This window comes from Petromyzon marinus, chromosome 48 (genome assembly GCF_048934315.1).
Source record: "Petromyzon marinus isolate PM22_M1 ecotype Great Lakes invasive population chromosome 48, UKy_Petmar_22M1.pri1.0, whole genome shotgun sequence".
Lineage (NCBI taxonomy): Eukaryota > Metazoa > Chordata > Hyperoartia > Petromyzontiformes > Petromyzontidae > Petromyzon > Petromyzon marinus.
In genome coordinates, this window is record NC_133714.1 from 6,911,521 (window position 1) to 6,979,326 (window position 67,806).

The window sequence follows — 67,806 nt, forward strand, 5'->3', positions numbered from 1 at the left end:
TCGTCGTCGGTGGTGGTGGTGGTGGTGCAGGGGGCGGTAATGTGCAGCAAGTTGGCACAGTAGGGGGGTACAGCTGGTGGTGCTTCTACCGGTCATCGCAGTCAGCCAACCCATGGCACCTGCTGCGGCTGTCCCGAGACCTTCTGTCAGCGAGCCTTCGACCCTTCACGTGGCCTCAGAGTGCACCTGGCCTGGCACAGGTGGCGTGGTGGCGTCACGGTCACTTCGTGGCGAATGGCCGGGTGTTGGCGTTGGTAGGGGGGCGGCAGTGCGGCAGCGCTTACCGTAGCCGCGCTACCACACCCGGCGAACCGAGTTCGCGACTCCCGCTCACGGCCAACGCCGTTGACGATTACATATCCACGACCGGTCCGGCGCCTCCCCTAGGTCGACTCAGCTTAAAAAAAATGAGTACCTGGTGCGGTGTGTAAACATCGCCACTTGGGGAGACGTGCGGCCAGGCGTGGTGCTGGCCACCCACCCCCTCGTGTGCCGTGTCGGCTTTCATAGGTGCTCGCTAACAGCACTTGCCCCAACAATCGGTTAAAGGCTATACGGGGGATCTTTGTCTTTGGTGTCGGGGAGCGGCTGGGTAGCGGTTCGCGCCGCTGCGCTACGACACCTGGCAAGCCGAGTTCGCGATTCCCTCTCGCGTCCAACACCAGTGAAGATTATCTGAACCGGTCCTGGGCCTCCCCTAGGTCGACTAAGCCTCAAATGAGTACCTGGTGTGGTGTGTAATAAACATCGCCACTGGGGAGACAAAGGCGGCCGGGCGTGGTGGTGGCCACCCACCTCCCTCGTGCGCCGTGCCGGCCTTCATCGGCGCCGCTCGCTGACAGCACTTTCCCCAACCGTCTGCTAAGGCAAAACGCGGGATCTTTGTCTTTGGTGGTTGAGGCCTCCATAGGCTGTTGGGGCAGGTGCTGTTAATGAGCACCTATGAAGGCCGGCACGGCGTACGATCACCAACACGCGCGGATGCCGTTGGTCTCCCGAGCGCCGATGCTTTACATACTCTGTCAGGTACTCACTTTGAGGCTGGTCCTACCTAGGGGAGATCCAGACCCGATTCAGATATCACTCTCCACTGCTGTCAGCCGTGGTTGTGAATTGAACTCGGCTCACCGTTGTCCACCACGCTAGAGCTTCCCTTCCTGAGTTACGACCTCACGGCACTTGTCCCAACAGTCTATGTGAGCTACATGGGGGATCTTTGTATTTGCCTTTTTGGGGGGTAGCAGGAGGTGAGTGCACGCACACATTTGTGGGTTGATGTTGTTGTTGAGGTGAACTGAGCTCAATTCCCGGTCACGGCTAACATCAGTGGCGAGTGACATCTCAACATTCCCTGGGCACTGCTGCTTCCCCCAATCCTCTCCCTCCCACCTTCCTCCACCAACCTGCACCGACCAGATTGGTGAAGTATGGTCAATCCCCACCTACCCCCCCCGTCACCCCCATGACTAACACGGCAACATAGGGGCCTTCATCCGGCAGGGGATTGCCACGCGTCTGTAAATGTCATTTTTTTTGCCAGTATCAAAGTACGACACAGCAAGAAGGGGCTCCACCCTTCGTGGCAATGAAACAGGAGGTGCGATAAGATGTTCAAACACCAAATAGAACCCTTTTGCAAGGAATCAAGTCGCTGCATTAAGCACCCACGCGGTACTTGTGGTGAACATGCAAACAGAAGCATGCTCTGACAACATCTATGATATTCTTATAGGTGATGCATTGTCTTTGAAACTCATCGGCCTACACCAGAGACAGCAGACTTCTTTAGGGCCTAGCCTCACCACCAGTGTCATAGCCACCTTGGCGCGCTCGACGTGGAGGATGCTCGGCCATCTTGCATTGACATGCAAATTTTTACCTGGCAGCCCTTTGATTGGTGGAAAACCCACCAACGTCACGGTCGCCGCCCACCACTCACATTAACATAAGTTGCCACGCCCATGCTGCTGACACTTGGGCTACGCCCATTTTTAACCTTTATAAACAGTTTGCCTTTAGAAGCTAACTCCCCCTTTTCCTGATGACGACCGCTTGCGTTGCGATCGAAACGTCGTAGTTTTTTGTTATTTTCTTTGAACCTATCTCAGTGACTTTTCCGAAAGACCCAAAAAATAAAAAAAATAAAAACCTATTCTTATTTTTTCAAAGTCTGTAAAATGTGTGAAGATTTACGTGCCACTGCATATATCTGACCTGGAGAAACGCGTTGCGAAATTTCACTCGCGATTAACGGCGGGTCCTATTTTTTCACACTTGGAGGGCACAAGCGCCTGCAATTACTCGAATGAAGCGATCATTGTAGCGATTCGTCTAATCCCATGTGCCAAGGCTGGATCTTTTGCCAACACCAGCATCAACCATCATCACCACCACCGTCATCCATAACCAGGTGCAGGTCGAGTCATATAAACAACAACAACATCATCATCATCATGGTCATCATCACGAGCATCGATCTATCCACTACTGGATGAAGGACTCTGCCCACGAACCGTCGCCATCTCGCCGCTGCGCCACGGTGGCTAGGAGATGTTAACTACCTCGCTTGGTGTGCAGGAGGTCGTGGGTTCGATCCCGACCCTGACGCCTGCTGCTGTATATTTTGGAGTTTACGTGTCTCTCTCTCTCATCATCATCACAGTGGCTAGGAGATGTTAACTACCTCGCGTGGTATACAGGAGGTCATGGGTTCGATCCCGAACCCTGACGCCTGCTGCTGCTGTATATTTGGAGTTTGCGTCTCTCTCTTATCATCATCACGGTGGCTAGGAGATGTTAACTACCTCGCCTGGTATACAGGAGGTCGTGAGTTCGATCCCGACCCTGACGCCTGCTGCTGCTGTATATTTGGAGTTTGCGTCTCTCTCTTATCATCACCACGATGGCTAGGAGATGTTAACTACCTCGCTTGGTGTGCAGGAGGTCGTGGGTTCGATCCCGACCCTGACGCCTGCTGCTGTATATTTTGGAGTTTACGTGTCTCTCTCTCTCATCATCATCACAGTGGCTAGGAGATGTTAACTACCTCGCCTGGTATACAGGAGGTCGTGGGTTATATCCCGACCCTGACGCCTGCTGCTGTATATTTGGAGTTTACGTGCCTCTCTCTCATCATCACAGTGGCTAGGAGATGTTAACTACCTCGCCTGGTATACAGGAGGTCATGGGTTCGATCCCGAACCCTGACGCCTGCTGCTGCTGTATATTTGGAGTTTGCGTCTCTCTCTTATCATCATCACGGTGGCTAGGAGATGTTAACTACCTCGCGTGGTATGCAGGAGGTCGTGAGTTCGATCCCGACCCTGACGCCTGCTGCTGTATATTTGGAGTTTGCATGTCTCTATCTCCCCGTGGTGGCCACGTGGATTTTTCTCCGGGTGCCCCAGTTTTGTCCCTCCACATTTACAATCAACATCAACACGCGTTTGTAGAGTATTTGGGCTGCTGTAAATTCCCACGTGATGATAAGTCGCCGCTTCGGTGAGCTGTGATTTGTGGCCAGGTCGCTTCTGGTAAAAGCGCCATGCAGGGTGCTTCAAAAAGATGTTAACACTGCCGAGAATCTGCAACGGCGCCACAAGAAATGTGCCCGCCTCCTCAGGGCTCTGGAGACCACCTGGATAAGATTCCAGGCCACGCGTTGACAACGATGGCGAACAAGTGGAGAGACTCTTTGACTTTTTTGAAGCAACGAAAATTGCGTTTCTTATCATGTTAAGAGTGCATTCGTTCTTATCCCTTTATTTGCAATAGTCCCGTGTAAGTGTTTACATTTTTTTGAAGCAGCCGGTATAAGCTCATTGGGGCATTACCTGGTGCTAAGAATGAAAAAATAAAATAGTTATACGTCATAGATTGAGTCGCTCCATCTCCGCGGATGACGTACTCTTCCCTTCTTTTTGGCTGTTGCCGCAACGTCAGTCTGCCCCCCACCCCACCCCCGCCACGCCACCAATCTTCCCTCGTTCGTCTGTTAAACACGACACCACGTGGGAATACGTTTTTTTTTTAATCCGCTCATCATTATTGCAAGTTGACTCCGGCCTAAAAAAAAAAAATCACTCGATTTTAAATCACTTTTGGAATGTTCTCCGAAGAACGGGACAATCCCGATGAGCTACAAACCACTCGAAGCTTCTCATTGGGGAGGGGGGGGGGGGCGGGCACATCGCTCGGTTTAAACTCACTTTGGAATGTTCTCCGAAGAGCGGGACATTGCCGATGGGCTACAAACGATATCAGAAAAGGGTCTTACCCATTGGGTGGGCCAATTCTTTGACTCGCGGGCCACAAAGGGTTCTAAAATTTGACAGAGGGGCCGGGCCAGGAAGCAGATGGACGGAGTGTTTGCGTAAACTAAATATAAATGGCGTGTAAAAATCATTACATGAAAGGATTTGGCCTTTAACAGGTAGCAAGGCATTTATTTATTAGCAAGGCAATTTAACAAATTGCACGAACACGAACGATACAAAAACATGTCGTAACGTGACTGATCAAACATCATGGTAACATCTGAGGTCTGCGCCCAAACCAATTACCACACTCCCGGTCAAAGTGCGCCATCTAATGGGGAAATGGGGGCATTACAGGAGAAAGGTACAATTTAATTTAATAATAATAATAATATTTGGACAAGTTCGGCTGGCCGGATTAAAAAGCCCAACGGGCCGTATACGGCCCCGGGGCCGTACTTTGCCGATGTCTGGACTTACCCCTTCTGGCCGTATTAAAACACTTGTGTGAAGATGTTAAAACACCAAACAGAAACATTTCGATGCCGCTGCTCACCCCGAGCCCTCAATGTCCTCACAGTGGCGTTGTCTTTGTGCTGCGTACGCCTTTTGGCGTCCTCTGGTCTAACGCCGTTTGAGACTAGGCTCTAAAGAAAGCCGTCACTCTGGTGTGGACCAATCAGTTTCAAAGACAATGCATCATCGTATGCTACCAGAGCGTGTTTTTTTTTTAGTTTGCCTGTTTACCGCAAGTATCTGTGGTTAATGCGAACATGACTCCTTGCAAAATGTTTCTGTTTGGTGTTTTAACATCTGAACACAACAGTTTTATTATGGCCAGAATTGGGTAAAATCTATTGTTATATTTTGATACTGGCAAGGGAGGTCCCATGAAGCTACAAACCACACGGAGCATCTTCACGGGAGGGGGGCGGGGGGCACATCCAGGGCGATGACATCAAAAGTGACGTCTCAGGAGGAAACGCGGTGGGTTTTTCTGTTTCGCAACGCGGCGTTTGGGGCCTGAGCAATTCGAAAAGGGGGTTGGGGAAGGAAACGACTTTCAAAACCGGCTGCTTATTTAAGGCCGAGTCCACCTAGAGGTTCGGATGATCACCACTGACTTCAGCTGTGGCCGGCAATTGCAGCCTTAGCAAACTATTGAGGCAAGTGCCGTTGGCGAGCACCTGTATAGGGCGGCACTGCACACCTAAGTGGGGGCTGGGGTGGCCAGCACCACACCCGGCCGCCTTTGTTTCTCCAGTGCGGATGTTTTGAACGCGCCGCGCCCGGTACCGATCTTTAAGGCTGAGTTCACCTAGGGGATGCGCGGGACCGCTTTAGGCATTGGCCACTGTTCGTTGGTCGTGAGCGGGAATTGAACTTAGGGTTGGCACCTTCGTGAATGCAGTGCGCTAACCACTGCACCACCCCTCCGCGCACTCAAAGGGCAAAGATCCCCCCCGTGTAGCCTGTAACAGACTGTTGGGGCAAGTGCTGTCAGCGAGCAGCACCTATGAAGGCCGGCACGGCGCACGAGGGGGTGGGTGGCAAGCACCACGCCCGGCCGCCTTTGTCTCCCCCGGTCGCGATGTCTACACGCCTCATCGGCTGCTCGGTTTGAGGCCGAGTCGACCTAGCGGAGGCCCGGGACCCCCCCCCCCCGGGGGTGCCCACATTCGCTAGCGTCATTCGGGGTCGTCCCTGAGCGTGAATTGACCTCGGGGGTCGACGCGTCCGTAGATGCGCGGTGCGCTAACCGCTGCGCCACCGCTCCTCAGCTCGCTCGCTCATTCGTTCGCTCGAGCACGCACGGATCCTTCCCGTACGTACGCGCTGTCGCCCGCTGGGGCGCGACTATGGCGACGCGGGGTGAATGTTAATAGCCACCGCCACCTTTCATTCTCGCTGCGCCGAATCATCATCATCATCATCATTTGTCATCGGTCCCTCTCGCCCCAGGGGAGGAGGAGGCGGCGGCGAGGGGGGGGGGGGCGCTGTGGGGAGCAGCGACTATGGCACCAACCCCCTGACACCCGCCACATCCTACCCACCCCTTGCCCCCCCACACCCCCGAATTAAAATAAAGACATCGTGTCCGTCGCCGAGCCGGCTGGCGGGGCGCCGCAGGCCCGGCCTGACGGGGCGAGTCGATCGGCCAATGAATCAATGAGCCAATTAAAGGTTTCTCGTCCGAACCGCGGGAGCCGGCGCTGCTGCTGCTGCTGCTGCGGGTCGTTGTGGAGTGGCGGGAACCAAAAAAAACCCTCGCCTCCGTCGACGGCAATGCGGCGAGCGGCGTGAGAAGCGGCTTCTTCTCATTCTTCTCCTTCCCCTTCTCATCCTCCTCCTTCTTCATCTCCTCCTCCTTCTTCTCATTCTTCTTCTTCTTCTCATTCTTCTTCTTCCCCTTCTCATCCTCCTCCTCCTCCTTCTTCATCTTCTCCTCCTCCTCCTTCTTCTTCCTCTTCTTCTTCTTCTTCTTCTTCTTCCTCTTATTCTTCTGCTTCTTCTTCTTATTCTTCTTCCTCTTCCTCTTCTTCTTCTTCTTCTTCTTCTCATTCTTCTTCCTTTTCTTCTTCTTCTTCTTCCTCTTCTTCTTCCTCTTCTTCTTCTTCTGCTTCTTCTTCCTCTTCTTCTTCTTCTTCCTCTTCTTCTTCTTCTTCTTCCTCTTCTTCTTCTTCTTCTTCCTCTTATTTTTCTGCTTCTTCTTATTCTTCTTCCTCTTCCTCTTCTTTTTCTTCTTCTTCTTCTCATTCTTCTTCCTTTTCTTCTTCTTCTTCTTCCTCTTCTTCTTCCTCTTCTTCTTCTGCTTCTTCTTCCTCTTCTTCTTCTTCCTCTTCTTCTTCCTCTTCTTCTTCTTCCTCTTCTTCTTCCTCTTCTTCTTCTTCCTCTTCTTCTTCTTCTTCACCGTGATGGGGGGGAGGGGTCAGTGCGGGGTGGTAAATCTGGGGGTCGGGGCGGGGGGGGGTGCAGTTGTGAGGAGGTGGCTCAGCACTGCTTCGGATTTCCCTCGCCACTGATGTTACCCGGGAGTTAAACCCAGGGGCCAACAACAACATCAACAATGGCCCCCACCCACAAGTGTGCGCATGCGTTTACCTCCTGCCACCCCCTAATAGAAAAATGCAAACATCCCCCTTCCCCCATAATTTAAGGCTGAGCAGACCTAGGTGACGCCCAGGACTGGTTCAAATATTCGCCGCCGTTATTGACCCCAAGGGAATTGAACTCGAGTCGTCGGGGTTCGTAGTGACCAGCCCCCTGTAGCCACTGCACCACCGCTCCACCCAGCGACTGTCAATAGATCAGCCGATGGAATCAGAAATTTATAAAGTTTTATTGATTGCTGGAGGAATCCGATGAGCTCTAAAGCTCTTTTTTTTTTCAGTGATGTCCGGTCGGGGCACGGGATCAGAACGTTACAACAACAAACAATGACAAAACACGCTAGGATTGCAAAGTACAGGAACGCTAAACAACATGTATAAATACAACTGAGCTATGTTTTTTTATACTCTCTGGTTCTATTGGGTAAAGTCACGTAGGTAAAAATAAAAAAAATAAAACAACAAAAAACACGACGTTTCGGCCACAACACAAGCGGCCTTCATCAGGTGAAGGGACCAGCTTGGCTCTGTTTCACTCCAGCGCAGTCTTCGAGACAGTCTGGTCCCTTCACCTGATGAAGGCCGCTTGTGTTGTGGCCGAAACGTCGTGATTTTTGCTGATTTATTTTTTTTATTTTTACCTACGTGACTTTACCGAATAGAACCAAAGAGTATGGATCCTTGCAGTCACGAAAGCTTCAAATCTATGTTTTTTTTTGTAATATATTACGAGCCCTTTAGCGTATTTTTTCAGAAGCTACCCGGCCATGACGAATGACAGCCCAACGACGTGGCTCACCATCACGTGGGCATTCGTAGCGGGCCAAACAACCAATCCGAACGATCGAAGCACACCTTTTGATGAATGCAGTAACGCGGCAGGGAGACAAACACACAAAGCGCCCGGAGCAAACTGAAACTTTCGAGACGAGCGCAACGCTCAAAATGGCCCGCGACAGGTGGATTCACCAAGTCAAAATGCGTTCGCCGCCATTCCCTGGCCACCGCCTGACAGCTAACCACTCCGGTTCGAGGGCGTCGCAATATCCCTGCGTGGTCACCATCCGGCGAACTCCGGTCGCTTCCTCGCAGCAGCAACGGAAGCGGCTTTTAGCCACGGCCGCCGTACGAAGGGTCGGTGTCACCGCCATCGCGGCACTTTCGGGCGTGCTCCTGCGGCCGTCTGGAACGCTCTTCCTTCCGATGTTAGGAAGCCACTGGGAGCTCTGCCACTTTGAAATCGCCATCGTCTACATTGACAAACTCATTTCTTTGGAGACGCTTTTTGTGTGTTTCGTTCGTTGTCTCTCCCCGCGCACCTTCAATAAGCGCGGTTGGCTACGTACAGCGCGAAAGAAGTTCAACATTCGTAGTTTCCGTAACACAGGCTTTTTGGGTTAGATCGTGTAAGTATATACACGTAAGTATATACACGCGATCTAACCCAAAAAACCTGTATTATGGATGATATTCATCGCGAAAGCCTACGTGTTAAACATTCATCGTTTAAATTTTGATTTAAAGCTTTCGTGATTGCAGTAATTCATATTGTTTCCCTTCAACGTGACTTTACCGAAAGAGCTAAGAATATGAAAATACATTCATCGTTTGTTATACTCCCCCCCCCCCACAACCTCCGATTAACACGGTTGGCTACGTATGGTGCTAAAGAAGTTCACCGTACATGTGTGCCGCCGCGCTGTAATTGGACATCCGTCAGGGGCTGCTTTCGCTCGGGAAACTCGTTACAAACTCTTGTCGCCATTTGCCCACCGATGTATCATCCCCCGTCGCACTATCGGCGTCGAGCCCCCGAGACGTAGGAGCCCCGTTCGGAAGTGGATATCACAGAGCTGCAGCGCATTCCCCACAGAGCCGCCACTTGTGATTCCTTCAAGTGACCTCTGATCCACTAATTAGGGGGCAGCGCATTCCCCATCGGATATCACAGAGCTGGCTCTGAGATGCTTTTCCAGTGACCTCTTATCCGCAAAGTAGAGGGCAGCACTTTGTCCTCCGGTTATCACAGAGATAACTTCTGCAATGCCTTCCAGTGACCTCTGATCCACAAATTAGGTGGCAGAGCTTTCCCCACCGGATATCACAGGAGCCGCCCTCTCGGTGACCTCCGATCTTAAACTTACAAAAACAAAGATTGAATTGGCAGTGCGGTGGTGACACTTTGTGCCTCACACCAAGAAGTACCTGGGTTCGATTCCTGGCTTGGGGGGGGGGGGGGCGGTAGCTCTCTGTGTCGAGGTCGCATGTTCTCCACCCTGTTCCTCGTCGCATTTCCTCCAGCAAAATAATCTGAACGCACGTTGAGTCTAAATGTGGAGGGAAAAAACCGAGGAGCCCGGAAAAAAAGATTCACACGACCACAGGGAGAAGAGAAATGCAAACTCCAAATATACAGCAGCAGGTGTCATGGTCGGGATCAAACCCATGACCTCCTGTATACCAGGCAAGGTAGTTAACATCTCCTAGCCACCGTGATGTTGATGAGAGAGAGAGACACGCAAACTCCAAATATACAGCAGCAGGCGTCATGGTCGGGATCAAACCCATGACCTCCTTCATACCAGGCAAGGGAGTTAACACCTCGCCTCCGCGGCACCCATTGACCCACAAATTAGAGGGCAGCACTTTGTCCCCCAGTTATCACAGAGATAACTTCTGGAATATACGTACGTACGAACGTTGAACGTCTTTCGCAACGTACATAGCCAACCGTGCTCATCGGAGGTGCGGGCGGAAGGACGACAAACTAAACGCGATGCAGCAGCCCCGAGTCTCCCGCGCATCTCCCCCTTATATGCCAACCCGAGGCCACGCCCCAATTCTCGATCATTCCACCGTTCTCTTCCGTCGCCTGACCACGCTCAGGCGACGGATGTAGACTATACTGTCATTACAGATTTAAAGTGCATAGCTCCCAATGGTGTCCTCATATAGAGCCCTTACAGATGAAGTCTAATAAGGGAGCAACACGGTGGCTAGGAGATGTTAACTACGTCGCCTGGTGTACAGGAGGTCGTGGGTTCGATCCCGACCCTGACAATGCCTGCTGCTGCTGTATATTTTGAGTTTGCGTGTCTCTCTCTCTCATCATCATCACAGTGGCTAGGAGATGTTAACTACCTCGCCTGCTGCTGTATATTTGGAGTTTGCGTGTCTCTCTCTCTCATCATCATCACGGTGGCTAGGAGATGTTAACTACCTCGCCTGCTGCTGTATATTTGGAGTTTGTGTCTCTCTCTCTCGTCATCATCACGCTGGCTAGGAGATGTTAACTACCTCGCCTGCTGCTGTATATTTGGAGTTTGCGTGTCTCTCTCTCTGATCATCATCACGGTGGCTAGGAGATGTTAACTACCTCGTCTGCTGCTGTATATTTGGAGTTTGCGTGTCTCTCTCTCTGATCATCATCACGGTGGCTAGGAGATGTTAACTTCCTCGCCTGCTGCTGTATATTTGGAGTTTGCGTGTCTGTCTCTCTCCACGTGGTCGTGTGGATTCTTCTCCGGGGTCCTCCGGTTTTTTCCCCCTCCACATTTAGGATCAACGTCACGTGGTTTAGAGTATTTTTGCTGCTGCTATACATTTCCACGTGACGGTGATAAGCCACTTCGGTTGGGCTACCATTTGCGATGGGGCAGGTCACTTCTGAAAAAATAAAGAGCTAAATATTAGCTCAGTGGGGCCACAGCTGGTAAAATAGAATTAAAAAAAATCAACAGTTTAGTCTGGTTTAATTTTCGTCACGTCCATTGAGCCCCAGTCACACTGCAATGCCTTCCCCTGTCGTGTTGCAATGATCCTCAGTGCTCAGGGCCAGGATCGTGGGTCGCAAGATCGTGGTGGGACACTTCAACCTGACGTCCCACGGACACCCCTTCCAGATGGTCCTGCACCGAGTCAAGCAGATCAAGGTGTGAGCTTTGTACAGAGTGCACCCAGCGAACGGCTTTGACAAGGTGCACCCAAAAAGAGTCCTCGGATGGTCACGCCCACTCGCTCCTGCTCCACAGGCTCTGGTCTGAGTGAGTGAGTTTGTGATTGAGTAGGTGTGTGAGTGAGCGAATGAGTGAGTGATTGGGTGGGTGAGTGAGTGAGTAAATGAGTTGGTGATTGGGTAAGTGTGTGAGTGAGTGAGTGAATGAGTTGGTGATTGAGTAGGTGTGTGAGTGAGTGAATGAGTGAGTTATTGGGTGGGTGAGTGAGTGAATGATTTGTTGATTGAGTAGGTGTGTGAGTGAATGAGTGAGTTATTGGGTGGGTGAGTGAGTGAATGAGTGAGTGATTGTGTGTGTGTGAGTGAGTGAATGAGTTGATGATTGGGTAGGTGTGTGAGTGAGTGAATGATTGAGAAGGTATGAGTCAGTGAGTGAGTGAATGAGTAAGTGATTGAGTGTGTGAGTGAGTGAATGAGTGAATGAGTTGATGATTGGGTAGGTGTGTGAGTGAGTGAATGAGTGAGTGATTGAGAAGGTATGTGAGTCAGTGAGTGAGTGAATGAGTAAGTGATTGAGTGTGTGAGTGAGTGAATGAGTTGATGATTGGGTAGGTGTGTGAGTGAGTGAATGAGTGAGTGATTGGGTGGGTGAGTGAGCAAATGAGTTGGTGATTGGGTAGGTGTGTGAGTCAGTGAATGAGTTGGTGATTGAGTAGGTGTGTGAGTGAATGAGTGAGTGATTGGGTAGGTGTGTGAGTGAGTGAATGAGTGATTGGTGGGTGGGTGGGTGAGTGAATAGGTGAGTAGGTGGGTGGGTGGATGAGCGAGTTGGTAAGTGAGTGCGTGCGTGAATGGGCGGGCGAGTGACCGAACGAGCTTGTATGAGTGGATGGGTGAGTGCGTGAAGGAATAAGTGGGTGAGTGAGTGGGTCAGTGAGTGAGTGGGTGAGTGAGCGGATCCCGTGGGTGAGCGGGCGTATGGACGAGCGAGCGAGCGAGTTGACTCCTTCCTCTCTCACCCCTCAAAGCTGGGTTCCCCTCCTGTTTCATCCCGTGTCCGCTCGAATTTCAAACCCCTTTTAACCCTCCACTCCAAGTTAATTTACTTACCTTAAAAAAAAAACAACGGGTAAGAGGGGAGTCGCCGTCGCACGCGGCACCGCTGTTGATGGGCGCGCCGCCGCGTCGTCCGGTGTGGTGCGGACCCTTAAAAAGATCTACAAGGGGATGGAGCTCCTGGGCGAGGTGACGCAGCTCTACACCCCGACGATGGACGGCCTCTGCGCACCCTCGCTGGACCTCAGCAAGACGCAGTACGTCATCACAGGTAACCCACCCTGCGCGCAACTCGTGCCCTGCGTGAGCCAGAAGCTCGCTCCTCCGGTCACGTCGGGGCGAGCGAGCAGGCGGCCGCGGCGGCGACGGACGACCGATTTCGGCACGGTGCTGGCGCGTTTCGGCGTTGCCGCTCCGCTCCGTTTCCTTGATAAGTGCATGGGAGACGCTTGGATCTTCTCTACCGGCCGGGCCAAGTGAAGTTGAGAAGTCACGAACGGCGAGCCTCACCGCGTAGCTGACAGAAACTCCACGCCGGAGTTGCGTAGAGATGTACGTACGTCCGTGCGTACGTCCGTACGCACGGACGTACGGTCGTACGGACGGACGGACGTACGTTGTAATTCTTTCGCAGCAAATACGTGTGCTGGCCACCCGCGCTTATCGCAGTGTGCGGGGGGGAAATACAATGGACTAAACACACAAAGCAGTCCGATATAAATTACGTCGTCAATCTAAATGATTCGAAAGTGCCAGAGCTCCCAGTGGCTTCCTAATGTCGGAAGGGAAGAGCGTTCCAGACGGCCGCAGGAGTGGCGCATCTGAAAGCGCCGCGCGATGCGTGGACCACCGCCGCCTTTGTTAGACGGCTGAGCCGAAACCCGCTGGATTGGGACGGTTATTTGACCATACTTCCCCCCACTCCGGACAGTGGTGTGAAGGGTGCGAGGCGTAGACGCGGGCACGCAGAAGAACGGCGCAACAGCGGATTGTGCTCCGCTGCAACCTGCTGGCCGACCGTGCAGCCTGTGAGACCGGTTACGCACGGTGGACTCCTGTTCCAACCCGTAGCCTCGCTGGCGAACGAGGATATGGGTGGGGTGGGGTGGGGCGGTGACCCAGCCGGGCTGGGGCACCATCCGTGCCGCTCGTTGTTACAGAGAGACGCAGAGGCGTCTCGGTCCGTGCCCAGTGGGGCACCCCCTGGTCAATACGGCGGCGAGTATCGTTCATGGGGGGGGGGGGGGGGAGGGTACGCTTCGCAGGTGGACGTCAAAGGTCTCGCGGAGATATTTGCGTTTTCGTGATTGTTTTCATTTCTAAAGAGTCACGGCCCGGACTGTTTTTTTTTTACAAATTTCAAAAGCCACCGCCCAGTCACCCTCGTTGGGTCAAGGCACTTAGGCGACATCGCCCGCCCCATAGGAATGTGCGTACGTACGTACGTACGTTGAACTTCTTTCGCACCGCACGCAGCCAACCGCGCCCATCGGAGGTGCCATTGCCGCCCGTTGCGGAACGCGCCCGCGACCCGTTTCGGCTTTCACCCACTCGCCTGATTATTTTCCAGGCCTGGCAATTTTATTATTTTTTTTTTATTCCTTCTCCCGCCCCACCGTCCCCACCGCCCCCCCGACCCGCCGAAGGGAAAATCCGCGACGGCCGGGTGTCCGTGTCGGGGTGCGACTACGTGCAGCCCTGGGAGGGCCTCACGCTGTCGCAGAAGAAGAGCCTCAGCTACCGCTACCGCATGGGCTGCGACTGCAAGGCGAGCTCTTCGGCGGCGGATTCATTGCACAGCGCCGTTTCGCCCGGTCCCTTCGTCGGTTGTTTGGTCATTCCAGCCAAGAATCTTTTTTTCAGGGGGGGGGGGCGGGGTGGGGGGCGAATGTGGGGCGTGTGAGCGATGTCGCCGCTGCTCCAGTGGATAATCACAGCAGCAGCACGGAGGCGAGATGTTACCTACCTCGCCTGGTATACGGGAGATCAAGGGTCTCACTCTTCCACTCGCTCTCTCCCATGAGGGAGATGTTAACTACCTCGCCTGGTGGACAAGGAGGTCGTGGGTTCGACCCCGACGCTGACGACGCCCGCTGTAAATTTGGAGTTTGCGTGTCTCTGTCTCCCCCGTGGTGGTCGCGTGGATTCTTCTACGGGGTCATCCGCTGTTGCACTCCACATTTAGAATCGAAACATCACGACGTGTTTGCCTGCTGCGGTAAATGTTCACGTGATGATGATGATGAGCCAAATATTTTTGTTATGTGCATTTACTGTCCTATTTTTTATTATTTTTTTATTTTGGAAGTTTATTTTATTTCATTATTTTTATTTAGTTTTTTATTTTTCCTTTCCTATTCACGTGACTTTACCGAAAGAACCAAGAATTTAAAATCATGAGCCACTTCATCGCGCTATCATTCGTGACAGCCACGTCGCGTTTGAAAAAAGAGCTACGTATCAGCTCAGTGCGGCCTTTCCTTGTAAAAAAAATCCCCCAAAAAATATGTTTAGTTGAATCCCAGTTGAGTGATTTGTAGGCGAGTTTTTTAGCACTGGGATGTTTTGACCCAATACCGGTTACATTGTATGGGGGGGGGGGGGGGGAGGTGTGCGGTGGGCAGGGAATGATTTAAAGCTACGGGAGGAATTCGGGAGAAGCCGGAGGAAATCCAAAGTCGACCAGGTGGAGATCATGCGAGCTGCCACGAGTTCGGGAACCGAACCGGGGCCCTTCATGGTGTGACGCGCAAAGTGTCACCACTGCGCTGCCGCCCTGGGTCACGTGACGAGCGTGCGGCGGTGAAACGCGACGCTCGCTGGGTACCCCCCCCGCCCCCCCCCGCCCCCCCCCCCCGCCCCCCCCCCCCCGAAGGGGGGGCACGTTCACGCGCGTGATCGTCGTGCACAACAAGACACGCGCGCCGTTGCCGGCCAAATCGATTTCGAATCGTCCCAAACAAATAAGAAGTTAAAACCCGTCAACGAAGTTTCTTAAATTGACCACTTTGCGCAATTTTTCGGGTTTCATTTGTAAATTGCCGTTGTAATATTGTTTTTGTTGTTGCTCAAATGCATTTAACAATATTTATTTTAGTAAGAACATTTTTTTGTTTACTGTACCACCACGCCACCTTCTATTCTAGGATTTTCTTCTAAGTCCAGCGCCACCCCCCATTAATTTTTACCGCCCCCCCCGCCACCCCTCCTCCTTCAATCTCCCCCCCCCCCGCGGCAGATCCGCGAGTGCCGGTCGCTGCCGTGCGGAGAGGGCACCCCTGACGAGTGCGTGTGGACGGACCGAGTGGCGCGCGGGACCCACGCGGGCCACCAGGCCAAGCACTACGCCTGCGTCCGCCGCGGTGACGGCCCCTGCGGCTGGTACAAGGGGGGGCTCGCCCCGCCCAACGCCGAGCTCTGCGAGGGGGCCTCGCCCTAGCGCGGAGCTCCGCGAGCGGGCCTCGGCACCCGGCGCGGAGCTCCGCGAGGGGGGAGGGGGGGGGTGGCTTGACCTAGCGCGGAGATCCGCGAACGGGCCTCACTCTAGCTTGCAGATTGGTGAGGAGTGGTGGGGCCTCGCCCCCCCCCCCCCGGCGCGGAGCTCCGCGAGGGGGGCCACGCCTCCTGCGCGGAGCTCCGCTGAGAGGAGACGTGTGAGAGAGTTTTATGTACGATGCAATTGGGATTCATATAGCGTGTAATTACAGCCGCATATTAAGGTGCCACGTAGAAGCAGCGAGACATGCACATGGTGTAGACGTTAACATACGCAGTATAGATAGAGAGTCATTGCCAGGGTAGAAGGGGGAGGTCTTGAGCCTCGACTTACAAAGTGGGAACGGAGTCGGCGGGACACGGGGGGGTGGGCTGGGGGAAGGGAATTCCGTATTGCGGGGAGCAAGAGAGGAGAAGCCGATCTTCTCTGACACCAGCCATCAGCCTGGGACACGTGATGCATCCTGACATTTTTCCTTATGCAGGTGCGCAAATCTCCCTACGGGAGTGCGCACGTGACATCCCCTTGGAATCACGCGCGGTAAGGCGGTGAAGCATGTGACCTTTCGTGGGAACAGCTGTTGGGTCAGCGACTCAGGAGCTAAGTTAGACCACGTGACCCTGCAGGGGTGGCCGAGTGGCTCGACGAGACAGATCCTGGGTTGCACGACAGTCAAACCGATATTATTACTCTTCGGTTCTTTCGGTAAAGTAGACAGAAAATGTTCTACCCACGTGACTTTACAGAAAGAACCAAAATGTATGGATTCCTGCAGTCACGAAAGCTTCAAATGAGGATCGATATTGTTACGTTCAATACCCAGTGGTAGTAGTAGGGCTTACGCGACCAATATTATCCGTAAGAAAGTTTTGTTTTGGGTTAGATCGCGTAAATATGAATGTGTGTCGTTAACCCACCACCAACCGACACAGCCACTGAAACACTCCTCTGATCTTCGCCCCTGGTAGGTTCACGGTGATGACATCACCCTGAATCTGAAGCAGGAAGACGTCTTAACAATTCTCGGCAAATTGCCTGATGGAGCTGGTTGTAATCAGCAAGCGACGCGTCAAACTCATATTGTTAATGTTGTGGGTTTACTCTCCAACACACCCGTGTGCTAAAGTAATAACTAGTTTAGCACATTTTGTTTACTTGACGAATCTTACTGATTGGCTGTGTTGGGTGGTGCGCGGGGTTTAACGATTCACATTTATATTTACGCGATCTAACGCAAAAAAAACTTTGTTACGGACGATATTTAACACTTAGGCTTTCGCGACCAATATTATTCATAATAAAGGTTTTTGGGTTAGATCGCGTTTATTTATAAATGTGTCGTAACCCTCCACCACCCGACACGGCCAATCAGCAAAAAAAGTGTCACGTTGACAAAAGACAAATAATTCACTACTTTAGCCCACCGGTGTGTTGAAGAGTGAATCCACAACATTTACAGTTTGAGTACGACGTTTCGCTGGTAAATACATCCAGCATCATCGGGCAATTCGCCAGAATGGTAAAGCCCTCGCTTGCTCCCGGTTTTATATAGAGCAGCAGGGTGACGTCATCATTTAACTCATATCAGGTGCAGTGATTAGAGGTGGAGGGGGGGGTATTGTAATTATATAATCGACTAGTAATCAGTCATTGGTTATGATTAGTAATGAATTGTAGATTAGTAATTATTTAAATCAAAATGTAATGTGTATTATTTAATAATACGCTTCCAGGCCGCACTAAGCCGGTAGCTGTCAGAGCTATTAAAGTTATTCTTGTTCCTCTCAATTTCAATGGATTCTCTAATTAGTCTTTGCCAGTAATAATTAGTTTTTTTTGCTGATTGGCCGTGTCGGGTGGTGGAGGGTTACGACACATTTATAAATAAACGCGATCTAACCCAAAAACCTTGATTATGGACGGACGATATTGTTCAATCTCAGAGCTGAACTTTCATCCAAATTAAGTGAGGAACCGACGTTTAATGCAACGGGTTTTTTTTTTCTTTTACCCCTCTTGCGACAACTTATTTGTGATCACCACGCTCAGACTTTTGGAATCATTGCACGCAATCACCCGCATTAAATTTTGATTTAAAGCTTTCGTGACTGCAGTAATTCATATTCTCAGCTCTTTCGGTAAAGTCACGTTGAAGGGAAACAATAAAATATATAAAAATATATAAAAATATATAAAATATATAATATCACCCGCATTGTTAAATCCCAGTGCGCCTTGCCTGGGTTCGAACCGAGATTCCGAAACCCGAGCTTCCCGGCCGCTGCCGAATATCCATTTCGTGTGTCGTCGTTGTTACCTTACGTTGCAAAGTTACGAACGAGACTGCTTGGAGAAGTCAATGAGCAGTGGAAAGGGAGGGACGGGAGGGATGCACGGAAGTGGATGCGGAAATGAGGCCATGCGCTTTTGCTCACCCAACTCATTCCAGGTCGCGAACTCAATTAACCACACAATCGGCGCCCGCTGTTAACCTCGTTTTACCAGGGCGGTTACGCACTTAGCCCATCGCATTCACGTTTAATTGTGCGGGTCTGCAGCTGGGCCGGACTGGGTGGGCCCCCTCAACGCTGCCGAGAATACACAGCAAAGACAAAGATACCCCCCCCTCCCCCTCCACCGTGTAGCCTCACCAGACTGTTGGGGCAAGTGCTGTTAGCGTAGCACCTATGAACGCCGGTAACGGTACACGAGGGGGGTGGGTGGCCAACACCACGCGCGGCCGCCTTTGTCTCCCCGGTGGCGATGTTGACTCATTCGTTTGAGGCACAGTCGACCTAGGGGAGGCCCAGGACCGACTCAGATAATCCGTCACTGGCGTTGACCGTGAGCGGGAATCGAACTTGGGTCGCCGGGTTCGTGGTGCAGCGTAGCGCTCATCGCAACCACCACCGCTCACCGTACACCACCACCGCCACCACCTACGACTTACTGAATTGTCACTCACTGCACGGTGACACCGTGATTCGATCTGAGAATGAATTCCTTCAAATCCATTCAGGGGCCGTCCATAAATGACGTCACGCACCTGGGGGGGGGGGGGGGTGGGGTCAGACATTTGTGACGATGTGTGACGAGCGAGGAGGGGGAGGGGGTGAGAAATGTGACGTCACATCAAAATGCGCAACTTTAAATAAATATAGACAACACGTTCTACTTAATTAAATAGGCTTTTTAATAAATGTTTTCTCCTACAACATCAGAGTGCAGCGCCAGATTAAATACGCACTACAATGACAATAGTTTAAAGCGATTTGAAGTATTTATTTTTTTTGGGGGGGTGGGGCAGAGCTTTGTGACGTCATATTTGATGGGGGGGGGTCTGACTTTTCATGACGCCGTGTGACGAAGGGGGGGGGGGTCAAAAATCGTCCAAAATCGCGTGACGTCATTCATGGACTGCCCCCTCATTCGTTGCGATCCCTTTCCGGTCACGTGATGATCCATAAAGCCGAGGGCACCTCTTTATCCCCCGCAGCAATCGCAGAGATAACTCCTGGGATGCACGCACGCACGTACGTTGAACTTCTTTCGCACCGTACGTAGCCAACCGTGCTAATTGGAGGTGCGGGTGTAAGGACAGCAAAACGATGTTTGAATCAATCTTCGTTTGAAGCTTTCGTGACTGCAGGAATCCATACTCTTTGGTTCTTTCTGGTAAAGTCATCACGTGGGTAGAAAAATGAAATGTACCGCGAGGTTTCGGGCACAGGGCAAGCGCCCCGTCGTCAGGCGGGACGCTTGCGCTGCGCCCGAAACGTCGAGATCCATTTCATTTTATTTTATACCTACCACGTGACTTTACCCAAAGCACCACAGGGCGCGCACGTGTCGTGTCAACGATTCGGAGACACGGTTTGTAGGAGGCGCCTTCTTTATTAAGCAACTCGCACGGTCTCGTCCCACACGCTCTCACACAGTAGCTCAGCCTGGCCTGTACTCAACACCGGCCGTCTGTACACTGACGGCGCCGGCTGAGATCGCCAACTCCTCTCCTTCGTAGCGCAGCGTCTAGCGGAGACGGCGGCGACGACGGACGACGTAGTCCCACTCCCAGAACCGGCAGCCCCTGAGCTCCACGGCGATGGACTACAAACTAACACGCGAAATTTTACGAAAGACAGAGTTGAAGAGAGGAGTCCTTCAGACGCCGGCGGATGTTGCTCGGTGCCAGGGGGGCAACTGAACCCAAGTTCAGTTGCCCCCCTGGGACACGAGGAGCTCGATGGGGGGGGGGGGGTGGGCGGGGAAGGCCGCTGGAGGAGGAGGAGATCGGAGGTTGCGAGGTCCCCGTTGATGTCTCTCTCTACGACGCGCCTCCAATTCCTTCGGTTCTCGTTCGATCCCCGTTCACCTGAAATTCGATGATCGCGGTTGGCCACGTACGGTGCGGCAGAGGCTCTCGACACACTTGCTTGCGTTCAACAACGACAACGTCGCATTTGCATGAGTCGGGGATCGGCAACCCCGTGCCTCCGGAGCCGCATTTGACCCTTTAAGCACTGCATCGCGACGTCAAACGCGTGCAATTGCGGCTCTTTAAATATTGATTTTTAAAAATGTATACATTCGCAAAAAAAAAATGCCTCTTGTTATTTTGCTTGCCGCTTCCTGGCACATGTCATGAATGATAGATACTCGCACACGCAGTTCGGCGTTTGCAGCGTGCGCATGAGAGTTAATGCTACCAAAAGCTCCCGATTTGGGTCGCGACAGTCCCGGTGGGTTCATGATTGCTGTGTCCCGAAGTCTCCGTCGAATTCGTGAACAAATCAGGTTTTTGTTACCGGTTGAGAATGTTCTGGCCTCATGCTCAACTACTTATACGGGCAAAGGGTGGGGCTGCCCCAGCAGTGGGCAGGGCTAGCCAAGTAGTGGGTGGGGCTATCTGATTAGTGGGTGTGGCTACCTGTTTCGTGGTTGGGTCTAGCTGAGTGGTGGGTGGAGCTAGCTGAAGAGTGGGTGAGGCTAGCTGAAGAGTGGGTGGGGCTATGTGAAAGTGGCCGTGGCTAACGAGCAAATGTATGGGCTGCCTGCTCACGACCACGTGTCCCAGTCGAGCCTCCCGCGAAATTTCGATGGCCTTCATAAGAATCCAGTGAAAATCGACGTACGTGCATATTCATCAACGGGAATGTATTATTATGGCTCACAAGCGTCGAGCTGTGTGTGGAGAAATTGATGCGTCCGGCGTCAAGCAGAGAGGAGATGGAATGGAGAAAAAGTCGACGCCAAGGTCATGTCTAAATCCACTAAATCAGCTGCCAGGGGACAGGGTATGGAAGGAACCCATCTACCAGGAGCGGCGAAGATTGGGTTGATTGTGAAAGCTGTTGGAGTGTGTTAATGTAATTGTTTTGCTCAATGCTATTGTGCTCATTATTTTTTAACAAGTCGTGGAAATGTTAACCGCATTCTTCGGATGATAAGGCACACTCTTTTTTCCTCCTATATCTCAAAGCATAAGTTGGGAATGCATCTTCTAATCTGGTATTTGTACGTATCTATGTGTGTTGAACTTCTTTCGCACCGTACGTAGCCAACCGTGCTAATCGGAGGTGCGGGAAAGGACAGATTTGCATAACTTTATTTACACGAAGACTGGGGTGTGTCTTATTTTCTAGAGTGTCTTATAATGCGGGGAATATGGTACGAAATATTAGGGATGAGTTTCGTATTAAAAATGTTTTATATATTTGATTATCAGATATTTAGGCCCAATTTTGGATATTATTTTAATTTTTTTTATATTTTAAGATTTTAAAATATCCCATTTTAATAGCCCCCATTGTTTTTGCTCGAAATATAATCATTTAATTTCAAATATTATTAATTGATTTCCTAACATTAGGTTCCGTCCGTTAAAGAATAGTTTTAACGTGAGCATTGCGTTTTTATACTTTCATAATTTAAGCAAAAGTGACGCCACAAATCTTAAAGATGTCGCACGTGACAGCACTTTTAGCGGGAGAGTAACGCGGATGGGAGTTGACGTCACAATGTTTGGACCGATCCGAAACAACAACACAAGCAAATAAACAAAATCGGATAATCCGAAGAAATTTCATCTGGGTGAGATTTCCAGAATGTGCCGGATTAGGTTGAACATCGGTAACTCCTCCCTTGCATATATATGATAACGTAAACTGATTGCCTAAACACATTTCGAAATGTACATGTTCTCATATGCTACATACAAAACACATGCACGTTCACACTTACAGTCGTTAATATGCTACGTTTTTACACAGGGTTTTCTGTATTCTATATATTGTCTACGATATGCAGTTTTTTTCATATTAAAACTGTACTGTTTAACAGAACAATTCCGCATGGAAATCCATCTGCGTTAATAGCACTCCCCACAAAATCCTGATGCGCTACGAATCCGGTAACCTGAGTTCGATTCCCAGCCACGGCTAACAGCAGTGACGAGTGATATCTGAATCAGTCCTGGGCTCCATCCCCGTTCGCGAGAACACCTCCACCAACTCAAAACGTCCTCACATATGAGTTGTGCAGTGTCTCGCCCTCTTCCGATCAGCACGGCTGGCCACGTACGGCGTGAAAGAAGTTCTACATACATAATTGCCAATATTATTAACCTAATTGCCAATCTTATGAATGTCTGCCAAGGCACACATCTGTCGCGAGTGATATCTGACCTTGGGCTAACCCGCACAGCTTGAAGGAAGATCAAATAATCCCTATGGCTGGAAATTAATGGACGGCATCATCCAGCAGTGTGTTGACAAAGGGCTGTAAATTATTAAAATTACGATTGTCAATCGAAGCTTCATTTCGGACACGATATTTCCAGAACACTGCTAGAGTTGCCTTTCGAATAGCGACTATCTGCATCCTATCTGCATAAGGCACTTACACGAGATAACAAGGTTAGCTTATATTCTTGGTTCTTTCGGTAAAGTCACGTAGAAGAGAAACAATAAAATAATAAATAAATAATTTGAATTCTCTTGTTGTGGTTTTCACACCTCATGGAGGTGATTGCTTGTGTTGCAGTCGAAACGTCGTGATAATTGTATTGTTTTATATTTGTATTATTTTATTGTTCCCTTCTACGTGGTGACTTTACCGAAAGAACCAAGAATATGAATCCCTGCAGTCACGAAAGCTTTAAATGAAAAAAAATTAAGGTTAGCTTATATTTACCGATCCAACATTTTTTCAGAGGCGGATCTACACATTTCCGCAGGAAGGGACAGGTCTTGAAATCACACGGTGTTAAAAGAGTGCCCTACGTGAAAAACCAACATTGCTATGTATTTTCTCTGGTAATTATCAAGAAAATTCCCGTGAGTGTGGACTCATGGGGAAAGGGGAGGCACTAGCCCCCATCGCCTCACCCCCCCCGCCCCAGCCCCCACCTCGGATCTACCACTGGATCATTGTACCTTATATTCCAGAACATTTCGGGGACAACATGAGTGTGAAGAGAACGAATCAAAAAGAACTGGATGCGGCGTGTCAAAATATTTTTTTCTTTTTCCGAAACAACATTTCGGACTGTTCTGGCAGAAATTAAACTATAAACGAGTTTTTATTTTCCCAGGTAAGGCCCCAACTGAGCTCTGTAGCTCGTTTTCAGAAGCGACCTGGCCACAAATGACAGCTCAACAAAGTGGCTCATCATGTGGACATGTATCGTAGCAGCCAAATACTCTAAACGTGATGTTGATTCTAAATGTGGAGAGAATCCGGAGAACCCGGAGAAAAATCTACGCGACCACCATAGGGAGAGACACACCGCAAACTCCAAATATACAGCTGTCGTCAGGGTCGGGATCGAACCCACGACCTCCTGTACACCAGGCGAAGTAGTTAACATCTCCTAGCCACCGTGGTGATGATAAGAGAGAGAGAGACACGCAAACTCCAAATATACAGCAGGCGTCAGGGTCGGGATCGAACCCACGACCTCCTGTACACCAGGCGAGGGAGTTAACATCTCATAGCCACCGTGGTGATGATAAGAGAGAGAGAGAGACACGCAAACTCCAAATATACAGCAGCAGGCGTCAGGGTCGGGATCGAACCCACGACCTCCTGTACACCGGGCGAAGGTAAACATACCCCTGGGCACGAGCGATCAACAAAACACACATGCGAGATGCCCGGTTCGAATCTCGGTGAGCCTTGGAAGCCAAAGTGGCACCGTGATGAGCTCTCGATAAAAGGGCTCCATTGTGTCGACCATAAATCGCAGGCGGGCGCTAAATAAAGGCAACGTCGGGGTTCACAAACACTCACAAAAAAGAAAAATCCAGATCACTTTATTCAGTGTGCCCCGGACTCCACGGTTACATCACGCGGTAGCCCACACACACACACGCACAAAAACCCGCACGGGGCCTCTCAGCTCACAGCCTTTTGTCACCATCGTCCACGCATTGACCCTGATTGATGATGTCTCTTTTGGGGGACAATGTGGTGGTGGTGATGGTGGGGGGGGGGCACACCCCCCGCAGGGGGGCGGTGAAGCGAAAGGACAAATTAATCGCCGCACAAGCCGGAGCGATCGTTTGTCACGGCCCTGACTGCAGGAGGGGAAGGGTTGCGGGTTCACCCTGGGGTGTGAGTGTGCGTGACAGCGTGTGTGTGTGAGTCTGTGTGTGTGTCTGTGTGTGTGTCTGTGAGTGTGTGAGTCTGTGAGTGTGACAGTGTGTGTGTCTGTGTGTGTGAGTCTGTGTGTGTCTGTGTGTGTGAGTCTGTGTGTGTCTGTGTGTGTGACAGTGTGTGTGTGACTGTGTGTGTGTGTGAGTCTGTGTGTGTGACTGTGAGTGTGCGAGTCTGTGTGTGTGTCTGTGTGTGTGACAGTGTGTGCGTGAGTCTGTGTGTGTGACTGTGTGTGTGTGAGTCTGTGTGTGTGACTGTGAGTGTGTGAGTCTGTGTGTGTGTCTGTGTGTGTGTCTGTGAGTGTGTGAGTCTGTGTGTGTGACAGTGTGTGTGAGTCTGTGTGTGACTGTGTGTGTGTGAGTCTGTGTGTGTGACAGTGTGTGTGTGAGTCTGTGTGTGTGTGAGTCTGTGTGTGTGACTGTGTGTGAGTCTGTTTGTGTGACTGTGTGTGTGAGTCAGTGTGTGTAACAGTGTGTGTGTGAGTCTGTGTGTGTGACTGTGTATGTGAGTCTGTGTGTGTGACAGTGTGTGTGACTGTGAGTGTGTGAGTCTGTGTGTGACAGTGTGTGTGTGTGAGTCTGTGTGTGTGACAGTGTGTGTGTGAGTCTGTGTGTGTCTGTGTGTGTGACTGTGAGTGTGTGAGTCTGTGTGTGTGACTGATTGTGTGACAGTGAGTGTGTGACAGTGAGTGTGTGTCTGTGTGTGACAGTGTGTGTGTGAGTCTGTGTGTGTGACTGTGAGTCTGTGTGTGTGACAGTGTGTGTGTGACAGTGAGTGTGTGACAGTGAGTGTGTGAGTCTGTGTGTGTGACTGTGAGTGTGTGAGTCTGTGTGTGTGACAGTGTGTGTGAGTCTGTGTGTGTGACAGTGTGTGTGAGTCTGTGTGTGACTGTGAGTGTGTGAGTGTGTGTGTGACAGTGAGTGTGTGACAGTGAATGTGTGAGTCTGTGTGTGTAACTGTGAGTGTGTTAGTCTGTGTGTGTGACAGAATGTGTGTGAGTCTGTGTGTGTGACTGTGAGTCTGTGTGTGTGACAGTGTGTGTGTGACAGTGAGTGTGTGACAGTGAGTGTGTGAGTCTGTGTGTGTGACTGTGAGTGTGTGAGTCTGTGTGTGTGACAGTGAGTGTGTGACAGTGAATGTGTGAGTCTGTGTGTGTAACTGTGAGTGTGTGAGTCTGTGTGTGTGACAGTGTGTGTGTGAGTCTGTGTGTGTGACTGTGAGTCTGTGTGTGTGACTGTGAGTGTGTGAGTCTGTGTGTGTGACAGTGTGTGTGAGTCTGTGTGTGTGACAGTGTGTGTGAGTCTGTGTGTGACTGTGAGTGTGTGAGTGTGTGTGTGACATCTACGTCTCTGCTTTATTGACCTGGTCAAGGCCTATGATACCATCAGTAGGCCTGGGCTCTGGGTCGTTCTTCGTGCTTTTGGAGTACCTGACCCTCTGCTCACGATCATTAAGGACCTTCATGATGGTGAGCGGGCCCGGGTAAAACTACGTGGCCGGGAGTCAGAGCCATTCCCTGTACACCTTGGGGTGCGACAGGGATGTCCTCTGGCTCCCACATTATTTAACATCTATTTTGACCACGTAGTTCGTGAAGCCTTCAATAGCTGTACCGGGGGAATCTCCATATGGTACAGATATAATGGGAGGCTAATCGATGCCCGGGTGCGGTCAAGGGATGGCTCCCTATTGCTCAACCACGTTATGTATGCTGATGATTTGGTAATAGCTGCTCAGTCAGAGGAGGAGTTGGAGACGCTGCTGCTGAGACTGGAGCGTGCCACTAAGAGGTGGGGCCTTACCATCAGCCCCACCAAAACTAAGCACCTGCCTGGGTATTTTGTACCATCGGACACTCCACCCCCACAACTCCCAATCGGTGATGGGGCAGTTGTGGAGAGAGTGGAGAGTTTCCCATACCTGGGCAGTGTGCTTATGACTGGCTCCAGTTTAACAGCAGAGGTCTCACTCCGAATCAGTCGAGCGGCAATATCTTTTCATCGGTTGCGTAACGCTGTGTGGAAGCTACCTGGTCTGTCGCTCCGCACTAAGCTTCAGGTTTTCGCGGCCACGGTCATTCCCTCCCTTCTCTACGCTTGCGAAACGTGGACCCCCCTAATGGAACATCTTCGCCGGTTAGAAACATTTAGGCTGGCCTGCCTACGATCCATCCTGGGTTTAACCAGACTGGATTGTGTGAGGAGCTCACAAATCCTTGAAAGATCTGGGCAGGGTCCCATCGGTGAGCTCCTCCGGCAGGCAAGGCTGCGATGGCTGGGTCATGTAGCCCGCATGCCCAGCCACCGCATGCCGAAACAGCTTTTGTTTGGCCGGATTGAGGGGGCTAAGCGGGCGCGGCACGGGCTAGAGAAGAGATGGAGTGATGTGGTACAGGAGGACGTGGAGCTGAGTGGACTTGCCGATGACTGGTACCAGCGGTGTCAAGATCGGCCTCTGTGGAGGAGGCTCGTGAAGGACGCTACTGGGTAGTTGGAGGCAGTCGCCCTCCAACAACAACGGAGGGCGGAGGAGCGACGCTCAGGACATCGCGCGGAGCGCCGGGTGGCTAAAGCACAGCAGATTGGCACAGTAGGGGGCACAGGTGGTGCATCAGCCAGTCATCACAGTCAGTCGACCCGTGGCACCTGGGTCTGCCCCGTGACCTCCTGCCAGCGGGCGTTCGACACTTCACGTGGCCTCAGGGTGCACATAGTCTGGCACAAGCGTCGTGGTGACGTCACCGCCACTTAGTGGCGAATGGCGGTTGTTGTTGTTGTGTGTGTGACAGTGAGTGTGTGACAGTGAGTGTGTGACAGTGAGTGTGTGAGTCTGTGTGTGTGACTGTGAGTGTGTGAGTCTGTGTGTGTGACAGTGAGTGTGTGACAGTGTGTGTGTGAGTCTGTGTGTGTGACTGTGAGTGTGTGAGTCTGTGTGTGTGACTGTGAGTGTGTGTGTTGGGGGGAGCGGTAGTGTAGCGGTTAGTGCGCTGCGCTATGAACCTGGCTACCCGGGTTCGATTCCCGCTCACGGCCAACACCAGTGACGATTATCTGAACCGGTCCTGGGCCTCCCCTAGGTCGACTCAGCCTCAAATGAGTACCTGGTGCGGTGGATAAAAATATTGCCACTGGGGAGACAAAGGCGGTCGGGCGTGGTGCTGGCCACCCACCCCCTCGTGTACCGTTCCATCCTTCATAGGGGCTCGCCAACAGCACTTGCCCCTACTCTGTCTTTGTGAGTCTGTCTGTCTGTGTGTGACTGTGAGTGTGTGTGTTGGGGGGAGCGGTAGTGTCCTGGGCCTCCCCTAGGTCGACTCAGCCTCAAATGAGTACCCGGTGCGGTGTGTAAACATCGCCACTGGGGGAGACAAAGGCGTGGAGCTGGTCACCCAGCACTTGCCCCAACAGTCTGTTCAGGCTATAAGGGGGATCTTTGTCTTTGTGTGCACTTACTTTACATGCGGGCTGTTTCCCCCCCCCCCCACTTTGTGTTATGTATTTTAGTTTTTACCCTGTATATTAGAGGATAAGTTGGGGGGAGGGGGGGTCTCACAATCCCTGCCGTAGACGTATCGAACCCCACGACGTTGAGTTCCGAGTCCCGCTCGGAACTCAACGCGACTGATAGAGAACATCTTACCCGGACACTGGGCCTCCCCTAGGTTTACTCGGCCTCAAATGAGTACCTCGGTGCGGTGCGTAGTAAACATCCCCAACTGGGGGGGGGGGGGGAGAGACAAAGGCGGCTGTGCGTGGTGCTGGCCCATACACCCACGATATAAGATATGCCAATAAAAAAAACCGAACAAAAATCCGTTCGGGCTAAATATGAAGGCGGTCGTCTTTGTTCACCAAGAACTGGCACGCACGCATGCGCGGGGAGTTCGTGATCCGTCCTCTGCGGAACATCTTCGTAAATCCGGTTGACTGCGGTTTTACTTTAAACATCAAATCGTTCCGTCCTTCGTTAATCATCGCCACCAGCCCGCACCGAACCCACCGCGCGCCCCGTGCGTCCAACGGGAGACCCACGGTGCCTGCATCACAGGTGCTATAGGCTCGTAGATTCGCAATCTTTATTTTGGCTCCACCCCCTCCCCACACACACCACCCCCCCCCCCTTACTCTTTGATTTTTTTCGGTAAAGTCACGTAGGTATAAAAAAAAAAAATCTTAGATCATCGTCATCAGGTGGGTTGTCCCATATGATGACGATCTATTATTTTATTTTACCCACGTGAATTTACCGACGACAAAAAAAAACAAAGAGCATGAATTATTGCAGTCACGAAAGCTTCAGATCTCGAATTAAGCTTCAAATCTAGAATTTACCGAAAGAACCAAAGAGTATGGATTCCTGCAGTCACGAAAACTTCAATCAAGATTCTCCCACCCCCGCCCGCCCGCCTTGTTGAATTTTGTATCAACTGAGTAACCCCCCCACCCCCACCAACTTTGCCTGACCCAACGTGGTGCCTAAGAACTAAATGCACGAACTGTGAACGTCAACATTTTAACGAATTGCCCATATTGTGATGTCTCTAACTGGCTGAGCAGCTGCGAGCGAATAATCCAAGGCCCTAGCCATGGAGTCAACATTGGGGGGGGACCAAATCTTTCAGGGTGTCTGGGGGTCCCAACCCAGAAAAATATCTACATTTTAAAATTAATTTCCTGCCTAAAATATATATTTTTTTAAAAATTCACTAACACGGGATATATTTTTGTTACAATAATGTCTAATAGTGTATTGTATTACATTGCTCTGTTTTAACTTTTTTTTACCATTTCTTGTTTCATTGTATGTAATGGGAGAGATTAGGGATTAATAAAATACGACCATAACCACAATCATATACTCTTTTGGTTATTTCGGTAAATCATATAAACAGAAATCTATACGTTGATTTATATACAGACAAGTCCAGATATTGTGGCCAAGGTTTAGCAAATTGTTGTTTTTATTTACATAGCACAGCAATTTCGTTTTTATAGCAATATATTGGGGGGGACATTTTGAGCATATTTGAATATTGGGGGGGATGTGTGTCCCCCCCCCCCCATATATATTATAATTACGGCCTTGCAATAATAAAACAAAGTCATCGGACGCTCTGCGTGCAGTGATGCTCACTGGTGACTCGTGGAAACCAACATTGCTTACGATTAAATATTATAAATAATTCTGATAATAATTTAATTGCATGAAGCGCCCTTAAACAATTGTGATTTTATTTTTATGTATTGTTCTAGGTTACCACATGGATTACAACATGTTCTTTCGAAGTTATTTAATATCGGCAGATTCACGCGTGATTGTTCTACCCAATGACTCTCACGTGCACGATGTAATTTCACACATTTTTACTGGTAGTAGGAACCTCCTGGTTACACCAGCAGCCCGCAGGGGATTATTGTGTCCGTCCGTCCGGCGTGCATCCAAAAATGGGAGGGGTGGGGCTGGGTGGAGAGGGTGGGGAGGGGCTGGGTGGGGATGGGCTGGGTGGGGAGGAGCTGGGTGGGGGGTGGGAGGGATGGGGCTGAGTGGGGAGGGGCTGGTCACCCCGTGGTGCCCTTATAAAACTCAACGTTTAACCTACTCACGCCGGCTTGTGCCCGCCCTCACAGTCGGGCATATTGTGCGGAACACACCACGTGGTGCCGCCGTTGTTGACCCTGGACATTGACCGAGCAACCCAACGTTCCTACCAGCTCCCTCCGCAGGAATGTGTTAAACCACCTCGCGTTATCCCCTTGGGACATTGCCACGTTACCCCCCATGGGGTCGGTACAACCCCCAACACCCCCCCCCCATCCCTCGATTACGCTGTGGGCAGCAGAGGGCAGCAACATGCATTGTTAGCCTATACTTCTATGCTCCTGTACCTTTGCTTTCTCTCCCCGTGACAAACCCTACAACTGTACAGTGAAGTATGGTCAAATAGTCACCCACAATTCACGCTGCGTGGGTAGGGCCTTCATCCAGCAGTGGATTGACTATGTCTGATGATCATCATAATCAATACCTAGTAGTGAAGCATAAGGTAGAGTAAATATTGATTGAAAGCTTTCGTGACTGCAGGAATTCATTTCTTTGGGACTTTCGGTAAAGCCACGTAGATAGAAAAAGAATACATTATTATTAATAAAAAAACATGTTTTTATTAAATTTTGATTTAAAGCTTTCGTGACTGCAGTAATTCATTATCTTAGTTCTTTCGGTAAAGTCACGTTTAAGGGAAACAACAAAATAATAAAATATAAAAAACAATAAAAATTCTCACGACGTTTCGACCATAACACAAACGGTCGTCTTCAGGTGTGTTGGTTTGCATAAATTTATTTATTTTTAAACGGTGTATTTATTTATAAAAAAAAAGTTAGCGCCACGCGCAGCGATTTGGCAGTTTATTTAGACGGACTAGTCCATCTATGTTCTGAAAAGAGAAGGGGGGAGACGATTTTTTTTTGTATGCTGTCTGAAAGCCACTGTAAGCGTGAACAATAAATTAAGACCTGAAATGGTTTATCAAATCTTTCCAATGATTGCTAAGCCATAATCCATCTTCTCGGTTGAAATTGTCTCTGTGCTTGTATATGTGGATAGCCTCATGAACGAATCTCTCATGGTAGCCAGATGGCTTACAAAGAACCTCTGTCTTGGAAAAGTCAATGTCATGTGAGCCTACTGAATTATAACAATGATCTGCCACGGCCGAGGTGTTGATCCTACCGTGTTTAAGGTCTGCTTTGTGTTCACGAATGCGGTCCGAGACATGGCGTTTGGTTTCTCCAATGTAACTACTACCACAGAGGCAACTTAGTTTGTAGACACCAGGGTATTGTATGTCCGGAATCACATCTTTTACAGACGGAACCAGATCACGGATTTTATGTAATGTGTTGAAACGGACCTGGATCTTGTGTTTATTCAGGATTTTGGAGATCTTTTTTTGTGATTCCCGCAATGTAGGGTAAAGTGATGGTTTTGAAAGGCTCCTCAAGAGGGTCCTTCTTCATGGTTTGAGTGATAGCTTTGCGGATTGTATAGTCGGAGTAACCATTAGCCTTAAGAGCTTGGTGTACGTGCTTGAATTCACTGCCTATGTGTTCCTGGTCGGATATGCATATTATAAAAAAAAATTCGTCTCCCCCCTCCTCTTTTCAGAACATAGATGGACTAGTCCGTCTAAATAAACTGCCAAATCGCTGCGCGTGGCGCTAACGTTTTTTTTTATAAATAAATACACCGCTTAAAAATAAATACATTTATGCAAACCGACACACCTGAAGACGACCGTTTGTGTTATGGTCGAAACGTCGTGAGAATTTTTATTGTTTTATATATAATTTATTATTTTGTTGTTTCCCTTCAACGTGACTTTACCGAAAGAACTAAGAATATGTTTTTATTATTTTTCTATCACGTGGCTTTACCGAAAGACCCAAATAATATAGTAGTGTAGTGTATAGTAGTGTAGTTTATAGTAGTGTAGTTTATAGTAGTGTAGTTTATAGTAGTGTATCGTAGTGTAGTTATAGTAGTGTAGTTATAGTAGTGTAGTGTATAGTAGTGTAGTTTATAGTAGTGTAGTTTATATTAGTGTAGTGTATAGTAGTGTATCGTAGTGTATTTATAGTAGTGTAGTTATAGTATAGTGCATAGTAGTGTAGTGCATAGTAGTGTAGTGTATAGTAGTGTATCGTATAGTAGTGTAGTTTATAGTAGTGTATTGTATAGTCGTGTAGTTTATAGTAGTGTAGTGTATAGTAGTGTAGTGTATAGTAGTGTATAGTGTAGTGTATAGTAGTGTAGTGTATAGTAGTGTAGTTCACAGTAGTGTAGTTTATAGTAGTGTATAGTAGTGTAGTGTATAGTAGTGTATAGTGTAGTGTATAGTAGTGTATAGTAGTATAGCGTATAGTAGTGTATAGTAGTGTACAGTAGTGTATCGTAGTGTAGTGTATAGTATTGTAGTGTATAGTAGCGTAGTGTATAGTAGTGGTGTATAGTAGTGTAGTGTATAGTAGTGTAGTTTATAGTAGAGTAGTGTATAGTAGTGTAGTGTATAGTAGTGTAGTGTATAGTAGTGTACAGTAGTGTAGCGTATAGTAGTGTAGCGTATAGTAGCGTAGCGTATAGTAGTGTAGTGTATAGTAGTGTAGTGTATAGTAGTGTACAGTAGTGTAGCGTATAGTAGTGTAGCGTATAGTAGTGTAGTTTATAGTAGTGTAGTGTATAGTAGTGTAGTTTATAGTAGTGTAGTGTATAGTAGTGTAGTTTATAGTAGTGTAGTGTATAGTGGTGTAGTGTATCGTGTAGTGTATAGTAGTGTAGTGTATAGTATTGTATAGTGTAGTATATAGTCGTGTATAGTGTAGTGTATAGTGTAGTATATAATAGTGTATAGTAGTAGTGTATAGTGTAGTGTATGGTAGTAGTATATAGTAGTGTATAGTGTATAGTAGTGTATAGTATATAATAGTGTATAGTAGTAGTGTATAGTAGTAGTGTATAGTGTAGTGTATAGTATAGTGTATAGTAGTGTATAGTGTAGTATATAATAGTGTATAGTGTGGTATATAATAGTATATAATAGTAGTAGTGTATAGTAGTAGTGTATAGTATATAACAGTGTAGTAGTATATAACAGTGTATAGTAGTAGTGTATAGTAGTGTATAGTATATAGTAGTGTAGTGTATATAATAGTGTATAGTGTAGTATATAATAGTATATAATAGTGTAGTAGTATATAATAGTCACAGTATATAGTAGTGTATAGGGTAGTGTATAGTAGTATATAATAGTGTATAGTAGTAGTGTAGTATATAATAGTGTATAGTGTAGTATATAATAGTAGTAGTGTATAGTAGTAGTGTATAGTATATAATAGTGTAGTATATAATAGTATATAATAGTGTATAATAGTAGTAGTGTATAGTATATAATAGTATATAGTATATAATAGTATATAATAGTCACAGTGTATAGTAGTGTAGTATATAATAGTATATAATAGTGTAGTATATAATAGTATATAATAGTCACAGTGTATAGTAGTAGTGTAGTATATAATAGTATATATAGTATATAATAGTATATAATAGTCACAGTGTATAGTAGTGTAGTATATAATAGTATATAGTATATAATAGTGTAGTATATAATAGTATATAATAGTCACAGTGTATAGTAGTAGTGTAGTATATAATAGTATATAATAGTGTATAATAGTAGTAGTGTAGTTTATAATAGTATATAATAGTGTATAGTAGTAGTGTAGTATATAATAGTATATAGTATATAATATTGTATAGTATATAATAGTGTATAGTATAGTGTGGTGGTGGTGGTGGTGCCACCCCTGGGCTATTCCCGCTCGCCCTGCCCCTCTGCCTGTGCCAACACCCACAGGGGCGTTCCCCTCACAACGCACAGCAACCATCGCCCGCCAAACAAGCCTGCTAAACTCACGGCGCTCGGCACATTAACGGGTGGTTCATAAGCCAACTAGCTACGTTCGCGATAATTCATATCGCGTCGTCGTTATTGTTGTTGTTGTTTGATGTATCTCCACGCCGTCTCCGTTAACGATACCGTTATGTTGAAGGCCTAGGAGGACGGAGCGAAGCCTACGCGCTCGCCTGGATCCCTCGGCCGGGTGGAGCGCTCCCTGCTCCCCGTGATCGCGTTGGGCAGGGGGGTGTGGGGGGGTGTCGTAGGCGGCAAGTTACGCGTTTTATTTTATTTCTTTTTGTGTGAAGGCGCAGCAGCGGTTATTAAAAAAATTTAGCGCGGCATTTATTAACGATGTTGGTGTTTTCCGTTGCCTCAAGCAAGTTAAACGCGTGCCTTTAGGAAGCCTAGCTTTTGTGAGAATGTTAAGTGCTGCATAGGTAACGTAGTGTATATGATATATCAAGGTTATTGTTTGTTGTTGTTGCACTGTAAAAGTGTCTCATACGTCGAATATAAATTTTAATAACGTCTGGCTGCACCGGTCATGATTTTAATAAAGTGGTAACGGCCGTGGCGATTAAAGTAGGCATTGCGAGAGCACAATACGACCTCGGCACGTCTAATAGTAAACAACCTATTTAAGACGTTTCAAAGCAGGTTAATTAACAACATTAACTCGCACTAACTGTTGAACAATTACTGATCCTGAGCAGAATCATAAAGAGGGCCTTGACACACGCCGAGAACTACGAACAGGCCTGCCCATATAATCTCAGGATTTTAAATCGACTCGATACATTTGACGGAGCGAGTTAATCAATTCTGAGATTATTGTCACTCTGACGATTCCCGTTTCTAAGTAATAAATTGTTAAAAATAACAACAAAAACCACGGGTCTGTTAAGGGAGCCTCTTCCACATCCTTCGGGGGGTGGTATTTCGATGTACAAACGGGTTACAAACGCAAGCACGGTGGGTATTTAAAACGATTCCAAGTATATTTTTGGTATTGTTTCATATTTTTTATTATTTTATTGTTTCCCTTCTACGTGACTTTACCGAAAGAACCAAGAATATGATTCCAAGTATCATTATTTACGACCACCCAATTCGTGATAACCGTGCCAACACGTAATTTCAGATTGCCCTTACTCTCAGACACGTCAGGGCATTGATTGGGGCAGATAAAGCTGTGTAGTAAATTTCATAGCGATTTGCTTCTGGGCTTTTGTAAGTTATTCTCCGAAAACACGTGATGGATGGATGAACGGACGGACAGATACAATATTTACTGGGTATAGCAATATGTAGTCTTATCAGCTTTTTCTTTTATGAATACGCTCCTGGGGGGTGGGGGGCAAGTGAAGAATCATAAGTTGTCAAAACATTATTAGATAACACAGCAAGATCAGACCACGTTTCCTGCACCTCAAGCGCTTCTCAGGTAGTCCTCAATTGAATCAGTACCAAGTGCACGATCCTTCTCTATCAGACCACTTAAGTAATTGATTACTAGGGCGATTATTATTTAGATCATTCGACCAATCGGACAACACAAATATTTAGGGAGGGGAAAAAAAGTGGCATCTCTCTTCGCACGTGTGCCGCTGGACGGGAGGCAATGGACGGGGCTTGGTGACAGCATCATCACCTGCATCACTCTGGGCGTGGCTTGTAAGGGGGGGGGGGGTTTCCCACCTTCAGGGAGGGCAGTATGTGGGGGTGACCTCCATTTTTAAAGGTCGCCCGAGTAATCGACCACGCACAAAGTACGTGCTCGATTATAATTTGTTGTCGCGTCACCGTCTTCATCGCCGCACCGTCCCCAGCTATAATCCCTCGCCCTACTTGCCACGAGAGAGACACCTCCACCGACCCGCCCCTCCAGGCGCTTCACATAACGGAACCACGGTCATGGGCTTACACGGCAGCTCGCTGAGATGGTTTGGCACCAAACGCTCGGAAGGCGACCCGGACGGCAAGGTGTCCGGGTGGTGCAAGCGCTGCCCCAGCTACGACCACAACTGGACAGACCTGCACTACGCAGCCAGCCGGGGTGACCTCCACAAACTCAACATCCTCCTGCACGCGACAGGTAGCAGCTGTGCTGCGTGCTGTGTAGTGTGTTGTGCGCCCTGTGCGTGGTGTGCAGGTTTGAAAGTGTGGCCGTGGAAGAGGAGGGCGCCCGGGTGGTTCAGAGGTCAGAGTGCCGAGCTGACGCCGCTGAGATGCCGGGTTCTGATCTGGGTTTCGGCAGCCTCGGATTCAACAGAATTATTAACTGTAATGAGTTGATGGTGTCTGCCTGTATACCGATGCAAACATATCCTGTAGTAACATACTGAGAATTAAAGATAATGGTTTGACTGTCGTCCAGCGAACATCCGAATGCGGTTTGTGGACCAGAGGGCAATTAAATGGCAATCAGAAGTAGTTCTGTATTATCTGATTCCTTGAGCCATTTCCCAACATAAAGGGTTGCACTTGCTATACACGAGTTCTGAATGGATACTCGGACTCATTACCTTAACCCCCAATAGCACAATCAGGAAAACTTTTTTTTTTTTACTCGGCACCACTTGTGTGAGCTAAACATTGATTGAGCTATTGAGTGCAGGTGGTGTAAGTGCTCCAGGTAGCACAGGCTGGACGCGTCCAGACACCGAGCAGCAAAGCGGGTGAAACTGCACAGCGGGTGCCCCATATCACTCTGTGTACCAGGACCCATGCCGTCCACTGGCTCACAGCAAACAAAACATGCTGGCCTCGCGCCTGTCGAATGTACAGCTACGCCTTTGCTGTTGGAACTGCTTCTTGTGTGTAAGTTTGTTTTCCTCCCCCCCGCAACCTCCCAATCAGCACGGTTGACCACGTACGGTGCGAAAGAAGTTGAACATACACACGTACATAGACTCGCATAGTCACTCACCCACTCACATAGTCACTCATCCACACACTCGACCACCCTCCGATTAGAACGGTTGGCTACTTACAGTGCGAAAGAAGTTCAGCGTACGTAAGAAAGCGGCGGATCGTTTGTGTGTGCCACCACGCTGTAATTGGACATTCGTCAGGGTCTGCTTTGGCTCGGTAAACTCGTTACAAACTCTTGTCGCCATTTGCCCACCGATTTATCATCCCCCGTCGCACTATCGGCGTCAAGCCCCTGAGACGCAGGAGCCCCGTTCGGAAGTGGATAACACGGAGCTGCAGCGCTTTCCCCATCGGATATCACAGAGCCGCCACTTGTGATTCCTTCCAGTGACCTCAGATCCACTAATTAGAGGGCAGCGCTATCCCCACCCGATATCACAGAGCCGCCACCCGTAATTCCTTCAAGTGACGTCAGATCCCCCAATCGGAGGGCAGCACTTTCCCCATCGGATATCACAGAGCTAGCTCTGTGATGTAAATGTCCTGTTGAGCCCCCCCCCAGCCCCCAATTTGCGCTGCAGTGATTTCCCCTCTCCCCCCGCCCCTGTCGTTTTTTGCAATGGCATCAGACACCGACTCGTGCGACAGCAAAGACTTCTACGGGAAGACGCCGCTCTACTGGGCGGCGTACAAGGGTCACAGGGCGTGCATGGAGCAGCTCATCGGCCACGGCGCGGACGTCAACAGCCAGTGCAAGCACGGCAGCACCCCGCTACACACGGTCATTGGCCTCTACCCGGACTGCGCCATCCTGCTTATACAGGTCATTATCAATGTGTATCAATGGGACCTTATACAGGTCATTATCAATGTGTATCAATGGGACATTATACAGGTCATTATCAATGTGTATCAATGGGACCTTATACAGGTCATTATCAATGTGTATCAATGGGACGTTATACAGGTCATTATCAATGTGTATCAATGGGACCTTATACAGGTCATTATCAATGTGTATCAACGGGACCTTATACAGGTCATTATCAATGTGTATCAATGGGACCTTATACAGGTCATTATCAATGTGTATCAATGGGACCTTATACAGGTCATTATCAATGTGTATCAACGGGACCTTATACAGGTCATTATCAATGTGTATCAATGGGACCTTATACAGGTCATTATCAATGTGTATCAATGGGACCTTATACAGGTCATTATCAACGTGTATCAATGGGACATTATACAGGTCATTATCAATGTGTATCAATGGGACCTTATACAGGTCAGTATCAATGTGTATCAATGGGACCTTATACAGGTCATTATCAATGTGTATCAATGGGACCTTATACAGGTCATTATCAATGTGTATCAATGGGACCTTATACAGGTCAGTATCAATGTGTATCAATGGGAGACCTTATACAGGTCATTATCAATGTGTATCAATGGGACCTTATACAGGTCATTATCAATGTGTATCAATGGGACCTTATACAGGTCATTATCAATGTGTATCAATGGGACCTTATACAGGTCATTATCAATGTGTATCAATGGGACCTTATACAGGTCATTATCAATGTGTATCAATGGGACCTTATACAGGTCATTATCAATGTGTATCAATGGGACCTTATACAGGTCAATTATCAATGTGTATCAATGGGACCTTATACAGGTCATTATCAATGTGTATCAATGGGACCTTATACAGGTAATTATCAATGTGTATCAATGGGATATTATACAGGTCATTATCAATGTGTATCAATGGGACCTTATACAGGTCATTATCAATGTGTATCAATGGGACCTTATACAGGTCATTATCAATGTGTATCAATGGGACCTTATAGAGGTCATTATCAAAGTGTATCAATGGGACCTTATACAGGTCAGTATCAATGTGTATCAATGTGACCTTATACAGGTCATTATCAATGTGTATCAATGGGACCTTATACAGGTCATTATCAATGTGTATCAATGGGACCTTATACAGGTCATTATCAATGTGTATCAATGGGACCTTATACAGGTCAGTATCAATGTGTATCAATGGGACTTTATACAGGTCATTATCAATGTGTATCAATGGGACCTTATACAGGTCATTATCAATGTGTATCAATGGGACCTTATACAGGTCATTATCAATGTGTATCAATGGGACCTTATACAGGTCATTATCAATGTGTATCAATGGGACCTTATACAGGTAATTATCAATGTGTATCAATGGGACCTTATACAGGTCATTATCAATGTGTATCAATGGGACCTTATACAGGTCATTATCAATGTGTATCAATGGGACCTTATACAGGTCATTATCAATGTGTATCAATGGGACCTTATACAGGTCATTATCAATGTGTATCAATGGGACCTTATACAGGTCAGTATCAATGTGTATCAATGGGAGACCTTATACAGGTCATTATCAATGTGTATCAATGGGACCTTATACAGGTCATTATCAATGTGTATCAATGGGACCTTATACAGGTCATTATCAATGTGTATCAATGGGACCTTATACAGGTCATTATCAATGTGTATCAATGGGACCTTATACAGGTCATTATCAATGTGTATCAATGGGACCTTATACAGGTCATTATCAATGTGTATCAATGGGACCTTATACAGGTCAATTATCAATGTGTATCAATGGGACCTTATACAGGTCATTATCAATGTGTATCAATGGGACCTTATACAGGTAATTATCAATGTGTATCAATGGGATATTATACAGGTCATTATCAATGTGTATCAATGGGACCTTATACAGGTCATTATCAATGTGTATCAATGGGACCTTATACAGGTCATTATCAATGTGTATCAATGGGACCTTATACAGGTCATTATCAATGTGTATCAATGGGACCTTATACAGGTCAGTATCAATGTGTATCAATGGGACCTTATACAGGTCATTATCAATGTGTATCAATGGGACCTTATACAGGTCATTATCAATGTGTATCAATGGGACCTTATACAGGTCATTATCAATGTGTATCAATGGGACCTTATACAGGTCATTATCAATGTGTATCAATGGGACCTTATACAGGTCAATTATCAATGTGTATCAATGGGACCTTATACAGGTCATTATCAATGTGTATCAATGGGACCTTATACAGGTCATTATCAATGTGTATCAACGGGACCTTATACAGGTCATTATCGATGTGTATCAATGGGACCTTATACAGGTCATTATCAATGTGTATCAACGGGACCTTATACAGGTCATTATCGATGTGTATCAATGGGACCTTATACAGGTCATTATCAATGTGTATCAATGGGACCTTATACAGGTCATTATCAGTGTGTATCAATGGGACCTTATACAGGTCATTATCAATGTGTATCAATGGGACCTTATACAGGTCAATTATCAATGTGTATCAATGGGACCTTATACAGGTCATTATCAATGTGTATCAATGGGACCTTATACAGGTCATTATCAATGTGTATCAATGGGACCTTATACAGGTCATTATCAATGTGTATCAACGGGACCTTATACAGGTCATTATCGATGTGTATCAATGGGACCTTATACAGGTCATTATCAATGTGTATCAACGGGACCTTATACAGGTCATTATCGATGTGTATCAAAGGGACCTTATACAGGTCATTATCAATGTGTATCAATGGGACCTTATACAGGTCATTATCAGTGTGTATCAATGGGACCTTATACAGGTCATTATCAATGTGTATCAATGGGACCTTATACAGGTCAATTATCAATGTGTATCAATGGGACCTTATACAGGTCATTATCAATGTGTATCAATGGGACCTTATACAGGTCATTATCAATGTGTATCAATGGGACCTTATACAGGTCAGTATCAATGTGTATCAATGGGACCTTATACAGGTCAATTATCAATGTGTATCAATGGGACCTTATACAGGTCATTATCAATGTGTATCAATGGGACCTTATACAGGTAATTATCAACGGGTATCAATGGGACTTTATCCAGGTCATTATCAATGTTAATCAACGGGACCTTATACAGGTAATTATCAATGTGTATCAATGGGACATTATACAGGTCATTATCAATGTGTATCAATGGGACCTTATACAGGTCATTATCAATGTGTATCAATGGGACATTATACAGGTCATTATCAATGTGTATCAATGGGATCTTATACAGGTCATTATCAATGTGTATCAATGGGACCTTATACAGGTCATTATCAATGTGTATCAATGGGACCTTATACAGGTCATTATCAATGTGTATCAATGGGACCTTATACAGGTCAGTATCAATGTGTATCAATGGGACCTTATACAGGTCATTATCAATGTGTATCAAAGGGACCTTATACAGGTCATTATCAATGTGTATCAATGGGACCTTATACAGGTCATTATCAATGTGTATCAATGGGACCTTATACAGGTCAATTATCAATGTGTATCAATGGGACCTTATACAGGTCATTATCAATGTGTATCAATGGGACATTATACAGGTAATTATCAACGTGTATCAATGGGACTTCATCCAGGTCATTATCAATGTGTATCAACGGGACCTTATACAGGTAATTATCAATGTCTATCAATGGGACCTTATACAGGTCAATTATCAATGTGTATCAATGGGACCTTATACAGGTCATTATCAATGTGTATCAATGGGACCTTATACAGGTCATTATCAATGTGTATCAATGGGACCTTATACAGGTCAGTATCAATGTGTATCAATGGGACCTTATACAGGTCAATTATCAATGTGTATCAATGGGACCTTATACAGGTAATTATCAACGTGTATCAATGGGACTTTATCCAGGTCATTATCAATGTTAATCAACGGGACCTTATACAGGTAATTATCAATGTGTATCAATGGGACATTATACAGGTCATTATCAATGTGTATCAATGGGACGTTATACAGGTCATTATCAATGTGTATCAATGGGACATTATACAGGTCATTATCAATGTGTATCAATGGGACCTTATACAGGTCATTATCAATGTGTATCAATGGGACCTTATACAGGTCATTATCAATGTGTATCAATGGGACCTTATACAGGTCATTATCAATGTGTATCAATGGGACCTTATACAGGTCAGTATCAATGTGTATCAATGGGACCTTATACAGGTCATTATCAATGTGTATCAATGGGACCTTATACAGGTCATTATCAATGTGTATCAATGGGACCTTATACAGGTCATTATCAATGTGTATCAATGGGACCTTATACAGGTCATTATCAATGTGTATCAATGGGACCTTATACAGGTCAATTATCAATGTGTATCAATGGGACCTTATACAGGTCATTATCAATGTGTATCAATGGGACATTATACAGGTAATTATCAACGTGTATCAATGGGACTTTATCCAGGTCATTATCAATGTGTATCAACGGGACCTTATACAGGTAATTATCAATGTGTATCAATGGGACTCTATACAGGTCATTATCAATGTGTATCAATGGGACCTTATACAGGTCATTATCAACGTGTATCAATGGGACCTTATACAGGTCATTATCAATGTATATCAATGGGACCTTATACAGGTCATTATCAATATGTATCAATGGGACCTTATACAGGTCATTATCAATGTGTATCAATGGGACCTTATACAGGTCATTATCAATGTGTATCAATGGGACCTTATACAGGTCATTATCAATGTGTATCAATGGGACCTTATACAGGTCAGTATCAATGTGTATCAATGGGACCTTATACAGGTCAATTATCAATGTGTATCAATGGGACCTTATACAGGTCATTATCAATGTGTATCAATGGGACCTTATACAGGTAATTATCAACGGGTATCAATGGGACTTTATCCAGGTCATTATCAATGTTAATCAACGGGACCTTATACAGGTAATTATCAATGTGTATCAATGGGACATTATACAGGTCATTATCAATGTGTATCAATGGGACCTTATACAGGTCATTATCAATGTGTATCAATGGGACATTATACAGGTCATTATCAATGTGTATCAATGGGACCTTATACAGGTCATTATCAATGTGTATCAATGGGACCTTATACAGGTCATTATCAATGTGTATCAATGGGACCTTATACAGGTCATTATCAATGTGTATCAATGGGACCTTATACAGGTCAGTATCAATGTGTATCAATGGGACCTTATACAGGTCATTATCAATGTGTATCAAAGGGACCTTATACAGGTCATTATCAATGTGTATCAATGGGACCTTATACAGGTCATTATCAATGTGTATCAATGGGACCTTATACAGGTCAATTATCAATGTGTATCAATGGGACCTTATACAGGTCATTATCAATGTGTATCAATGGGACATTATACAGGTAATTATCAACGTGTATCAATGGGACTTCATCCAGGTCATTATCAATGTGTATCAACGGGACCTTATACAGGTAATTATCAATGTCTATCAATGGGACCTTATACAGGTCAATTATCAATGTGTATCAATGGGACCTTATACAGGTCATTATCAATGTGTATCAATGGGACCTTATACAGGTCATTATCAATGTGTATCAATGGGACCTTATACAGGTCAGTATCAATGTGTATCAATGGGACCTTATACAGGTCAATTATCAATGTGTATCAATGGGACCTTATACAGGTAATTATCAACGTGTATCAATGGGACTTTATCCAGGTCATTATCAATGTTAATCAACGGGACCTTATACAGGTAATTATCAATGTGTATCAATGGGACATTATACAGGTCATTATCAATGTGTATCAATGGGACGTTATACAGGTCATTATCAATGTGTATCAATGGGACATTATACAGGTCATTATCAACGTGTATCAATGGGACCTTATACAGGTCATTATCAATGTGTATCAATGGGACCTTATACAGGTCATTATCAATGTGTATCAATGGGACCTTATACAGGTCATTATCAATGTGTATCAATGGGACCTTATACAGGTCAGTATCAATGTGTATCAATGGGACCTTATACAGGTCATTATCAATGTGTATCAATGGGACCTTATACAGGTCATTATCAATGTGTATCAATGGGACCTTATACAGGTCATTATCAATGTGTATCAATGGGACCTTATACAGGTCATTATCAATGTGTATCAATGGGACCTTATACAGGTCAATTATCAATGTGTATCAATGGGACCTTATACAGGTCATTATCAATGTGTATCAATGGGACATTATACAGGTAATTATCAACGTGTATCAATGGGACTTTATCCAGGTCATTATCAATGTGTATCAACGGGACCTTATACAGGTAATTATCAATGTGTATCAATGGGACTCTATACAGGTCATTATCAATGTGTATCAATGGGACCTTATACAGGTCATTATCAACGTGTATCAATGGGACCTTATACAGGTCATTATCAATGTATATCAATGGGACCTTATACAGGTCATTATCAATATGTATCAATGGGACCTTATACAGGTCATTATCAATGTGTATCAATGGGACCTTATACAGGTCATTATCAATGTGTATCAATGGGACCTTATACAGGTCATTATCAATGTGTATCAATGGGACCTTATACAGGTCATTATCAATGTGTATCAATGGGACCTTATACAGGTCATTATCAATGTGTATCAATGGGACCTTATACAGGTCAATTATCAATGTGTATCAATGGGACCTTATACAGGTCATTATCGATGTGTATCAATGGGACCTTATACAGGTCATTATCAATGTGTATCAATGGGACCTTATACAGGTCATTATCAATGTGTATCAATGGGACCTTATACAGGTCATTATCAATGTGTATCAATGGGACATTATACAGGTAATTATCAACGTGTATCAATGGGACTTTATCCAGGTCATTATCAATGTGTATCAACGGGACCTTATACAGGTAATTATCAATGTGTATCAATGGGACTCTATACAGGTCATTATCAATGTGTATCAATGGGACCTTATACAGGTCATTATCAACGTGTATCAATGGGACCTTATACAGGTCATTATCAATGTGTATCAATGGGACCTTATACAGGTCATTATCAGTGTGTATCAATGGGACCTTATACAGGTCATTATCAATGTGTATCAATGGGACCTTATACAGGTCAATTATCAATGTGTATCAATGGGACCTTATACAGGTCATTATCAATGTGTATCAATGGGACCTTATACAGGTCATTATCAATGTGTATCAATGGGACCTTATACAGGTCATTATCAATGTGTATCAATGGGACCTTATACAGGTCATTATCAATGTGTATCAATGGGACCTTATACAGGTCATTATCAATGTGTATCAACGGGACCTTATACAGGTCATTATCGATGTGTATCAATGGGACCTTATACAGGTCATTATCAATGTGTATCAACGGGACCTTATACAGGTCATTATCGATGTGTATCAATGGGACCTTATACAGGTCATTATCAATGTGTATCAATGGGACCTTATACAGGTCATTATCAGTGTGTATCAATGGGACCTTATACAGGTCATTATCAATGTGTATCAATGGGACCTTATACAGGTCAATTATCAATGTGTATCAATGGGACCTTATACAGGTCATTATCAATGTGTATCAATGGGACCTTATACAGGTCATTATCAATGTGTATCAATGGGACCTTATACAGGTCATTATCAATGTGTATCAACGGGACCTTATACAGGTCATTATCGATGTGTATCAATGGGACCTTATACAGGTCATTATCAATGTGTATCAGCGGGACCTTATACAGGTCATTATCGATGTGTATCAATGGGACCTTATACAGGTCATTATCAATGTGTATCAATGGGACCTTATACAGGTCATTATCAGTGTGTATCAATGGGACCTTATACAGGTCATTATCAATGTGTATCAATGGGACCTTATACAGGTCAATTATCAATGTGTATCAATGGGACCTTATACAGGTCATTATCAATGTGTATCAATGGGACCTTATACAGGTCATTATCAATGTGTATCAATGGGACCTTATACAGGTCAGTATCAATGTGTATCAATGGGACCTTATACAGGTCAATTATCAATGTGTATCAATGGGACCTTATACAGGTCATTATCAATGTGTATCAATGGGACCTTATACAGGTAATTATCAACGTGTATCAATGGGACTTTATCCAGGTCATTATCAATGTTAATCAACGGGACCTTATACAGGTAATTATCAATGTGTATCAATGGGACATTATACAGGTCATTATCAATGTGTATCAATGGGACCTTATACAGGTCATTATCAATGTGTATCAATGGGACATTATACAGGTCATTATCAATGTGTATCAATAGGACCTTATACAGGTCATTATCAATGTGTATCAATGGGACCTTATACAGGTCATTATCAATGTGTATCAATGGGACCTTATACAGGTCATTATCAATGTGTATCAATGGGACCTTATACAGGTCAGTATCAATGTGTATCAATGGGACCTTATACAGGTCATTATCAATGTGTATCAAAGGGACCTTATACAGGTCATTATCAATGTGTATCAATGGGACCTTATACAGGTCATTATCAATGTGTATCAATGGGACCTTATACAGGTCAATTATCAATGTGTATCAATGGGACCTTATACAGGTCATTATCAATGTGTATCAATGGGACATTATACAGGTAATTATCAACGTGTATCAATGGGACTTTATCCAGGTCATTATCAATGTGTATCAACGGGACCTTATACAGGTAATTATCAATGTCTATCAATGGGACCTTATACAGGTCATTATCAATGTGTATCAATGGGACCTTATACAGGTCAATTATCAATGTGTATCAATGGGACCTTATACAGGTCATTATCAATGTGTATCAATGGGACCTTATACAGGTCATTATCAATGTGTATCAATGGGACCTTATACAGGTCATTATCAATGTGTATCAATGGGACCTTATACAGGTCATTATCAATGTGTATCAATGGGACCTTATACAGGTCATTATCAATGTGTATCAACGGGACCTTATACAGGTCATTATCGATGTGTATCAATGGGACCTTATACAGGTCATTATCAATGTGTATCAACGGGACCTTATACAGGTCATTATCGATGTGTATCAATGGGACCTTATACAGGTCATTATCAATGTGTATCAATGGGACCTTATACAGGTCATTATCAGTGTGTATCAATGGGACCTTATACAGGTCATTATCAATGTGTATCAATGGGACCTTATACAGGTCAATTATCAATGTGTATCAATGGGACCTTATACAGGTCATTATCAATGTGTATCAATGGGACCTTATACAGGTCATTATCAATGTGTATCAATGGGACCTTATACAGGTCATTATCAATGTGTATCAACGGGACCTTATACAGGTCATTATCGATGTGTATCAATGGGACCTTATACAGGTCATTATCAATGTGTATCAGCGGGACCTTATACAGGTCATTATCGATGTGTATCAATGGGACCTTATACAGGTCATTATCAATGTGTATCAATGGGACCTTATACAGGTCATTATCAGTGTGTATCAATGGGACCTTATACAGGTCATTATCAATGTGTATCAATGGGACCTTATACAGGTCAATTATCAATGTGTATCAATGGGACCTTATACAGGTCATTATCAATGTGTATCAATGGGACCTTATACAGGTCATTATCAATGTGTATCAATGGGACCTTATACAGGTCATTATCAATGTGTATCAACGGGACCTTATACAGGTCATTATCGATGTGTATCAATGGGACCTTATACAGGTCATTATCAATGTGTATCAGCGGGACCTTATACAGGTCATTATCGATGTGTATCAATGGGACCTTATACAGGTCATTATCAATGTGTATCAATGGGACCTTATACAGGTCATTATCAGTGTGTATCAATGGGACCTTATACAGGTCATTATCAATGTGTATCAATGGGACCTTATACAGGTCAATTATCAATGTGTATCAATGGGACCTTATACAGGTCATTATCAATGTGTATCAATGGGACCTTATACAGGTCATTATCAATGTGTATCAATGGGACCTTATACAGGTCAGTATCAATGTGTATCAATGGGACCTTATACAGGTCAATTATCAATGTGTATCAATGGGACCTTATACAGGTCATTATCAATGTGTATCAATGGGACCTTATACAGGTAATTATCAACGTGTATCAATGGGACTTTATCCAGGTCATTATCAATGTTAATCAACGGGACCTTATACAGGTAATTATCAATGTGTATCAATGGGACATTATACAGGTCATTATCAATGTGTATCAATGGGACCTTATACAGGTCATTATCAATGTGTATCAATGGGACATTATACAGGTCATTATCAATGTGTATCAATAGGACCTTATACAGGTCATTATCAATGTGTATCAATGGGACCTTATACAGGTCATTATCAATGTGTATCAATGGGACCTTATACAGGTCATTATCAATGTGTATCAATGGGACCTTATACAGGTCAGTATCAATGTGTATCAATGGGACCTTATACAGGTCATTATCAATGTGTATCAAAGGGACCTTATCCAGGTCATTATCAATGTTAATCAACGGGACCTTATACAGGTAATTATCAATGTGTATCAATGGGACCTTATACAGGTCATTATCAATGTGTATCAATGGGACCTTATACAGGTCATTATCAATGTGTATCAATGGGACCTTATACAGGTCATTATCAATGTGTATCAATGGGACCTTATACAGGTCAGTATCAATGTGTATCAATGGGACCTTATACAGGTCATTATCAATGTGTATCAAAGGGACCTTATACAGGTCATTATCAATGTGTATCAATGGAACCTTATACAGGTCATTATCAATGTGTATCAATGGGACCTTATACAGGTCAATTATCAATGTGTATCAATGGGACCTTATACAGGTCATTATCAATGTGTATCAATGGGACATTATACAGGTAATTATCAACGTGTATCAATGGGACTTTATCCAGGTCATTATCAATGTGTATCAACGGGACCTTATACAGGTAATTATCAATGTCTATCAATGGGACCTTATACAGGTCAATTATCAATGTGTATCAATGGGACCTTATACAGGTCATTATCAATGTGTATCAATGGGACCTTATACAGGTCATTATCAATGTGTATCAATGGGACCTTATACAGGTCAGTATCAATGTGTATCAATGGGACCTTATACAGGTCAATTATCAATGTGTATCAATGGGACCTTATACAGGTCATTATCAATGTGTATCAATGGGACCTTATACAGGTAATTATCAACGTGTATCAATGGGACTTTATCCAGGTCATTATCAATGTTAATCAACGGGACCTTATACAGGTAATTATCAATGTGTATCAATGGGACATTATACAGGTCATTATCAATGTGTATCAATGGGACCTTATACAGGTCATTATCAATGTGTATCAATGGGACATTATACAGGTCATTATCAATGTGTATCAATGGGACCTTATACAGGTCATTATCAATGTGTATCAATGGGACCTTATACAGGTCATTATCAATGTGTATCAATGGGACCTTATACAGGTCATTATCAATGTGTATCAATGGGACCTTATACAGGTCAGTATCAATGTGTATCAATGGGACCTTATACAGGTCATTATCAATGTGTATCAATGGGACCTTATACAGGTCATTATCAATGTGTATCAATGGGACCTTATACAGGTCATTATCAATGTGTATCAATGGGACCTTATACAGGTCATTATCAATGTGTATCAATGGGACCTTATACAGGTCAATTATCAATGTGTATCAATGGGACCTTATACAGGTCATTATCAATGTGTATCAATGGGACATTATACAGGTAATTATCAACGTGTATCAATGGGACTTTATCCAGGTCATTATCAATGTGTATCAACGGGACCTTATACAGGTAATTATCAATGTGTATCAATGGGACTCTATACAGGTCATTATCAATGTGTATCAATGGGACCTTATACAGGTCATTATCAACGTGTATCAATGGGACCTTATACAGGTGATTATCAATGTATATCAATGGGACCTTATACAGGTCATTATCAATATGTATCAATGGGACCTTATACAGGTCATTATCAATGTGTATCAATGGGACCTTATACAGGTCATTATCAATGTGTATCAATGGGACCTTATACAGATCATTATCAATGTGTATCAATGGGACCGTATACAGTTCATTATCAATGTGTATCAATGGGACCTTATACAGGTCATTATCAATGTGTATCAATGGGACCTTATACAGGTCAATTATCAATGTGTATCAATGGGACCTTATACAGGTCATTATCGATGTGTATCAATGGGACCTTATACAGGTCATTATCAATGTGTATCAATGGGACCTTATACAGGTCATTATCAATGTGTATCAATGGGACCTTATACAGGTCATTATCAATGTGTATCAATGGGACATTATACAGGTAATTATCAACGTGTATCAATGGGACTTTATCCAGGTCATTATCAATGTGTATCAACGGGACCTTATACAGGTAATTATCAATGTGTATCAATGGGACTCTATACAGGTCATTATCAATGTGTATCAATGGGACCTTATACAGGTCATTATCAACGTGTATCAATGGGACCTTATACAGGTCATTATCAATGTGTATCAATGGGACCTTATACAGGTCATTATCAATATGTATCAATGGGACCTTATACAGGTCATTATCAATGTGTATCAATGGGACTTTATACAGGTCATTATCAATGTGTATCAATGGGACCTTATACAGGTAATTATCAATGTGTATCAATGGGACTTTATACAGGTCATTATCAGCGTGTATCAATGGGACATTATACAGGTCATTATCAATGTGTATCAATGGGACCTTATACAGGTCATTATCAATATGTATCAATGGGACCTTATACAGGTCATTATCAATGTGTATCAATGGGACCTTATACAGTATCAATGTGTATCAATGGGACATTATACAGGTCATTATCAATGTGTATCAATGGGACCTTATACAGGTCATTATCAATGTGTATCAATGGAACCTTATACAGGTAATGATCAATATGTATCAATGGGACATTATACAGGTCATTATCAATGTGTATCAATGGGACCTTATACAGGTCATTATCAGTGTGTATATATGAGACCTTATACAGGTCAATTATCAATGTGTATCAATGGGACCTTATACAGGTCATTATCAATGTGTATCAATGGGACCTTATACAGGTCATTATCAATGTGTATCAATGGGATATTATACAGGTAATTATCAATATGTATCAATGGGATATTATACAGGTCATTATCAATGTGTATCAATGGGACCTTATACAGGTCATTATCAATGTGTATCAATGGGACCTTATACAGGTAATTATCAATGTGTATCAATGGGACCTTATACAGGTAATTATCAATGTGTATCAATGGGACCTTATACAGGTCATTATCAATGTGTATCAATGGGACCTTATACAGGTCATTATCAATGTGTGTATATGAGACCTTATACAGGTCATTATCAATATGTATCAATGGGACTCTATACAGGTCATTATCAACATGTATCAATGGGACCTTATACAGGTCATTATCAATATGTATCAATGGGACCTTATACAGGTCATTATCAATGTGTATATATGGGACCTTTTTGCCAGTATCAAGAATGATGACAAAACATAGGTTTTACCCTTCTCGGAAATAAAACAGGTGTAAAGATGTACAAACATCAAATAGGAACCTTTTTGCAAGGCATCAAGTCTGCATTAACCACACATATAGTGAGGGGAAAAAGTATTTGATCTCCTGCTGATTTTGTACGTTTGCCCACTGACAAAGAAATGATCAGTCTATAATTGTAATGGTAGGTTTATTTGAACAGTGAGAGACAGAATAACAACAAGAAATTCCAGAAAAACGCATGTCAAAAATGTTATAATTTGATTTGCATTTTAATGAGGGAAATAAGTATTTGACCCCCTCTCAATCAGAACGATTTCTGGCTTTCCAGGTGTTTTTTATACAGGTAACGAGCTGAGATTAGGAGCACACTCTTAAAGGGTTTGCTCCTAATCGCAGCTTGTTACCTGTATAAAAGACACCTGTCCACAGAAGCAATCAATCAATCAGATTCCAAACTCTCCACCATGGCCAAGACCAGAGAGCTCTCCAAGGATGTCAGGGACAAGATTGTAAACCTACACAAGGCTGGAATGGGCTACTAGACCATTGCTAAGCAGCTTGGTGAGAAGGTGACAACAGTTGGTGCGATTATTCGCAAATGGAAGAAACACAAGAGAACTGTCAATCTCCCTCGGCCTGGGGCTCCATGCAAGATCTCACCTCGTGGAGTTGCAATGATCATGAGAACGGTGAGGAATCAGCCCACAACTACACGAGAGGATCTTGTCAATGATTTCAAGGCAGCTGGGACCATAGTCACCAAGAAAATAATTGGTAACACACTACGCCGTGAAGGACTGAAATCCTGCAGCGCCCGCAAGGTCCCTCTGCTCAAGAAAGCACATTTACATGCCCATCTGAAGTTTGCCAATGAACATCGGAATGATTCAGAGGACAACTGGGTGAAAGTGTTGCGGTCAGATGAGACCAAAATGGAGCTCTTTGGCATCAACTCAACTCGCCGTGTTTGGAGGAGGAGGAATGCTGCCTATGACCCCAAGAACACCATCCCCACCATCAAACATGGAGGTGGAAACATGCTTTGGGGGTGTTTTTCTGCTAAGGGGACAGGACAACTTCACTGCATCAAACGGACGATGGACGGGGCCATGTACCGTCAAATCTTGGGTGAGAACCTCATTCCCTCAGCCAGGGCATTGAAATGGGTCGTGGATGGGTATTCCAGCATGACAATGACCCAAAACACACGGCCAAGGCAACAAAGGAGTGGCTCAAGAAGAAGCACATTAAGGTCCTGGAGTGGCCTAGCTTGTCTCCAGACCTTAATCCCATAGAAAATCTGTGGAGGGAGCTGAAGGTTCGAGTTGCCAAACGTCAGCCTCGAAACCTTAATGACTTGGAGAAGATCTGCAAAGAGGAGTGGGACAAAATCCCTCCTGAGATGTGTGCAAACCTGGTGGCCAACTACAAGAAATGTCTGACCTCTGTGATTGCCAAAAAGGGTTTTGCCACCAAGTACTAAGTCATGTTTTGCAGAGGGGTCAAATACTTATTTCCCTCATTAAAATGCAAATCAATTAATACAATTTTTGACATGCGTTTTTCTGGATTTTCTTGTTATTCTGCCTCTCACTGTTCAAATAAACCTACCATTAAAATGATAGACTGATCATTTCTTTGTCAGTGGGCAAACGTACAAAATCAGCAGGGGATCAAATACTTTTTTCACTCGCTGTAGTTGTGGCAAAACATGCAAAACAAACATGCTTTGATAATATGTTTAATGATTCGTCTGGTGTAGGCCAATCAGTTTCAAAGACAATGCATATTTTATCGGATCATGTTTGTTTGCATGCTGTTTGAACATCTTAACAGCTGTTATAGTCTTATTATATCAATATATACTCTTCTTTCAATTTTTACCAGGTAAGGCCCACTGAGTTATATATCGCTCCTTTTTTTCCAGAAGCTACCCGGCCATAACAAATGATAGCTGAGAACGAAGTGGCTTGTCACATGGACATTTATAGCAGCTAAATACTCTCACGCACATGTTGATTCTAAATGTGGCAGGGAAAACATCTGAGTCACCGTGGCGAGATGTTAACTACAGTGACCCCTTCCACAGGGGGCCCCGTCTGTTGTTTACTTCTATACACTTATTAGTTTGGCCTCCTCTCGGCCAACAAATTATTTGTGGTGACATACAGCCCCTTGGAAACCTTACTGTTGTAAATGTAATTTATTTCGTTCTCGGCACCCGACAATGCCTATCCCCTTTTCTGGTCCAGACATTTCACGTGAACAAATGTTCGATTTTGTTTGCGGGCCACACGAAGACAAAGGCATCCCGTATAGCCTTCACCACACTGTCGGGGCAAGTGCTGTTAGCGAGCACCTCTAAAGGCCCAGGGGGGGATTGTGTGGCCGGCACCACAACTGGCCACCTTTGTAGCCCCAGTGCCGATGTTTACACACCGCACCAGCTACTCATTTAAGGCGGAATCGACCGAGTGGGGGGAGGCCCAGAACCCGTTCAGATAATCGTTGCTGGTGTTGGCCGTGAGCAGGAATCGTGATTTGGGTCGTCGCCTGGTTCGGCGGGCATCACGTTTACCGCTACACTGCCGCGTCTGCTGCCATCTAGTGGCAGCATCTGGTCATGATCAAAATGTTTACCAAATCAAAAGAAAAGTTTACAGAATTAATTCAAACATGGCTGGCTGCAGGCTGATGTCAAGTTGAAATAGCATGGCTGTGAAAGGAGTTACTCGATTATCCTAGAGCCAGTTATGGCTCTAGGATTTGGTGTTGCATGTTATTTATGTAGTTTATTGTAAAAATTCGGTCACAGTCCCTATGATCTCTGTTACGTTGCAATTATGGTTTTTTGGTTTGGACATGTTTGTTTTGTTGTAGTACGGAGTTAGAATGATGGCCTTAATCTAAGTTTTCTTGTGGTTGTTGTTGTTTGACTTGCATCCCACTGGGATTTTTTGCACACAGCGTTGGTGTACGGTGCTTTTTTCAGGAATATTTTGCTGGTTTTTTTCATGGATTTTCTGTTTGCACAGTCACACATAGTCACTTTAAGAAGCTTTCTTGTTCGTGTTTTTGTTTTTTTGTTTGTTGCGGTTGCACCCGATTCAAGAGCCGAATGGCTCACAGGGCTATACCAAAAATAAAGAAACTGAAACTGAAACCCATCTTACGGATTAACCGTGCTTGCGAAATCGATTTACGCGTGCATGGACCTTACTCGTGAAGAAGGGTCAGTGACCCAGTGCCCACTTGACCGCACAAGCATCGGCAAGTGGACCGAAACAGTAGCAACAGGTGACACAATCCACATGTTTGCCCCTAATTTACAGATATTTTCTGTTGCTGTGTTTTTGTTTTGTCTGGGCCACTCCTTCCCGCTACGTTATTTATTCATTTGTATTTTACCAGGTAAGCTCCACTGAGCTATATAGCTCCTTTTCAGAAACGACCTGGCCACAAATGATGGCTCAAAAAAGTGGGCTTATCACGTGGAAATGTATAGCAGCCAAATTACTCTTAAACGCACGTTGATTCTAAATGTGGAGGAAAAAACTGGAGGATCCGGGGAAATATCCACGCGACCACAGGGAGAACACGCAAACTCCAAATAGACAGGCGTCAGGGTCGGGATCGAACCCACAGCCTCGTGTATACCAGGCGAGGTAGTTAACATCTCGCCACCGTGATGACCGAGAGATGATTGTAAAAATGATTTTGTCCATCCAGTGTCTGTCCATCATCGCTGACCAATCAGAACGCTCCGTACTTCACCGTGCAGGGGTTGGTAAAGTCAGGGTGCGTAGATGTGGGAGCATTTTAGTACAGGGGCAGCAATGGATTTTGCTGACCGCCCCCTCCTGCCCGCCCTTTTAGCCGCAACGTACCCTGAGCCCTGAGAATCACTGAACGGACGAATCAGTTTTGTTTGCATACCGCATGCACTCCCCTTCAACGAAGCCCTCCCCAAATGCTCGCTTGCCCCTTTGTCGACGCACGTCGCCAACACCGAGACGCCTCTGTCCGACTACAGCACGGTGCGGATGTGAACCAGTCGGACAAGTGGGGGGTCACGCCGATGTACCTGGCGGCGTGCAACGGCCATCTGGACGGGCTGCGCCTGCTGGTGCACGCTGGCGCCGTCATGACCTACAGGAACAAGGTAACGACGCCCTGTTGGGTAGCATAATTAGGGGCATGGCCGAGCTGTGACGCGTTTTTGCCTCTTGCGGCATATGTTTGCGGTTCGAGACCCAACGCAGGCCGGATGTTTAAGATCCCGTGCGTGACGTTATCGGAAAGAGAGTGCCGCTGTCGGGTTTGTAAAATGGGGGCAGCAGTCATCGGGCCCCGACTGCGAAGCTACTGCAGACTACGTGAAACGTAATAATCAAAACTGAACACATTCGCCAACAATATAGTCTAATTCTAATCCTAATTTATATTAACAGAGCGCCTTCGCTCAAGGCGCTTGACGTAGCTTGCAAAACGATGACGTAGTTGACGGGCGTACAAAGATTGAGGAATGAGTGACAGCGATGGGGGGGGGGGGGGTAAGGGAGGGACGAGAAGGAGTGGAGGGGCGAGGGGGGGGGAGGCAAGCGGAAGAGAATGAGCAACAGTAACATGTGTAATAGGCGACATTTCAGGCAGTGGGAATGTACCAATGGTTTGATTGACGACAACGCACGAGCAGCGTGACTTCTGGACAGCGAAAGGCGCGATCGCGACCATTCGTCTCGGTGCCCCCAGGGTGCCACGCATGTCACGTGACGTCACCGTGCTGCGTGACTAATACGCAGGCCGTCGTAGGCGCCACCTGACCTCGCTTCACCTGACTTCGGAGCGCCAACTCGGCAGAGTGGACGTTGCGCCGGTGTCATATTCGACAAAGGGCAGCAACAATGAGACAACTCCAGCGCTGTCCTAGCAGACAGTCTCGTCCCTTCACCTGATGAAGGCCGCTTGTGTTGTGGCCGAAACGTCGTGAGAATATTATTGTGTTATTTTATTTTATCAATTTATTGTTTTATTCTCGTTCTACGTGACTTTACCGAAAGAACCAAAGAAAATGAGACAACTGTTTGCCCGGTTTCGCCACAGTGCCGGATGTACTCGAAAAACGTTTTAGCCCGCTCTGGAATGGTGATGGCACGTTCATTTTTGTGCGAGTGCCAAACCAATGAAATTTGCCCGGAAATACTCCGTATTTTCCTGGGCTGCAAATTAGCCGCCTTCAAAAATAACGCCCCATATGTGGAGTTAGAATTTAGGCATTTTTGAATGTGAGGTTGCCCGATGTGTGAAGCTGTCCATTGGCGGAACGGCTTATTTAATTACTCCGCTTGACAAAAACGTGGCACGCTCGGAGCAGATAGTTGCAGTAACGATCCGCACGCTCTCAATTTCAATGAATCGCTCAATATTAATTTTACGTGCCAATATCGCCCCCCCCCCTCCCCCCCGTAAAGTGGGCATCTGTGCACATTACAGCGGATTGGGAACAGTACCAGGGGGGTGGAGGCACGGAAGCAACAGGAATGAAAAGAGAAAGCCGTGACGACCCTCAGCGGCTAACGCCGACCGAGCAGGGTGAATTGCGAAAGGGGATAGCGTGGGAAAAAGGTTTCAGCGGTGCACAAAAATTAAACGAAAAGTAAAGAGACGGTTTTTATTTTATGATTCGTGGGAAGACGGAACATCGATGGAAGAGTCACTTTTCCACCATCCGGGCACGCGGACAACTCGCTGGTTTTCTTGACCCCTAAATTTCAGGGCATCGCTGGGGGGGCTTGGAGGGGACTCTGTCCTCTCCTCGCTGCAAAGGACCCCAGCGTCACATTTCCCCGCATGCGCCAGCGGGTGAAATTAAACTCTCCGATGCCTAACATGAAACCCTCCAGAGTTTCCAAAGCTAACGGCACCTTTGACCTGACTCAAATAGAAAATTAAACAAAACCTGCTATGAGATACGTACACACTAACTGGTCTCCCTTGGCTACGCTGCTCTTAAATAGTACCTTAGCCTGGCCCTTTTAGCCAGGCTTAAGGTACTCTTCAAGAGCAAGGTAGCTCTCTCAGTCAGGCTTAAGGTACTCTTTGAGAGCAGGGTAACTCTCAGTCAGGCTAAGACACCCTTCAAGAGCAGGGTAGCTCAGCCAGACTAAGGTACTCTTCAAGAGCAGGTTCACGAAGAGTGCCTTAGCCAGGGTAAGGCACTCTTTGTGAGCAGCCTAGCGCTCTAAGCCAGGCTAAGGTACTCTTCAAGAGCAGCATAGCTCTATCAGTCAGGCTTAAGTACTCATCTTGAGCAGCATAGCTCTCTCAGCCAGGCTAAGGCACCCTTCTTGAGCAGCATAGCTCTCTAAGCCAGGCTAAGGCACTCTTCGTGAGCAGTGTAGCTCTCTCAGCCAGGCAAACGCACTCTTCAAGAGCATCGTATCTCTCTCAGCCAGGCTAAGGCACTCTTTGTGAGCAGCATAGCTCTCTCAGCCAGGCTAAGGCACCCTTCGTGAGCAGCATAGCTATCTAATTCCACCAAAATGAACGGGTGCACTGCCCTGCTAGAGATTCAAATTGAATCTTCATCTGGTGACACGATGCTGATAGCACAATCGGGATTACAGTTGGTTAAAGAAAGAAAAAGGGGCACAAACGGAGAAAAACGCAAAAATATAAAACAAATTGTGTCATCGGTGTCCTTGCGAGGTCGGCACTGAGGTGTTGGTCGGGTGGTTAGGGGAGCAGGTCCATTGACGGACTTGGCTGCTAATAGTGGACGGTATCGAGATGACAGAATAACACGCTAAGGCTAATCATTTTACCCGATGTAATATTGTGTTATATTCTAAGTGTTTCACCTATTTTTTTAACCCATTTACTGATTTAACTTACAACGCTCCCAATCTCCACTGTCCTCCTCTGTGGCTCCCTCAGCCTACGCCCAGTCTCGCTCTCCCGTTCCTTCTCCCATCTCGCTCCCCTTAACTCAACCAACTCCCCCTGCAGCACACAGAGCAATCATCTTCACTCTAAGCTGCTTCCGCTCCTCCCTTAAAACAACCGCCATCTCTCTCCCTTGTCCATCATCCTGCTACTGCTACTCACTAACCCCACTCCCCAGCTACAACCAGGCCTAGCAATACCCATATCACATATCACAACCCATATCACTACCTCTTCTCCTATCACTACCCCGACCCCTATCACTAACCCTATCACTACCTCTTCCACTACCACTACCCCAATCCCTCCTTAACCACTCCCGCCTGTCCCAACTGCCACCATAACTACACCACCATAACTACACCACCATAACTACACCACCATAACTACACCACCATAACTACACCACCATAACTACACCACCGCTTTTAACAACGACCCCCGCTACTCTTTATCGTCTCGACCGCTGGCGTCCCGTGTACAACTTCCATCATTGTCGTAACGCGCCTCGGCATGAGGGCGCGACTTTGAGTTTGTATGAGATGGCAAGATAACCAAACTGCAGATTCAACATTTCTGCTACGGGGCGGAAATTCTCGCCGGGCAGAAGACCGGCGAGGTACCGAAGCAGCTGGCGACGCGGGCGTCGGTGGTGTCGTGGCTGGAGGGCTGCGCGGGCACCCCGCGCTCTCTCAAGCACCTGGCACGGGTCCGCATCGCGCGCCAGCTGGCGCGGCCGAGGAGGGAGGCCGTGCGACGCCTGTGCCTGCCCGCCGTCCTGGAGAGCTACCTCATGTTCGACGACCTGGCGCAGTGCCTCGCCGACGAGGGCCTCCTCCTCCTCCTGCTGCCCGTGCACGACTCGAGGGCGGACCAGCTGGGCGCCGCCGCCGCCGCGCGGACGTGAAATTGGCTGTCGCGCGACGGGCGTTGCTGTCTTGCGGCGGGGATGGTAGTGGAGGTGGGGGAACATTTTCGTCTACCCCTGCTGCTGCTGCTGCTGCTGCTGTGAGCAGTGGAGAGAGAAGGGAGGTGTGTGTGTGGGGGGGGGGGGGGGTCCCCACCTGTTTTGTTTTTTTACACCAAAGTTTGGGTGGGGGGGGGACGGAGAGTGGTTGGGGGTTGCGTCTTATAACTTGGCAGGCGTATTCTTGGTTCTTTCAGTAAAGTCACCACGTAGAAGGGAAACAATAAAATAATGAAAATATATGAAACAATAAAATTCTCACGACGTTTCGACTGCAACACAAGAAGCAATCATCATCGTCAGGTGTGAAAAATCGCGGCAAGAAAATTTGAAAAAAGCGGCGGTTATTTTTTTCAAATTTTCTTGCTGTGGTTTTCACACCTGATGACGATTGCTCGTGTTGCAGTCGAAACGTCGCGAGAATTTTATTGTTTTATATATTTTTTTTAATTATTTTACCGTTTCCCTTCTACGTGGTGGTGACTTTACCGAAGAGAACCGAGAATATGAATCCCTGCAGTCACGAAAGCTTTCAATCAAAATTTAACCTGGCAGGCGCCTACGCGGAAGTGGAGATTGGGAAAGAAGCTGCCGCTGTCCCCGACGCGAAGGGTTGGACCGAGCCGGCGAGAGAACCCGAGCCGGCGAGAGAACCCGAGCGGATTGTCTTGGTCTCGCTGCGCGATGCCGGCAACACGGTCCAGAGAACACTTGAGGGGGGGAGGGGGAGGGGGGGGGTAAAAGACTAACCAAGCTGAAGAGACGCCACGCGAGCTCGCTCGTGGGGATTCATGCTCGACGCTTCCCGACGTTCGTTCGTCTTGGGAAGCATTTGGGTGAGCGGCACGGAAGCCGGCAGGTGTCTTATGTAGCAGAGTGTGAGTGTGAAAATTCACTTGCGTATTTGCCGAGAGTTAACAAGTAAACGAATTTTTGGGTTTCACGCCTTTGACAACGGTGACAATCTCGCCGGGGGCCGTCGGTGGGAGCGGTGGTGGGGGGGGGGGGTTTATTGACCGAGAATTTTGGTATAAAAACCACCACCGTGCGGCTGAACCTAAACAAAAATACGGATCGTTGCCGTTAGCTCTTGTACGCTGCTCCGGTTGCGGGTCTTCACGCGACTCTTTGCTTAACTCGGCCGCACTTTTGCACATTTACCAGCAGCTTCGTCCATCGCGGATCATCTTCACGAGAATTACAGTGACCTTGTATAATTCACCCCCCACCCCGTCGCCTTCTAGCCCGGCACCTGAGCCTCCCTCTCCGGCCCTCGCGGCCAAGGGCAGTTGGGCCGCCTGCACGCTCGATTAGCTACACGTGACATCGATATCACGTGGCCCCTGGACACGTGACATCGATATCGCGTGGCCCCTGGACACGTGACATCGATATCACGTGGCCCCTGGACACGTGACATCGATATCACGTGGCCCCTGGACACATGCATTTTTCGGGCTTCCCGTTTTCGCCGAACGGATGCATTCGGTGGCGCGCGCGCGGTGCTTGGCCACAGATGGAACCACCGATCGCCTCGCCGCCGATCACGTCAAGGATCGTAAACCATCATCACGCGGACTCTGGTCACCCTCGGAGCGGCGGCGTTTGGCTGACCATCGAACAACGACGGCGGTCACCGCATCGCACGCTTGCAGGTGCCCTCCTGCGGCCGTCTGGAACGCCCTTGCGATGTTCGGAAGCCGCTGGAGCTATGCACTTTTAAATGTAGTTTGAAAAGTCGTTCCTTCAGAACCGCTTTTTGCGATTAGTCCGCTGTCCTTCCCCCGCACCTCCGATTAGCGCGGTTGGCTACGTACGGCGCGAAAGACTTTAAGCGCGCGTACGTACGTAGCTGAAAGAACCCTGCATTGCATTGTGCGCGGTGAGGTCGACGCCCAGGGTATTTTACCTTTGTACTATTTTACAACGTCTGTCGCTGGTTGTTTTGTCACGTTGCCGGGCAATCTAGCCGACTATTTTCCTGCACGTTTTCTTTTATAACACCCGCAAACATTTTTTTTTTTAAACGATGAATTGTATCGCACCCGTTCATTGTGAGAGAACCTCGGTTTTGTACGATGCGCGTGACGGTGCTTGGTCGCAGCCATTTTTTTGCCATTCCGCTGGTGGATGAGTTGTGCGGTGGTGGTGGGCGGGAGGGGCCTACGTGAGCGTACTTTGTCGCGCCGTTCAGTGTGAGGCGGTAGAGGCGGTGGGAACGCGGCCGTGGTAAGCGTGGAAGTTGACGACTATAGAGTCGATTTTTTTTTTGTTTTGCCGCAGTGCCTCCTGCCACCCGCGGCGTTTGCTCCGCACCGGGGGGGGGGGGGGGGGGCAGGCAACGTAAAACAACAAGGGGAGACTTTTTTGTTCTTTCGAGTTCGGTAAACGGCGAGAATATTTCAAGGGCCGCCATGCACTTGGTTAATACGAGACGGTCCTTAATGAATGGCATCACGAAGCAGCCCTTGTTGACCCTCGTGCGTGTTTCAGAGCAGCAGGCTCTGCCGACCCCCGCCCAAGTTGAATGGTGAACTGGGCTCCCGCTGTAAACTGGACTTTCGAGAAGAGGCGTTTTTATTTTTTATTTTTACGAATTTCTAAAGGCGCCACCGCAGTCCCTCGAAGAGCCATCGCGTGCACGCCCCAGAGCCCGCGGGTTGGCCAACCCCTGCCCCATACCAAACGGAGTCCGTCCGACCTCATCGGATCTTGGAAGCTGGGCAGGATTGAGCTTTGATAGGGCTTGGCCGGGATGACCCGCCGCGCATCATATCCTGGCGGGTCTACGTAGGGAGAAGCGGAGGGGACAGGGCTATGCTCCCAGATCCACGCTTCCCGCCTTTACCAACCCGCACTGAACCAGTGTGTAGGGCAGAACGATTTGGGGTAAATATCTAATTGCGATTTTTCTGACAGATTGCGATTTGATTTGCGATTACGTCTTTAAAAGTCAAGCTTCAGTTCAATATTCACTGTGTAATAGATTTTAAACACGTGATGGAGCATTACCACGTGATTCCATCAAAATATGAACTGCTCTATGTATTCTAATGCAAGGGTGAGAACTTTTAAGATATGAATTGCTTCCAACATGTATTTATTCAAATGTTTTAATTGAAATAGAATAAGCTGAATACATAAAGTAATAATAAAAAGTAAAACAATTCAAATAAAGTAATAGGACTTTTCAAATCGAATAAAAATCGCAGCCTTCAAATCGATTAATCGGTCAGGCCTAACGGTGTGGTCGTGACATACGTTCGGATTATCCTCTGCGCCCTCATCCAGCAGGGTAATGATTGTAATAAAAAAATTACAATAACAGGTGTTTTTTATCTTTCGTGCAACTCTTTGTGGGTCTATGTGTATGAACTCTATGCGAGTTTGTGGGTCTCTGCGTGAGTCTGTGGGCTCTGAGAGTATGTGGGTCTCTGTTAGTATATGGGCTCTGAGAGTATGTGGGGTCTCTGTGTTAGTCTATGGGCTCTGAGAGTATGTGGGTCTCTGTGTTAGTCTATGGGCTCTGAGAGTATGTGGGTCTGTGTGTTAGTCTATGGGCTCTGTGAGAGTATGTGGGTCTCTGTGTGAGTCTATGGGCTCTGTGAGAGTATGTGGGTCTGTGTGTTAGTCTATGTGCTCTGTGAGAGTATGTGGGGTCTCTGTGGCAGTCTATGGGCTCTGTGAGAGTATGTGGGTCTCTGTGTGAGTCTGTGGGCTCTGTGAGAGTATGTGGGTCTCTGAGTCTGGGCTCTGTGAGAGTATGTGGGTCTCTGTGTGAGTCTGTGGGCTCTGTGAGAGTATGTGGGTCTCTGTGTGAGTCTGGGCTCTGTGAGAGTATGTGGGTCTCTGTGTTAGTCTATGGGCTCTGTGAGTATGTGGGTCTATGTGTGAGTCTATGAACTCTATGCGAGTTTGTGGGTCTCTGCGTGAGTCTTTGGGCTCTGTGAGAGTATGTGGGGTCTCTGTGTTAGTCTATGGGCTCTCTGAGAGTATGTGGGTCTGTGTGAGTCTATGGGCTCTTGAGAGTATGTGGGTCTCTGTGTGAGTCTATGGGCTCTGTGAGAGTATGTGGGTCTCTGTGTGAGTCTGGGCTCTGTGAGAGTATGTGGGTCTCTGTGTTAGTCTATGGGCTCTGTGAGTATGTGGGTCTCTGGTGAGTCTGTGGGCTCTGTGAGAGTATGTGGGTCTCTGTGTGAGTCTGGGCTCTGTGAGAGTATGTGGGTCTCTGTGTTAGCCTATGGGCTCTGTGAGTATGTGGGTCTATGTGTGAGTCTGAACTCTATGCGAGTTTGTGGGTCTCTGCGTGAGTCTTTGGGCTCTGTGAGAGTATGTGGGGTCTCTGTGTTAGTCTATGGGCTCTCTGAGAGTATGTGGGTCTGTGTGAGTCTATGGGCTCTTGAGAGTATGTGGGTCTCTGTGTGAGTCTATGGGCTCTGTGAGAGTATGTGGGGTCTATGTGTGAGTCTATGGGCTCTGAGAGTATGTGGGGTATCTGTGTTAGTCTATGGGCTCTGTGAGAGTATGTGGGGTCTCTGTGTGAGTCTATGGGCTCTGTGAGAGTATGTTGGGTCTCTGTGTGAGTCTATGGGCTCTGAGAGTATGTGGGGTCTCTGTGTTAGTCTATGGGCTCTGTGAGAGTATGTGGGTCTCTATGTGAGTCTATGGGCTCTGTGAGAGTATGTGGGGTCTCTGTGTGAGTCTATGGGCTCTGAGAGTATGTGGATCTCTGTGTTAGTCTATGGGCTCTGTGAGAGTATGTGGGTCTCTGTGTTAGTCTATGGGCTCTGAGAGTATGTGGGTCTATGTGTGAGTCTATGGGCTCTGTATGTGGATCTCTGTGTCAGTCTATGGGCTCTGTGAGAGTATATGTGTCTCTGGGTCTCAATGTGAGTGAGTCACTGTCTGAGGCTGCATATCAGTGAGCCACTGCGAAATCTAAGTGAGTCTAGGTATCCATGTGAGTATGACTGACGATGTAAGACTACACGGTAGCTTTGCCACTGTGAACTCTACGTGAGCCGATGAGTACGTCCGTGATATAACTACGTGAGGATTTAATCGGAGGTATTGCACATCCATCCGCAATCCCTTCCTGCTTGTCTAAACCAATACGGGGCATACATTCAGGCTGCTTGTAAGTGAGTGGCTGCTATTCGTCCAGTCAAAGCCGTACGCAAGAAGAAGAAGAAGCGCAAGATCCCACAGTCTCTGAGAAAGTCAAAAAATAATAAATGAAACAGCCAAGAAGACGCAGAGGATGCAGAGTCTCTGAGAAAGTCAAAAAATAAACAGCCAAGAAGAAGCAGAAGACGCACACTCTCTGAGAAGGTAAAAAAAAATGAAATAGCCAAGGAAACGCACAAGACGCAGAGTCTCTGAGAAAGTCAAAAATAAAAAAAATGAAACAACCAAGAAGAAGCAGAGGACGCAGAGTCTCTGAGAAAGTCAAGAAAAAATTAAACGGCCAAATCGGAACGTAACCTTACATCGAAGAGAAAGGATTTAAGATTAAATGTCCCCGCTAGAGTTTGGACCTCTTACCTAGCGGAACACGCAGTAACAATCGTTCTGTCTTCTTTGGTTCTTTCGGTAAAGTCACGTAGAATGAGAATAAAATAATACATTATCAATGTATTATTTATTATTATTTTATTATCATTCTACGTGACTTTACCGAAAGAACCAAAGAAGATGAATCCTTGCAGTCACGAAAGCTTTAAATCGAAACTTAATCGTTCTGTCCTTCGTCGCATTAAAATACGGGCAAAGGAACCGGAGTATGATGATGTGTGCGTGTGCTCCCCCACGGTATGGAAACTAAAAGCTAAAGGTGCAGCCCTGCAATTACTCGCACACGTGACTCCCGGCGAAATGGGCGTGCGCTCGATGTTGTTCGTGGGTCGACTGCTCCACGCCGGTCAGACGCGTTGGGAAGAAGTCTTGGTACTGCCCACGCTTTACCGCAACCAGCACGCGCGGCCTGCCCGTCGACTTAAATGTGTGGTTGTGCAGTAAGTCATTTATACAGATCGGTGGACACTGCCGCGCCTGGAGATAGAACCGGGCGACCTTGCCATTAAACAACGGCAGCATGGAGACAACGGTACAACATCGGGGGTTCGCTGCACTGCTCACAACATAGCTCCACAGGAGCCGATAGCAATCGGTCACGCACCACAACAAACAAACACAGCTTAACGCTACCGAAGATGTTTTTGTTACGTTACCAGGTAAGGCCCCGGCTAAGCTTAAATAGCTCTTTTGCAGAAGCGACCTGGCCACAAGTAATAGCTCAGCCAAGTGCCTTGTCACGGGGAAATGTATTATAGCAAACAAATATTCTAAACTGCGTGATGTTGAGTCGAAATGTGGAGGGAAAACACCGGAGGACCCAGAGAAAAATCCACGCGGCCACCACTGGGAGAGAGACACCGCAAACTCCAAATATACAGCAGCAGCAGCAGGCGTAAGGGCTCGGGATCGAACCCACGACCTCCTGCACACCAGGCGAGGTAGTTAACATCTCATAGCCACCGTGATGATGATGAGAGAGAGACGCGCAAACTCCAAATATACAGCAGCAGGCGTCAGGGTCGGGATCGAACCCACGACCTCCTGTACACCAGGCGAGGTAGTTAACATCTCCTAGCCCCTGCGGCGTCCAGACTGAGCCGTGCTTAGCTTCCGAGATGTCACGAGAGAGCTGCCTTTGGCGATTTGGATCCCAGGCGGAACAATGTTAGCGGATTAGCGAAATCCTGGGTTGGAGGGCACGGGACAGGTGGCGGTGCTGCTGTTGTGCGAGTCCCGACTGTGAGAAGCCACTCCATCGCCCCCCCACCCCCCATGTCTCTTCCTCACTTTCTCTCTCTCTCTCGCCCTCTCTTATTTTTTACCATCAGAGGAAACAAGAAGCTGCTCGCTGTAGTCGGCACTTTGCTTCGTTCATCATTTCGGTTTTTGTTTTTTGAATGCTTTGCTTCATGTAACCCCCCCCCCCCTTTTTAAAGGAAAGATTTAACAAAAGATTTCTCGCTCTGCTCTCCTTACCCCTACCCCCTCTCTCTCTACCCCCCTCTCTCTACCCCCTCTCTCTCTACCCCCTCTCTACCCCCTCTCTCTCTCTCTACCCCTCTCTCTCTCTAACCCCTCTCTCTCTACCCCCTCTCTCTCTACCCCCCCTCTCTCTGATACCCCCTCTCTCTACCCCCTCTCTCTCTACCCCCTCTCCTCTACCCCTCTCTCTACCCCCTCTCTCTCTCTACCCCCTCTCTCTCTCTCTCTATCCCCCTCTCTCTCTCTCTATCCCCTCTCTCTCTACCCCCTCTCTCTACCCCTCTCTCTCTACCCCTCTCTCTAACCCCTCTCTCTCTGCCCCCTCTCTCTCTCTCTCTATCCCCTCTCTCTCTACCCCCTCTCTCTCTACCCCCTCTCTCTCTACCCCCCTCTCTCTCTACCCTCTCTCTCTCTACCACCCTCTCCGCATCCCCTCTCTCTACCCCCTCTCTCTACCCCCTCTCTCTCTACCCCCTCTCTCTCTATCCCCTCTCTCTCTACCCCTCTCTCTCTACCCCCTCGCTCTACCCCCTCTCTCTACCCCCTCTCTCTACCCCCCTCTGTCTCTACCCCCTCACTCTTCCCCCTCTCTCTCTACCCCCTCTCTCTCTACGCCCTCTCTCTCTCTCTACCCCCTCTCTCTCTATCCCCTCTCTCTACCCCCTCTCTCTCTACCCGCTCTCTCTACCCCCTCTCTCTCTACCCCCTCTCTCTTTACCCCTCTCTCTCTACCCCCTCTCTCTCTATCCCCTCTCTCTCTCTTTCCCCTCTCTCTCTCTACCCCCTCTCTCTCTCTCTCTACCCCCTCTCTCTCTACCCCCTCTCTCTCTACCCCCTCTCTCTACCCCCTCTCTCACTCTACCCCCTCTCTCTCTCTCTACCCCCTCTCTCTACCCCCTCTCTCTCTACCCCCCCTCTCTCTACCCCCTCTCTCACTCTACCCTCTCTCTCTCTCTCTACCCCCTCTCTCTCTCTCTACCCCTCTCTCTCTACCCTCTCTCTCTCTCTACCCCCTCTCTCTCTACCCCCTCTCTCTCTCTCTACCCCCTCTCTCTCTACCCTCTCTCTCTCTCTACCCCCTCTCTCTCTACCCCCTCTCTCTCTCTACCCTCTCTCTCTACCCCCTCTCTCTCTACCCCCTCTCTCTCTACCCCCTCTCT

The 67,806-nt window shown here is 46.8% G+C and overlaps 2 protein-coding genes across 5 annotated transcripts in view; both read left to right on the forward strand.

Moving 5' to 3' along the window:
- The window catches only part of LOC116952805 (metalloproteinase inhibitor 3-like), a 24,675-nt gene extending 2,458 nt beyond the window's left edge, over positions 1–22,217 (forward strand). Inside the window, exons 3-6 of the mRNA XM_032972478.2 lie at positions 11,192–11,298; positions 12,537–12,648; positions 14,024–14,145; positions 15,616–22,217. Of these exons, the coding sequence (XP_032828369.1) occupies positions 11,192–11,298; positions 12,537–12,648; positions 14,024–14,145; positions 15,616–15,816 (542 nt within the window). The 3' untranslated portion in view covers positions 15,817–22,217. The remainder of the gene's footprint in view (positions 1–11,191; positions 11,299–12,536; positions 12,649–14,023; positions 14,146–15,615) is intronic.
- Positions 22,218–33,885: 11,668 nt separating this feature from the next.
- Positions 33,886–59,657, forward strand: LOC116952804 (ankyrin repeat and SOCS box protein 11-like). 4 transcript variants are annotated; one of them, XM_032972474.2, is made up of 4 exons: positions 33,886–36,188; positions 37,492–37,685; positions 55,709–55,837; positions 59,186–59,657. In XM_032972474.2, exons 1-4 carry the CDS (start codon positions 35,903–35,905, stop codon positions 59,525–59,527), a joined length of 951 nt encoding a protein of 316 aa, XP_032828365.1. In that variant the 5' UTR covers positions 33,886–35,902; the 3' UTR covers positions 59,528–59,657. The 4 variants fall into 4 exon arrangements, with proteins under 4 accessions (XP_032828365.1, XP_032828366.1, XP_032828367.1 ...); XM_032972475.2 differs by having other exon boundaries at positions 33,887–36,188; positions 59,228–59,657; XM_032972476.2 differs by having other exon boundaries at positions 33,889–36,083.
- Positions 59,658–67,806: the final 8,149 nt, after the last annotated feature.

Bases quoted from the DNA above. Each gene is read 5' to 3' on its own strand.
- LOC116952804 (XM_032972474.2), top strand. From the start codon at position 35,903: ATGGGCTTACACGGCAGCTCGCTGAGATGGTTTGGCACCAAACGCTCG. The intron at 37,686-55,708 runs GTCATTATCAAT...GTCCGACTACAG, and splicing joins GCGCCATCCTGCTTATACAG to CACGGTGCGGATGTGAACCA. The intron at 55,838-59,185 runs GTAACGACGCCC...ACCAAACTGCAG, and splicing joins TCATGACCTACAGGAACAAG to ATTCAACATTTCTGCTACGG.